Source organism: Muntiacus reevesi, chromosome 1, assembly GCF_963930625.1.
Source record: "Muntiacus reevesi chromosome 1, mMunRee1.1, whole genome shotgun sequence".
NCBI classification, from domain to species: domain Eukaryota; kingdom Metazoa; phylum Chordata; class Mammalia; order Artiodactyla; family Cervidae; genus Muntiacus; species Muntiacus reevesi.
In genome coordinates this window covers 192,521,582-192,593,670 of record NC_089249.1, presented here as the reverse complement: position 1 = coordinate 192,593,670, position 72,089 = coordinate 192,521,582, and the positions used below count along the sequence as shown (strand labels likewise).

Genomic DNA, 72,089 nt, shown 5'->3' with positions numbered 1-72,089 from the left:
ACCAACCACTGACGGAATTCCATATGGAACTGTATTTACTAAAAGGCAGATTGTACCACATTACTTTGTATAAGGTAATTACACTCACAGGGGTTCATTGAATCAATCGCCCAGGAATTCTGAAGAATATATAAACAAAGAGTGTTGGATTAGGGGAGAAAATAACCCTTTACAAATGTTTAGGATTTGTAATGTATTTAACTAGTTTTAGCAATTCACTCTAAACAAAAAACACAGAATATGAATTCAGTCTCAGATGTGTCCTGAAATCGTGTGGCATTGATGGAAAATAAACCAGCAAAAGATGAAAATAAGGTGCAGTGTGTTCATTTAAAAGAAGTATGTGTTTAAGCATAGGTGATACTGTTTACAGAATCAGTATTATTTGCTGCATTCAACAAAAACATATGTATGAAAAGGTGATGTCCACCAAGGCTAACCTCTTGTATAGCTGAGTTTTATTTCAAAAAAATTTTACCAGAACACCCACACATTTGAAAGTTCATGTTATCTCCATGAAAGACATATGTTGTAAAGTCAAAAAATTATGAAATCCCATGAAATTACTGGCATATAAAATTCTATTTGATTATGAACATTTGACTTCATTTAGAATCTAATTTGGCTTCCCTGATGGCTCAGTGGGTAAAAAATCCTCCAGCAATGCAAGAGAAACAGGAGCTGTGAATTCAATCCCAGGGTCAGGAAAAACTCCTGGAGGAAGAAACTCACAACCCACTCCAGTATTCTTGCCTGAAAAATCCCATGGACAGAGGAGCCTGGTAGACTACTGTCCATGGGGTTGCAAAGAGTTGCATCTTTTACATGACTTAGCTGCTACACACCATACCATCATACAATGACTATTTTTCTTCTCAAAAGAGGAAGATATTTAGTATTCTATATGTTCTCCTTAACAGTGGGAGGCTGATAGTTGCTGTGTCTTTAAATTTGTTGTCTCGAAATTTTCTTGTTGTTTATAGGCTTTGGCTCAGTCTCTATTAAGTGAAAGTATACAAAAACAGATAAATAATCCAGACATCAATGTAGAAGGAGTTCTAATTATAATGAATTTACCATCTCTGAGAAATATTGCTTGAGGTTTGCATTACTCAAGTGTGAATAGTTTATTTTTTATTCTATGGACACTTTGCTCCCTGGGTACTTGCTTTACTTATCATAACACTATTTTTTTTTCATCCCAAAAGGTAGTCCAGCTACATGGAACTCCAGAATTTAACAAGTTTCTCAGAATTTCTCCTCCTGGGCCTCTCAGATGATCTGAACCTGCAGCCATTCATATATGGGCTCTTTTTGTACATGTACCTGGTCACCATGCTGGGGAACCTTCTCATCATCCTGGCCGTCAGCTCTGACTCCCACCTCCACACCCCCATGTACTTCTTCCTCTCCAACCTGTCCTTGGCTGACATTGGTTTCAGTACCACTACAGTCCCCAAGATGCTGGTGAATATCCAGGCACACAGCAAATCTATCACCTATGCAGGCTGCCTAACTCAGATATCCTTTTTTATTCTTTTTGGCTGTTTGGAAAGTCTACTCCTGTCTGTGATGGCCTATGACCGGTTGGTGGCCATCTGTCACCCACTACACTACCCACTGATCATGAAGCCCCGTATCTGTGGCTTGTTAGTTCTTGTGTCATTTTTTATCAGTCTTTTGGACTCTCAGATGCATTGCTTGATGGTGTCGCGACTTACTTTCTGCAAAGATGTAGAAATCCCTCATTTCTTTTGTGATGTTCCTAAGCTTCGTGACCTTGCCTGTTCTGACACTTCAAGAAGTAATATTGTCATGTTTTTTGCTGGGACCATCTCTGGTTTTCTCCCTATATCAGGAATTGTTTTCTCTTACTATAGAATTGTTTCCTCCATCCTGAGAGTCTCATCGTCCAGTGGGAGGTACAAAGCCTTGTCCACCTGTGGTTCTCACCTGTTGGTTGTTTGTTTGTTTTATGGAACAGGCCTTGCGGTGTATCTCAGTTCAGCTGTCTCATCTTCCCCAAGGAAGGATGCAGTGGTCTCAGTGATGTACACTGTGGTCACCCCTATGCTGAACCCCTTCATCTACAGTCTGAGGAACAAGGACATCAAGAGTGCCCTGTTGAGGATTATCAGCAGAATAGTCTAATCTCAATACCTGTGCTATCCTTCTGGCAAACTCCAGGAGATGGTGAATGACAGGGAAGCCTGGTGTGCTGTAGTCCATAGGTTGCAAAGAGTCGGACATGACTGAACAACTGAACAACAACAACAATCCTTCTGGTCACAGAACTGGAAAGGGCAGCTAATGCTTTGGAAATATAAACAAAGTTGCCAAAACTTGAGCCAGGAAATCTGAGATGCAAAGAGTAAAGCTTCATTTTTTTTTTCCAGTTTCTCCTCAGGCATTTATTTATTTTTTAATTGGAGGAAAATTGTTTTAAATGTTGTACTGATTTCTGCCATAAAACAATGCAAATCAGCCATAATTATATCACCTGAAAAGATCCATTCTAATAAAACTAGGGAGGTGGGAGGGGGGGTTCAGGATGGGGAACACAGGTACATCCATGGCAGATCCATGTCTATGTATGGCAAAACCACTACAATGAAAACCAAAAAATAAAAAAAAAGAGAGAAAATCTTATAACTGATGCCACAGAAACAAAGAGAATCTTAAAAGAGACTAGTCTGAGCAATTATACATCAAAAATGTCCAACATAGAATAAATGGATAAATTTCCAGAAGCATACAACCTACTGAGTCTAAAGCATGAAGAAACAGAAAATCTGAACAGACCAGTAACAAGTAGGGAGACTGAATCAGTAATCAAATACTTCACAACAACAACAAAAAAGCCCAGGACTAGATGGCTTCACCAGTGAATTCAGCCAACCATTTAAAGAATTATTACCAGTTCTTTCCAAACTCTTCTAAAAGATTGGAGAGAGTACTCCAAAAGCTATTTTATAAGGCCAGTATTACCCTGATACCAAAGCCAGATAAAGATCTTATAAGAACAGGAAATAATAGGCCAATATGCTTGATGAATATAGATAGAAAAATTCTCAACTAAACAACAGCAAACTGAATTCAAAAGCACATTAAAAGGATTATATACCCTGATCAAATGTGATTTATCCCTGGGATGTAAGGATGGCTCAATATTCACAAATCAGTAGATGTGATACATCCCATTAATAAACTAAAACACAAAAACCATATGATGTTGGGGGGTGCCTATCTTTTGCCCTGCAGTTGTCATTGCCCTGTCAGGGAGATGGGAATTAACACATATACATTACTATGTATAAAATAGATAACTAATGAGAACCTACTATGTAGCACAGGGAGCTCTGCTCAATGCTCTGTGGTGACTAAGTGGGAAGGAAATCTAAAAAAGAGACTGCATATGTAACTGCATAACTGATTCCCTGTGCCGTACAGCAGAAAGTAACACAGCATTGTAAAGCAACTATGCTTCAACAAAAGCTTTTCAAAAACCATGATAATCTCAATAGATGCAGAAAAAACATTTCACAAACTTCAACATCCTTTGATGATAAAAAAAAAAAAACCTCTCAACAACATAATAAAGGCCTCATATGACAACCCCACAGCTAACATCATACTCAACAGTGAACGTTTGAAATCTTTCCCTTTAAGTTAAAAAATAAGAAAAGGATGTTCACTGTCACCACACCAACTGACATAGTACTGGAAGTCCTAGGCAGAGCAATCAGGCATGAAATAGAAATAAAAAGCATCCACATTGGAAAGGCGTCTTGATCTGCTGATAACATGATCTTGTATATAGATAATTCTAAAGTTTCTGTAAAAATTTTTTACAACTAATAAGCAAATATAGTGAAGTTTTAGGATACAAAATCAACACAAAAGTTGAATTTCTATACACTAACTTTATCTTAAAAAGAAATAAAAACAATGATCTCATCTACAATAGCTTCAAAAACAATAAAATACTTAGAAATAATCTAACCAAGAAAGTTAAGAATCTACACACCAAAAACTATGAGACACTGAGGAAAGAAACTGAAGAAAAAATAAATTGATAGATACCCATAGATCAAAAGAGTTAATTTTGTTAAAATGTCCATCTACCCAAAGCCTTCTACAAGTTCAATCCAATCTCCATTAACATTCCAGTGGCATTTTTTTTAACAGAAGTAGAACAAAATTTTAAAATTTGTGTGATATAGTCATTTTCACAATATTGATTCTTCCAATTCAAGAACATAATATTTATCTACTTCTGTTTGTGTTGTCTTTGATTTCTTTCATCATATTTTCTGCACACAGGTCTTTTGTCTCCTTAGGTAGATTTATTCTGAGGTAGTTTATTATTTTAGTTGCAATTGTGAATGGGATTGTTTCCTTAATTTCTTTCTGATTTTTCATCATTAGTGTATAGGAATACAAGGGATTTCTATTTATTGATTTTTGTATCTTGTGACTTCACTAGATTTGTTGATTCAGTTCAGTTGTTAGTTCAGTTCAATCACTCAGTCATGTCCGACTCTTTGCGACCCCATGAATCGCAGCTCGCCAGGCCTCCCTGTCCATCACCAACTCCTGGAGTCTACCCAAACCCATGTCCATCGAGTCACTGATGCCATCCAGCCATCTCATCCGCTGTCATCCCCTTCTCCTCCTGCCCCCAATTCTTCCCAGCACTAGGGTCTTTTCCAATGAGTCAACTCTTCGCATGAGGTGGCCAAAGTATTTGTTGATTAGCTCTAGTTATTTTCTGATGTTATCTTTAAGGTTTTATATGTGTAGTATCATGTCGCTTGCAAGCAGTGAGTTTTATTTCTTCTTTTCCAATATGGATTCCTTTATAAGCTACAGTAATCAAAACAGTATGGTACTGTCATAATACCAGACACACAGACAATGAATTAGAATTGACAGTCCAAAAATAAACCCATGCATTTATGGTCAACTAATATTGGCAAAGGAAACAGGGATACTCAGTGTGGAAATGATAGTGTCTTCAATAAATGGTGTTGGAAAAAGTGGATAACTACATGGAAAAGAATAAAATTGGGTGTCTTTTTTATACCACTCACAAAAATTAACTCAAGCCAGAGGCTCAGGAGGAAGGGATGGGGAGATATTGGTCAAAATGTACAAACTTTCAGTTTTAAGAGAAATAATTTCTGAGGATCTTATGTACAGAATTTTGATTAGAGTTAACAATACTCTATTGTTAATAACTGTGTATCTGAAAGTTGCTATTAGAGTTTTAATGCTCTCATTATAAAGACAACTAAAAGGTAGTTATGTCAGGTGAAGGATGCGTTAACTAATCTTATTGTAGGACACATTTTGCAACATATATGTGTATCAAGTAACCACACTGTACCTTAAACTTAAACAATGTTAAATGTCAGTTATATCTCAATAAAGTTGAAAAAACACTAGAACAACCTACTTAATGCTGAAAAAAGAGTCTGAGCTTTCATTGCATACCAGGCAGTGGAGGAACAGTAGACTCACACTCTTCGGTCATGAGCCAGCTGAGACAGAGTGCAGTCTGGTAAGCACTGAGGGTAACAGTGGATGGAGTGTCAAGAGCAGTGTTTCCTCATTATCAGGAGAAACAGGACAGCTGGGACAAACAGGTGATAGGACATCGATATGCAACGTTTCAGCTCCGAGCCCTGTGAAGTTTATGCTCTTAGTTGCAGTGGTGGTTTAAGAATTCTCATTCAGAATTTTGCTTCCTTCCTACCCTGATTCTACCTCTCCTAGGCATCTCCACATAACAGCGGGAAATGAGTCATTCCTATCTGTACCATGGGCACGTAAAAATAATCATGAAGGTGATGTTAGAATGTTGTTTGTTGTTCAGTTGCTCAGTCACGTCCAACTCTGCGACCTCATGGACTGCAGCACACCAGGCTTCCCTGTCCTTCACTATCTCCCGGAGCTTGCTCAAACTCATATCCATTTAGTTGGTGATACTGTCCAACCATCTTGTCCTCTGTCATCCCCTTCTCTCCCTACCTTCTATCTTTCCCAGCCTCAGGGTCTTTTGCTCTGAGTTGGCTCTTTGCATCAGGTGGCTAAAGTTTTGGAGCTTCAGCTTTGACATCAGTCCTTCCAATGAATATTGAAGGTTGATTTCCTTTAGGATTGACTGGCTTGATCTCCTTGCAATCCAAAGGACTTCTTAAGAGTCTTCACCAACACCACAACTCAAAAGCATCAATTCTTCAGTGCTCAGCCTTCTTTATGGTCCAAATCTCACATACATACATGACTATTGGAAGATCCATAGCTTTGACTAGATGGAACTTTGTCAGCAATGCAATGTCTCTGCTTTTTAATATGCTGTCTAGGTTGGTCATAACTTTTCTTCCAAGGAGCAATTGTCTTTTAATTTCATGGCTGCAGTCACCATCTGCAGTGATTTTGGATCCCAAGAAAATAAAGTCTGTCACTGTTTCCATTGTTTCCCCATCTCTTTGCCATGAAGTGATGATACCAGATGCCAAGATCTTCGTTTTTTAAATGTTGAGTTTTAAGCCAACTTTTTCACTCCTCTTTCACCTTCATCAAGAGACTCTTTAGTTCCTCTTCACTTTCTGCCATAAGGGTGGTATCATCTGCGTATCTAAGGTTACTGATACTTCTCCCTCATGTTAGGATGAGGAGAATGTAATCATAACATCTAGGACCTTTACTGGGGGTTTCTTGATTGCCAGGCTCTGAGCTAACTGTTCCATGTATCTTGTTTCATTTCATCTGCATAATCTCCCTCAAGGTATAAATGCAGGTATTACTGTTATTTCACAAAAGAGGAAAGGATTATAGCATTTTAAATTTAATTCATACCAGTTCTGAATTAAAAAGAGCTTCCCAGGTGGCTCAGTGGTAAAGAATCTGCCTGCCGATGCAGGAGCTGCAGGAGCTGCACGTTTGATCCCTGGGTCGGGAAGATCCCTGGAGGAGGAAATGGCAACCCACTCAAGTATTCTTGCCTGGGGAACCTCCTGGACAGAGGAGCCTGGCAGGCCACTGTCTATGGGGTCACAAAGAGTCAGACATGACTGAAGTGACTGAGCACAGAACACAGCACATGCATTAAAAAGGAAAGAAGTTGAACGGAGGTGGATGAACCTAGCGTCTTCATAGAGAGTAACATAAGTCAGAAAGAGAAAAATAAATGTTGTATATTAAGCATGTATATGGAATCTAAATTTTAAAAAAGGTACTGATGAATCTATTTGCAGGGCAAGAATAGAGATGCAGGTGTAGGGATCAGATATATGGACATAGCAGGGGAAGAAGAGGGTGGGACAAATTGAGATAGTAGCATTGACATATATACACTACCATGTATAAAATAGTGTAAAAATACCATGTGTAAAATAGCCAGCTTGTGGGAAGCTTCTGTATAGTACAGGGAGCTCAGATCGGTGCTCTGTGATGATAGAGAAGGGTAGGATGGGGTGGGAGGGAGGATGAAGAGGGAGGGGATATATGTATACTTATGACTGATTATGATGTTCTATGGCAGAAACTAACACAACATTGAAAGCAATTGTTCTCCAATTAAAAATAAAAATTTTAAAAAAGTCAATTTGGAACGAAGCCAAGTTGAAACTCGGCAGTCTAACCCCAGATGTAGGGCCCCTAGCTGTCCCTCTCCCCTGGCACTCCACGTGGGGACCCTCTCTCTGCTCATGGTGTTCTACCCTTTGGAGGTTCCTGGTGGGCCTCAACCCTTGCTGTTTCAACTAGGGGAGCTTAACTGAGATGACAAGCAGGAGTCCCAGGAAGTATTGGTAGATGATAACTCAGGGCAGACTTCTCTGGTGCTCCCAATCTCGGTTTTCTGCTTCTTCCTTCGTTCCTGTAATCAACCCACTCAAGGTCAAATGAGATATGTGTGGTATGTATATATACAATGGAATATCACTCAGCCGTAAAAAAAAAATGAAATTCTGCCATTTGCAGCAACATGGATGGATATTATGCTTAGTGACGTTCACAGACAATGACAAATATTCTATGTTATCACTTTTATGCAGAATTTTTTAAGTAAAAGAAACAAATGTATATTGCAAAACAGATTCACAGATATAGAAAATAAACTTATGGTTACCAAATGAGAGAGAGTGAGAGAAAGCAACATATTAGGAATATAGCATTAATAGATAAAAGCTACTATACACAAAATATATAAGCAATAAGAATATATGGTACAGTACAAAGAAATATAGCCATTATTCTGTAATAAGGTTACTTTTTAAATTAATTTTTATTGGAGTATAGTTGCTTTACATATTATGCTGGTTTCTACTGCCCAGCAAAATGAATCAGCCACACATATACATGTATCTCCTCCCTTTTGTACCTCCTTCCTATTCAGTTCACCACAGTGCGTTAGGTAGAGATCCCTGTGCTATGCAGTATGTTCTAAATGGAGTATAATCTATAGAAATGTTGAATCACTTCACTGTACACCTACACTGAAGGTGTGAGTCAACTATATGTCAATTTTTAAAAGGGAGATATAAAGTCCGGGGTTTGGGTTCCATTTCTACTCAAGAAATTGGGCCTCATTTATATTCCAATTCTTTCATTTTACTTCTGTTTCAAAACTTTCCATTTCGTATAGGAGTATAGCCAATTAACAATGTTGTGATAGTTTTTGATGAACAGTGAAGGGATTCAGCCATACGTATACATGTATCCATCTACCCACTTTAAGAAAATTCTTTTTTTTTTTTTGAATGGAGGAAATCAGTTTTATTTTTTATTTTTTTCCCATTTATTTTTATAAGTTGGAGGCTAATTACTTTACAGTATTGTAGGGGTTTTTGCCATACATTGACATGAATCAACCATGCATTTACATGTGTTCCCCATCCTGAACCTCCCTCCCACCTCCCTCCCCATCCCATCCCTCTGGGTCGTTCCAGTGCACCAGCCCCGAGCACTTGTCTCATGCATCCAACCTGGGCTGGTGATCTGTCTCACCCTTGATAATTTAGAAAGATGGTAACAATAACCCTATATGGAAAACAGAAAATTCTTTTTTTTAATGTCTTTTTTTTATTGAAGGATAACTGCTTTACAGAATTTAGTTGTTTCTTAAAGAGATGGGAATACCAGACCACCTTACCTGCCTCCTGAGAAACCTGTATGCAGGTCAAGAAGCAACAGTTAGAACTGGAAAAATAAGGAAAGGAGTACGTCAAGGTGTATATTGTCAATCTGCTTATTTAATTTATACACAGAGTACATCATGAAAAATGCCAGGCTGGATGAAGTGCAAGATGGAATCAAGATTTCCAGGAGAAATATCAATAACCTCAGATACACAGATGACAACACCCTTGTGGGAGAAAGCAAAGAACTAAGGAGCCTCTTGTTGAAAGTAAAAGAGGAGAGTGAAAAAGTTGGCTTAAAACTCAACATTCAGAAGACGAAGATCTTGGCATCCAGTCCCATCATTTCATGGCAAAGAGATGGGGAAACAATGGAAACAGTGAGAGACTTTATTCATTTATTTATTTTTGACTCCAAAATCACTGCAGATGGTGACTGCAGCCATGACATTAAAAGATGCTTGCTCCTTGGAAGAAAAGCTATGACTAACTTAGAAAGTATATTAAAAAACAGAGACATTATTTTGCCAACAAAGGTCTGTCTAGTCAAAGCAATGGTTTTTCCAATAGTCAAGTATGAATGTGAGAGTAGGACAATAAAGAAAGCTGAGCACCAAAGAATTGATGCTTTTGAACTGTGGTGTTGGAGAAGACTCTTGAGAGTCCCTTGGACTACAAGGAGATCCAACCAGTCCATCCTAAAGGAGATCAGTCCTGGGTATTCATTAGAAGGACTGAGAGTGAAACTGAAACGCCAATATTTTGGCCACCTGATGCGAAGAACTGATTCGTTAGAAAAGACCCTGATGCTGGGAAAGATTGAAGGTGGGAGGAGACGGGGATGACAGAGAATGAAATGGTTCGATGGCATCACCGACTCGATGGACATGAATTTGAGCAAACTCCGGGAGTTGGTGATGGATAGGGAAGCCTGGCATGCCTATGGTCCATGGGGCCACAGAATCAGACACAACTGAGGGACTGAACTGAACTGAAATGATCCCCCTTCTTGTCCCCATAGCTTGTCTTCTATCCAGGCTAACATTAAACAGAGTTCTCTGTGCTATACAGTAGGTTCTTGTTGGCTATCCATTCTAAGTATAGCAGTGTGTCCATGGACGTATTTTTCAAATGTACCTCAGAAGTACCTCTGATAAGCTCTCTGGACTCCTGCTCAAAACTTCTGAAAGTCAGAAAACAAGGAAATTTAGTCAAAGATTGGTAATTTAATCTTAATCCTGTCTGCTCCACTTCTAATAGTGTATTATGGGAAAATTTCCTAGGATTTCTGAGACAGCATTGTCACTGAGTTGACCCCTAGTTGACACAACCCCATGAAGAAAGGATTGAGCAGATAACAGATGCTCTCTATATGACTCATACGAAAGTGATGTGTAAAGTAAGGGGAAAAATTGATAAGGCAGCATGTTCAGTCACGCAGTTGTGCCTGACTCCTTGTGACCCCATGAACTGTAGCCCACAAAACTCCTCTGTCCAGGGAATTTTACAGGCAAGAATACTGGAATGGGTTGCCATTTACTCCTCCAGGGGATATTCCCAATCCAGGGACCAAACCCATGACTCTGGCATCTCCTACCTTGGCAGATGGATTCTTTACCATTAAACCACTGGCTGATCCGCCTATTATTTGACTTAAATATCCTATGACTTGTAACAGTTTCCCTTGCATCCGTGGTAGGGCATTTTTTGTCCTTACACAAATAGGTACTTAGTGTACGGAAAGAAATGGCTAGTCTTGTTTATTACTAATTCCCCAGAACTTTACCTTGTTGTCACAAAGGAGGCACCAACAACAAAACCAGTATTTGTTAAATACTGAAGAGACTCTTCAGTTGTTCACAGAAACAAAGCTAAGGCACACGCTGGGATCATTCATGCCTGTGTTTCTTCCCTTTTTCAGGAATGTCCCATAGACTAAGATCCCCTGGAGGAGATCATGGCACCCCACTCCAGTATTCTTGCCTGCAGAATCCCATGGGCAGAGGAGCCTGGTGGGCTAGGAGCACAAAGAGTTGGACAGGACCGAAGCAACTTAGCATGCACACACATAGCACTAAAGACCAAATAAAAGAGCACTTGTTTGTGGCTATGTCATAGACTTGCTATCAGTTCAGTTCAGTTCAGTCGCTAAGTCGGGTCTGACTCTTTGCAACCCCATGGACTGCAGCACGTCAGGCCTCCCTGTCTATCACCAACTCCCGGAGCTTACTCAAACTCATGTCCATTGAGTTGGTGATGCCATCCAACCATCTCATCCTCTGTCGTCCCCTTCTCCTCTCGCCTTCAATCTTTCCAAACATCAAGGAGTTTTCCAATGAGTTAGATCTTCCTATCAGGTGGCCAAAGTTTTGGAGTTTCCACTTCAGCATCAGTCCTTCCAATCAATATTCAGGACTGATTTCCTTTAGGATGGACTGTTTGGATCTCCTTGCCGTCCAAGGAACTCTCAAGAGTCTTCACCACAGTATCCAACACCACAGTTTGGAAGCATCAATTCTTCAGCACTCAGCCTTTTTATCGTCCAACTCACACATCCACATGTGACTATTGGAAAATCCAGAGCTTTGACTTTGCAGACCTTTGTCAGCAAAGTGATGTCTCTGCTTTTTTAATATTCTGTCTAGGTTTGTCATAGACTTTCTTCCAAGGAGCAATTGTCTTGTAATTTCATGGCTGCAGTCATCATCTGCAGTGATTTTGGAACCCCCCAAAATAAGTCTGTCACTGTTTCCATCTTTTCCCCATTAATTGTCATGAAGTGATGAGACCAGATGTCATGATCTTTGTTTGTTAAATGTTGATTTTTAACCCAGCTTTTTCACTCTCCTCTTTCACCTTCATTTGACTATCTTTTCATTTTTTTTCTAATTAGACAGATTTTATTATAGGAGAAGAGATATTTATGTTTTGTCTTAAAGAGTTGGCTCTATACTTCTGTAACCATGAATTTGCTAACTCTAGTGTTCTTGCTTTTCTAACATTCTTTAGTAAAGTATCTTTAAATAGGTGTGTATAGAAAGAACTGAATAACACAGAAAAGAAATATTGCCTCAACAAGAGAGCCTGCCTTGTTCAGAAGACTGAGAAATGGTGAAGGTGCTGCAGTGGATGGTCCTCAATTGTGAATAGCTTACTAGTGAAAATCTTAAATGCAAAATATAAACACAGTTATAGTTGCCATTTTTCTTGTTTCCTTTTATCCAAACCTCTTTTTTTCCCCTAATCAATAGGTGTCCAAGCTACTTAATATCACAAAATTTAACACATGCTTCAGAATTCCTCCTCCTGGGACTCTCAGATGACCCAGAATAACAATCCTCCCTCTTTCTGTCCACGTACCTGGTCACCGTGCTTGGGAACTTGCTCATCATCCTAGCTGCCACCTCTGACTCTCACCTCCACAACCCCTTGTGCTTCTTCATTGCCAACCTGTCCTTGGCTGACATTGGTTACACCTCCACCGTGATTCCTACGCTGATAGTGGACATCCAAGCTCACAGCAGAGTCATCTCCTATGTGGGATGATTGACAAAAATGTCTTTTTGATCTTTTTTGATTGTATGAATTCTATGCTTCTGACAGTGATGGCTTATGATTGTTTTGTGGCCATCTGTGATCCCCTGCACTACACAGTCATCATGAACCCACATCTCTGTGGCTTCTTAGTTTTGAATTTTTTTAATCCACAGTTTGGATTCCCAGCTACACAATTTGATTACATTACAACTTTCCTACTTCAAGAATGTGGAGATTTCTAATTTCTATTGTGATTCTTCTCAACTCCTAAACCTTGCGTGTTCTGACACCTCCACCAATAACATAGCCATGTATTTTGTTGGAGCCATCTCTGGTTTTCTCCCTATTATAGGGATCTTTTCCTCTTACTATAAGATTATTTCTTCCATTCCGAGAGTCCCCTCCTCAGGTGGGAGGTACAAAACCTTCTCCAAATGTGGGTCTCGCCTGTCACTTGTTTGCCTATTTTATGGGACAGGTCTTGGAATGGACTTCAGTTCTGCTCTTTCACTTTCCCCCAAGAAGGGTGTGGTGACTTCTGATGCTGTGGACACCTGATTGCTGAAACCTTTTATCTACAACTTGACAAACAGGGACATCAAGAGTGCACTGTGGAGGTTCTTCAGCAAAGCAGTCTAATATTAAAATCTCTGCCATCTATCTGGAGAATCAGTTGGAAAGGATATGATAATAAGACATATAGACCTGCAAATTCTTCTTCCTTCACTACACGTTTTTGTAGTCTCATGATGTTCATTCCTCTACATATTTCAATATGAATATTGTTTCTCTTGTTTTTTTAAAAATTAGATTAGGAAAGTATTCTATAATCTGTTGTATGTCATGATCACTTCATGGCTGAATCCAATAGGCATTGACATCTCCCTGTAATTTCTTAGCAATGACCGTCCTCCAGGTAAAATGTATATCTTTCAAAAAAATTCTTATAATTGACACCCCTTTCCACAATTCATCTGCATTTTTTATACATTATTAAACACCAAAGCTGTCACATGTAAAAAAGTGGAAGGAAGAGATCAAAATGGTAGAGTAGGAAGATGCAAGGCTCACCTCGCCTCACAAACACATCAAAACTACAACTACATATACAATGAGTCTCAATGAAATTGACCTGGGTACTAGCAGGACTTCTTTAACCAAGATGATAGAGACATAACCACACGGAGTCTGGTAGGAAGGGAAGAAAACCAATCTGGCTGATTACAACCAGTATCATAGAAATAGGAAAAATTATTAAAGAATGCTACAGTCATATAACCCTCAGAGTGGGAGAAAATAATTGGAAATGAAGCAACTGACAAAAGATTAATTTACAAAATATGCAAACAGCTCATGTAGCTCGACATCAGGAAAACAAACAACCTAATAAAAAAATGGGCAAGAGACTTAAACATTTCTCCAAAGAAGACATCCAGATGGTAATAAACACATGAAAAAATGCTCAACATTGCTTATTATTAGAGAAATGCAAATCAAAATGACAATGAGGTATCACCCCACACCAGTCAGAATGGCCATCATCAAAAAATATTCAAATAATAAATGCTGGAGAGGATGTGGAGAAAAGGGAACCCTCTTGCACTTTTGGTGGGAATGTAAATTGATAAGCCACTATGGAGAACAATATGGAGATTTCTTTAAAAACTAGGAATACAACTAACATGTGACACATCAATCCCATTACTGGGCATGTACCCTGAGAAAACCATAACTGAAAAAGACACATGTACCCCAATGTTCATTGCAGAACTATTTACAACAGCCAGGACACGGAAGCAACCTAGATATCAGTCAACAGATGAATGGATAAAGAAGCGGTGGTACATACATACAATGGAATATTACTCTGCCATAAAAAGGAATGAATTTGAGTCTGTTCTAGTGAGGTGGATGAACCTAGAACCTCTTATACAGAGTGAAGTAGCTTAGAAAGGACATTACTGAACACATGATGGATGATTCATTCATGTTTTTCATCTTTTAGTAAATATTTAATTAATTATGTTCTTATGCCCAGATGCTCCGTAATGTTTGACTGCTTGTGACACCATGGACTGTAGCCTACCAGGTTCCTCTGTCCATGGAATTCTCCAGGCAAGAAAACTGGAGTGGGTTGCCATTTCCTTCTCCAGGGGATCTTCCCTACCCAGGGATCAAACGTTGGTCTCCTGCATTGCAGGCAGAGTCTTTACCAACTGATCCACTAGGGAAGCCTTTTTAATTAATCACTTCTGTTAAATTATCTTAATTAACATAACAAGAGTGGGTTCTCTTCTTGATTAAACTCTGACTGAAAAATCATAATGTGGGGAAGAAATGCATATTGTGAGATTCTGTAATTGGAGGATAGCAAAGTGAACTCTGAGTGGGGAGCAGAGATGATTTTAATGATATGTCTTGGCCAAGGGTATATAATTGAGGTTTAAGATAGTGGCATGGTATTTCCAGTGACGGTGTGAGTCTAACTGTGCCTGTGGATAAATAACCCAAGTCACTATGAATAAACTACAACTAGAAAAGCCCACATGCCACAACTAGAGGAGGCTCTCATAATGCAACGAGGAGCCTGCACACTGCAATGAAGACCCGGTACAGTAAAAATAAAACAATTTTTAAAAAGGAATACCTGTACCCCAATGTTCATTGTAGCACTATTTATAATAGCCAGGACAAGGAAGCAACCTAAATATCCATTGACAGAGAAACTGATAAAAAAAAAAAATGTGGTACAAACACACTATAGTATATTACTCAGTTATAAAAGGGAACAAAATTATGTCATTTGCACCAACATGGATGGACCTAGAGATTATCATACTGAGTGAAATAAGTCACAGAAAGAAAAATAGCATATGATGTCACTTTTATGTGTGGAATCTTAAGAAAGGGTACAAGTGAATTTATCTGCAAAACAGAAATGGCTATCAGTGGGAAAGGAGGGGAATAAACTAGGAGATTGGGACTGACATATATATATATATATATATATATATATATATATTTAAAATAGATAACCAATAAGGACCTACTGTATAGTGGAGGGAACTATATTCAATATTCTATAATGGCCTATATGGGAAAAGAGTCTCAATGTGGATATGTGTATGTGCATAACTGATTCACTTTGCTGTTTACATGAAACTAACACAACAGGGTAAATCAGCTCGACTCCAATAAAATTTTTTAAAAACTACACATGCAACCCAAAGTTCATAACAGCACTGTTTACAATACCTACGCCGTGGAAGCAATATAAACATCTTTTAACATGAATGAATAAAGAAAGTGTAGTGTTGTATACAATGAAATATTACTCAGCCATGAAAAATAATTGACTAATGCCATTTGTAGCAACATGAGTGAACCTAGAAATTCACCTAGTATGAAGTAAGTCAGACAAAGACAAAATCATATGACATCACTTACATGTGTACTCTAAGAAAGTAATACAAATCAACTTGTTTATAAAACAGAAATAGAGTCACAGTCATAGAAAGCTAACTGATGGTTACTAAAGGGGTAAGGAGAGGAAAGGATACATTGGGAGTTTGGGATTAACATATTAACTACCATACATAAAATTACTAACTACTGTATATAAAATATATAAACAACAACAACTTACTATATAGCACAGGGGACTATATTCAATGTCTTGTAATCATCTATAATGGAAAAGAATATGAAAAATAATATGTATATGCATGTGTAAAAATTATCTGAAGTTTCCAATAAGATAAACAACTTAGACGTCAGAGGTAAGTAGAGGTCAGCCTCTTCCTGGAAACAGGAAAGGTTCAGCTATCTCCTAACACATTCATTTTTCTCCTTTTTCTCCTCCATTAAATTAACAAATCCTCAGAGACTGAGAAGAAAATTGGACCAATTTACTTAATTATCCGCTATGAGCATTGGGGTCTATTGATGTTCTAGAGATATTTAGAGCATATCACTCTAAATCAATCAACGTAATACACCACATTAACAAATTGAAAGATAAAAACCATATGATTATCTCAATAGATGCAGAGAAAGCCTTTGACAAAATTCAACACTCATTTATGATTAAAACTCTCCAGAAAGCAGGAATAGAAGGAACATACCTCAACATAATAAAAGCTATATATGACAAACCCACAGCAAGCATCACCCTCAATGGTGAAAAATTGAAAGCATTTCCTCTGAAATCAGGAACAAGACAAGGATGCCCACTCTCACCACTACTATTCAACATAGTGTTGGAAGTTTTGGCCACAGCAATCAGAGCAGAAAAAGACATAAAAGGAATCCAGATAGGAAAAGAAGAAGTGAAACTCTCGCTGTTTGCAGATGACATGATCCTCTACATAGAAAACCCTAAAGACTCTTCCAGAAAATTACTAGAGCTAATCAACGAATATAGTAAAGTTGCAGGATATAAAATTAACACACAGAAATCCCTTGCATTCCTATACACTAACAATGAAAAAACAGAAAGAGAAATTAAGGAAACAATACCATTCACCATTGCAACAAAAAGAATAAAATACTTAGGAGTGTATCTACCTAAAGAAACAAAAGACCTATACATAGAAAACTATAAAACACTGATGAAAGAAATCAAAGAGGACACAAACAGATGGAGAAACATACCGTGTTCATGGATTGGAAGAATCAATATTGTCAAAATGGCTATTCTACCCAAAGCAATCTATAGATTCAATGCAATCCCTATCAAGCTACCAACGGTATTTTTCACAGAACTAGAACAAATAATTTCACAATTTGTATGGAAATACAAAAAACCTCGAATAGCCAAAGTAATCTTGAGAAAGAAGAATGGAACTGGAGGAATCAACCTGCCTGACTTCAGACTCTACTACAAAGCCACAGTCATCAAGACAGTATGGTACTGGCACAAAGACAGAAATATAGATCAATGGAACAGAATAGAAAGCCCAGAGATAAATCCACGAACCTATGGACACCTCATCTTTGACAAAGGAGGCAAGGATATACAATGGAAAAAAGACAATCTCTTTAACAAGTGGTGCTGGGAAAACTGGTCAACCACTTGTAAAAGAATGAAACTAGAACACTTTCTAACACCATACACAAAAATAAACTCAAAATGGATTAAAGATCTAAATGTAAGACCAGAAACTATAAAACTCCTAGAGGAGAACATAGGCAAAACACTCTCCGACATAAATCACAGCAAGATCTTCTATGACCCACCTCCCAGAATATTGGAAATAAAAGCAAAAATAAACAAATGGGACCTAATGAAAATTAAAAGCTTTTGCACAACAAAGGAAACTATAAGTAAGGTGAAAAGACAGCCCTCAGATTGGGAGAAAATAATAACAAATGAGGAAACAGACAAAGGATTAATCTCAAAAATATACAAGCAACTCCTGAAGCTCAATTCCAGAAAAATAAATGACCCAATCAAAAAATGGGCCAAAGAACTAAACAGACATTTCTCCAAAGAAGACATACAGATGGCTAACAAACACATGAAAAGATGCTCAACATCACTCATCATCAGAGAAATGCAAATCAAAACCACAATGAGGTACCATTACACGCCAGTCAGGATGGCTGCTATCCAAAAGTCTACAAGCAATAAATGCTGGAGAGGGTGTGGAGAAAAGGGAACCCTCTTACACTGTTTGTGGGAATGCAAACTAGTACAGCCACTATGGAAAACAGTGTGGAGATTTCTTAAAAGACTGGAAATAGAACTGCCATATGACCCAGCAATACCACTTCTAGGCATACACACTGAGGAATCCAGATCTGAAAGAGACACGTGCACCCCAATGTTCATCGCAGCACTGTTTATAATAGCCAGGACATGGAAGCAACCCAGATGCCCATCAACAGATGAATGGATAAGGAAGCTGTGGTACATATACACCATGGAATATTACTCAGCCGTTAAAAAGAATTCATTTGAATCAGTTCTAATGAGATGGATGAAACTGGAGCCCATTATACAGAGTGAAGTAAGCCAGAAAGATAAAGAACATTACAGTATACTAACACATGTATACGGAATTTAGATAGATGGTGGCGATAACCCTATATGCAAAACAGAAAAAGAGACACAGAAGTACAGAACAGACTTTTGAACTCTGGGGGAGAACGTGAGGGTGGGATGTTTTGAAAGAACAGCATGTATACTATCTATGGTGGAACGGACCACCAGCCCAGGTGGGATGCATGAGTCAGGTGCTCGGGCCTGGTGCACTGGGAGGACCCTGAGGAGTCGGGTGGGGAGGGAGGTGGGAGGGGGAATCGGGATGGGGAATACGTGTAACTATATGGCTGATTCATGTCAATGTATGACAAAACCCACTGAAATGTTGTAAAGTGATTGGCCTCCAACTAATAAATAATATTAAAAAAAAAAAAAAAAAAAAGAGCATATCACTCTAAATAATTACCCTGTACTTCCCAGCCCTTCATACAGCCAAACCCAGTCCAATGGATTCCATACATTTGTGGCTCACCGTCCCAGAGTTTTCCGCACCAGGAGGCCCACACCTGAGTCCGTCTTGCTGCCCGTCCTGAGGACAAAACCTCAGTCCTCACCCAAACAGCAGGTAGAGGAGGGGCACAATCTGCATCCCTCAATCCTGCCCCAGCAGAGACACAGCACAGCCCAGAGAGTGCCAAGTGCGGAGGGAGACACTGGATGCAGGAGGGATGGGAGAGCCTTTTTTCTCATCATCTAAGCAATGGGACAGTTGAGATAGCCAGTGGGAGGCCCCAAAATGCACAGATTCAGCTCAGAGCCCTATGAAGTTGCTGTTGTTAGTGGTGGGGATCCGAGAGCTCTTATTTAAATTTCTATTTTCCTCTGACATTCGTTTTATCTTTGGGGGGCATCTTTTCTACCTGAGCAGGAAAGCATTCCCTCTAAATTGTCTTCCAAGTGCTCCAAAAGATCATGAAGGGGATGCTGATGAAAATGATGAGAGTAACCTATATAGTATCATAAAGTATTGCCTAAGGATTCCAAATGCCAGGAGTTGAGCTAAGTCCTTTTATATAGCTAGCTACTTTTTATTTCGATTACCGCTCCCAAAATAGAGCAACAACATTATCATCGCTTTGTAGTTCTGGATGGCAACACAATACTTTAAGGTACTGTGCTTTATTTTTAAGGTTTATATTTGAGGTTTATTTTTATAAACCCTGAAGGAGAAAGAGGGTAAAATCAGGTCTGAATGCAGACTGTGATATTCCATCCATAAGGCACCTAGACAGTATCCTGTCCTGCTAATCCAATCTGCATTCAGGGAGCTGAATTTAGGAGCAATGCAATCCCTCTGTAAGGAAGAATTGACTTGAAAATGCTTTAAGTTGGTACAAGAAGGCAAGCAGGGTTTGAGAGTCAGATATGCCTTGATCACTGTGCTCTTCTTTCTGGGGATTCACGGCAGACACAGTGGTGAGCATGTGTGGCTCCTGCTACATTAGTTACAGGAAGGAAGTCTGAGTTGAAGGTGGGGATTCTAGAAAGATTCTACGTATGACAATTCAAGTCAGTTCTTTCTCTTGCCCCTGGTCTTGAATTTTGCTTCACTGTCCACTTCCTCCTTTATTCTTGTAACTTACACCTCTTGATCTCTAAGGGAGTGTAGAGTCAGAGTGTTAGGTTCTATTCTTAGGCAGGAAAAAGAAACAGTTCAAAGGTTTTAGTATATCTTAGGAAAATCAGAAGAGACTCCTGAACCTCTGCTTAAACATCCTCTGAAATGTAGGGAAACAGAGTGGACAAGTTCAGTGCATGAGACCCACAAGTTAATTTTGAATCTTATCTGCCCTACTTATTATCTGAATGACAAAGATCTGGGCAAGTTACTAATATCTTTAAGCCTGCGTTGCCATCTAAGTTGATACATAGTGAACAAAACTGCATTAAGAATGAAACAAAATGTGTATTAAGCATGTAAATAAACGTGATGGATGCATTATAGTAAAACCAAATGAATTTTAAGTATTGTTATAATTATTGCTATTCTCAAGGTAAAGTACCAATCACACAAATAAAATATCTTATGATAAGAGGTTTGGTTTTCCCTAGACCCTGAGAGGACATTTTACTTTTTGTTCTTTATGCTAGTGGATTCTGAATGCCTGGAGGGAAAAAATTGAGACTCATTTATTTCTGATTCCCCACAGCCTTTCCTTGTCACAGAAGAGGTTGCAACAAGAAAATTTTTTGCTAAATATTGAATAGACTCTTTTCGGTTCTCATAAACAATACGTGTAGGCAATGTGGCTTCCACCCACTGGGCACTTCCCTGCCTGAGTTTCCTTCCTTCCAGTGATGTTGTGTAGGGCTAGACAAAAGAGAAAATGGTGCTTGATGTCACTTCCTACAGGAGCTATCATTTTACATTTAATAGAATCTATAACATTCAATTGGGCTTCCCTGGTGGCTCAGAGGGTAAAGAATCCATCTGCAGTGTGGGAGACCTGAGTTCAATCCCTGGGCCAGGAAGATTCCATGGCGAAGAACGTGGCTACCCACTCCAGTATTCTTGCCTGGAGAATTCCATGGACAGTGGAGCCTGGTGAGCTATACAGTCCATGGGGTCCCAAAGAGCTGGACACACCTGAGCAACTAACACATTCACTTTTCACTTTCATAACATTCAATAGTTTTTAAAAACAGTGGATCATAAAAATGAAACAAAAAGAGAGAAAAAAAGAAAGAAAAAGGGAAGTTAATGTTAGTGTGTGGACTGAGATATATTTTAGGATTTACACTCATTCTCTGAATGAATTCCTTGAGATGTGGTAGACTTCTAATTCTACTTCATATATATAGAATAATGGAGAAGGAAATGGCAACCCACTCCAGTATTCTTGTCTGGAGAATCTCATGGTCAGAGCAGCCTGGCAGTCTACAGTCCATGGGGTTGTAAGAGTCAGACATGACTTAGTGACTAAACCACTACCAAAATAGAATATAAGATCATTAAACTAATATTAGAATTGTATATCATTAGCTAACTACTTCAATAATAAATCAAATTCTGTACACCTAAGACTATCACAACATTGGCCCAGGCTGGATGCATGAGACAAGAGCTTGGGCCTGGTGCATTGGGAAGACCCAGAGGAATCGGGTGGAGAGGGAGGTGGGAGGGGGGGATCGGGATGGGGAATACATGTAAATCCACGGCTGATTCATGTCAATGTATGACAAAAACCACTACAATATTGTAAAGTAATTAGCCTCCAACTAATAAAAATAAATTAAAAAAAAGATCACAACATTGTTAATCAACTATACTCCAGTATAAAATAAAAAGTTAAAAAGTTCTGATTTAAAAACTGTGACTGAATTTTGACCTGGACAAAGGAGCCTGGCAGAATACAGTTCATAGGATCACAAACAGTTGGACACAACAGAAGCGACTTAGCACAAACAGGGGCTCCCCAGGTGGCACCAGTGCACTAGTGGTAAGGAACCCTCCTGCCAATGCAGGTGACACAAGAGACACGGGTTCAATCCCTGGGTTGGGACGATCCCCTGGAGGAGGGCATGGCAACCCACTCCAGTATTCTGGCCTGGACAATCCCATGGACAGAGAAGCCTCGCAAGCTACAGTCCTTGGGACTGCAAAGAGTCAGATACAACTGAGCCACTACTGGGGATCAGGTTGGGCTGCCCCAAAACATGCCAAAATGGCATATTGATTAGTTATAACTGATGCTATTCAAGAAGCAGCTGATGCGAGAAGGAGATTCTGATTTTTGTCTCTTTCCCTGAAATTAGTAAATAAATCTCTCACATGAAAGGGGCTCTCCTGTATCTGGAGATAGAAGGACCCCGTTATCATCAGAGATGGGGGATTTGGAGCCTAGAGGTTATGTAAGCAAAGCTTGCTATTTCTTTAATATACTACCCCAAGTCTAAGCTGTTAAGATTCTTCACTAATGAAGAACCCAATCAACGAATATAGTAAAGTTGCAGGATATAAAATTAATACACAGAAATCCCTTGCATTTCTATACACTAACAATGAGAAAACAGAAAGAGAAATTAAGGAAACAATACCATTCACCATTGCAACAAAAAGAATAAAATACTTAGGAGTATATCTACCTAAAGAAACAAAAGACCTGTACATAGAAAACTATAAAACACTGATCAAAGCCTAAATTTCTTACTCCTGTCAATTCCTCATCAATTTATTGCTTCTCTGAAAAGGGATACAAGTTGCCTGTTTCAGACACTTCATAGGCCCCATTTCTGTGAGACCTCCATGTGCATGAATTCAAATTTGTTATTCTTTTTCTCCTTTAATCTAACTAGTGTCAATGTTATTATTAGTTTGGCCACAAGCACTCAGCAGTGGTAGATGGAAAGATTTCCCCTTCCTCAACATCGCACTGTCCTGCAAACAAATATTATTGGTCCAACTTCAATGTAAGGGATACCAGCACAGATAGGTGGGGAGATTTACACACACTCCACATTTAGTGGGTGAAAGATGCAGGTCTCACAAAAAGGTTTCCTAATTCCCACCCCATGGCTCCCACCAGAGTGAATTGATTGTTTTCTTTTGAAACCTGCTTTAGTCCCAGATGAGCAAATGCAGTTAGAACCATGGATTCCTCCTGCTGGGATCTGGTGAGTTTATCCGTGAATTAGCAGAATGGAACAAGTCGTTTGCAGGGGCCTTTTACGTGAATATTATGAATGATGGAGTTTTCTATGAATAAAAATGCATTTTCCAGTGAAATGAAAATCATTCAGTCGTATCCATGTCTGTGCTACCATACAGGCTGTAGCCTGCCAGCCTCCTCTGTCCACAGAATTCTCCAAGCAAGAATACTGGAGTGGGTAGCTAGTCCCTTCTCCAGGGGATCTTCTGAATGCTGAGGTTGAACTCAGGTCTCCTGTACTGCAGGCAGATTCTTTACTGTTTGAGCCACTATTTTCCAGACCATTCTGTAAATCTGAGCTATGGAAGCATCATTCCCTATGCAAGTCAGAAGAAGGATCTTTTTTATTTTATCCCTTGACAATTGGAGCAAGTACTTGCTTTTGTCTGATATCTTGGTCAGGAAAATAAGTCTAGGTAGTTAATAGGAAAGTTGCATGTTTCAATTTTTAGAACTGAGGCAATAGTCATAGGCTTATATATTTTGGAAATACCCTTGTGTAGGATGGAGGGCAATGTTAGTATTATTTTTATCTGTATCATAATAAGAAATTTAAAAAATGAATTTTAACCCTCAGGTAGTACTTTGCATGATTTTAAGTGCTGAAATACATATATAATCTTAGTTCCCGCACCAGGAATCAAACCTACACCGCCTGCATTGAAAGTATGGATTCTTAACCACTTGACCATCAGAGAAGTCCAAACACTCTCCATTTTTATCAGTAATAAATATAGGTTCCAAAGCAAGTATTGTTAAATTTTTGCATTTTAGTATGTGAAGTGGATAATCATAGTATTAATGATGCCAAAATCTTGGCTCCCTCTCTGACAAGGTCAAATATAAATACAGATACAGAGTCTGGAGGAAATAGAAAAGAGTTTATTTTCTTTGCCAGGTAAAAGGGAAGCACAGCAGGGTAGCACCTCGAGAACTATGCCTCCACCCCTTTCTCAGGAATAGGGAGAGGTTTTATACCCTCATGAAGGTCTTGGATTTTTTTTCTTTTGCAAAGTTTCAAAATGGCCACAGCTGACGCCAGGCAACTCAGCATCCGGGTCTGGTGCCCCTGAGGTTACTGACCCATGATCTCCTTTCTGAAATGCAGAACACTACAAGACAGTGTAGGGGAGAAGAATGTCAAGTGCAAAGTAAGATCTACATGTAGTCAGAGAGTAATTAGCTTTGTGAAGGATTGTCCAGTCACAAGTGTTTGTTAGGAGTAACAACTAAGGAATAACCAAGATTATTTAACTCTTTTAGGCCTGTTTGGCTGGTATGTGCCAAAGATTGCTAATTCATCTCCGTTTTTGCTGCAACGAATACCCCCTGTTAGTTATTCTCTCTGTACCAGTGGGGGAAGGGAAGCAGGCATCGTTCTTGTGTGGCTAAAGACAAAAACTTCAGTTTTGCTCTCTTCAACAAACATTAGCTGCCTGGTCCAGTGGTCCATCTATCTCCTGCTTCACATTTGAGTGCTTCTTTGGGCTTCTCTGGTAACTCAGGTGGTAAAGAATCTACTTGCAATACAAGAGATCCTGGTTCGATTCCTTGGTTGGCAAGATCCACTGGAGAAGTGATAGTTTATCCACTCCAGTGTTCTTGGGCTTCCCTGGTGGCTCAGATGGTAAAGAATTCACCTGCAGTGTGGGAGACCTGGGTCCGATACCTGGGTTGGGAAGATCCCCTGTAGGAAGGCATAGCAATCCACTCTGGTATTCTGGCCTGGAGACTCCCCTTGGACAGAGGAACGTGGTGGGTTACAGTCTATGGGGTCATAAAGTATTGGACATGACTGAGCAACCAAGCACATTGTGTTCTTTAATGAGACTGATATTTTTTTTTTTAAAGAGAAGAGGAATTTTTAGTCCACAGTTTTCCTTAACAAGTAGGGAACAGATATTTTACTATGTTCATGGATGTGTGATCTCAATATGTCCTTTCTTCTCTCATATTCTTTGGACCTATGACTCAGAAATAGATGTGTGAAGAAACAAGTGAATGCCCTGGGAATAAATAAAGATGTCTTCAGACTCAGAAAGTTGTGAAAGCAACTGGGGGGTACGGTCCTCAAGCATAAACACTTTATTTATGAATTGCTCAAATACAAAGTATGGACACTTATGTGAGTACCTGTACAATTGTTGTGTGTATTCAACACTCACTTCTTTTTCAAAAGGTGCCCCATCTACATGGAAACACAGAATCATACACGTGTCTCAGAATTCCTCCTCCTGGGCTTCTCAGATGATCCAGACCTGCAGCTCCTCCTCTTTGGACTCTTCCTGTGCACGTACCTGGTCACTGTGCTTGGGAACCTGCTCATCACCCTGGCTGTCAGCTCTGACCCCCACCTCCACAGCCCCATGTACTTCTGCCTCTCCAATCTGTCCTTGGCTGACATCAGTATCAGCACCACCACCATCCCCAAGATGCTAGTGAATTTCCAAATGCATAGCAAATCCATCACCTATGCAGGGTGCATTGCTCAGGTGAACTTTTTTGTTCTTTTTGCATGTTTAGAGAGCCTGCTTCTGACAGTGATGGCCTATGACCGGTTGGTGGCCATTTGTCACCCCTTGTACTATCTGGTCATCATGAACCCCCGCCTCTGTGGTTTGTTGGTCCTGGCATCACTTTCCATTAGCTTTTTGAACTCCCTGCTGCACTACTTGGTGATGACACAGCTTACCTTCTGTGCAGGTGTGGGACTTCCTCATTATTTTTGTGAATTTTCTCAACTCTTCAACCTTTCCTGTTCTGACCCTTCCATCAGTAGAATATTAATCCATTTCATCAGTATCATCTTTGGTGGAGTTCCACTGTCAGGGGTCCTCTACTCTTATTCTCGAATTATTTCCTCCATCCTCAGACTTTCATCATTAAGTGGGAGGTATAAAGCCTTCTCCACCTGTGGTTCTCATTTGTCAGTTGTTTGCTTGTTTTATGGAACAGGCATTGGGGTGTATACAAGTTCAGCTCTCTCATCTTTCCCTAGGAAGAGTGCGGTGGCCTCAATGATGTACTCTGTGGTCACCCCTATGCTGAACCCCTTCATTTACAGTCTAAGGAACAAGGACATCAAGAGTACCCTGTGGAGGATTAGCCACAGAATAGCCTAATCTCAAATCCTGTGCCTTCTTGTGTTTTGGTTCATAAGACATGAGTTTGAGCCAACTCCAGGAGATAGTGAAGGACAGGGAAGTCTGGCATGCTGCAGTCCATGGGGTCATAAAGAATCAGACACAACTTAGTGACTGAACAATCACAAAAAAGAGTTACAAAGGCAGTAAAATCAAATATGTGCAACAAGAAGTTCTAAATATGCAAACAGATAGTGTATATATACTTATCTGGTTTCCTGCTTTCTGTTTATGCAGGTTTTCCTCTTTGAATAGCTTTAATCACTTGGGAGAGTCTTTTTGAATTCTCCACATAAGTCATATTCCCATCAGGATTTTGCTAGTACACCAGTATACCATTCTGTCTTTCCTTATACATGATCCAGGACCCTTGATCATGGGCAGTCTTGTTTGTAGCACTATGAAATAATCATAGCTCTCTCTTTCTTAAATTTACTGTTTCTATATTTTCCTATGAGTTTTCCCACTATTTGATATGAGAATCCAAATCTTACCTGAAAGACCAAGATGTTTAGTATGTTTTTACCCCTAATGATCTTGGCCAGGTTTTTGAGCAAATAAGGTGACTAATTTCCCCTATTTAATTATATATTTCCACTAATTCCCTTTCCCCCTGGATCACTGGTCCTTGAATAGAGTGCTCTACAACTCCCAAAAGAAGCAATGTTTGGTTTATTTCTATTAGTATGTATACTCAGTAGGATCTGTTTTTGTCCAACTACCAGTGTGTGCAGGATTGTCACAAAATACAGGGTGTGTTTATATGATTCACAAATAACAATGTGACAAAAAGTGAGGATAGACATTTCTCAATTGGACGTCTTAAAAGATAGTACAAGAAGGTGTTGATCTACCTGTTTCCTTGAAGAATATGCATCATAGCAGGGAGGAGAGATTCAGAAAATCACAGAACAAATCTGTGAAAAACACTCCTTGGTTTTCAAATGCCAAGTCTTCTAAACTCATTTCGGTAGTTTTTCTAGCAACCAATCTCTGCTTCCCACTATGAAATATTTTCCCTTTCTTTTTACATTATTCTCATTGTTCAAGCATTCTATTAATAAAATTTATTGATACCCACTTCTTTCCCCCTAAATATTCTCTACACACCAGTTATTTGGTCATCCCCCTAGCTTTTCTCTGACATGTTTGCACAAATATAATTAACCTTTTTCTTCCATGTCCAACTTAATTGAGTACATATTCTACTTATCAACTAGCAAGTTAATGAGGAGTCAATCTCTTGAGTTTCTTGTACATAGACTCTGAACCAGGAAGACAGAAATGTAAGTTGTAGGAGGTTGTAACAGACCTTCATCTCACATAAGTGTGTGTGAAAGTATTAGTCAGTCATATCTGACTCTTTGCAACCCCATGGACTGTAGTACACTGTAGTCCACCAGGCTCCTCTGTCCATGGAATGTAAGCCAAAAGCACATTAATGACATCCAGAATTCAAATACAAAAGTTATTTTAAAAATATACATTTAGAGTGGGAGATGTGTCCTCTCTAATCGAGCAGAAATCAAAAGTTTGTTGCACTCAGACACTGAATGGATCTGGTTTGTTCTCATATCAGTGGAAGGACTCTATGAATGTAAGAGAAACTAGAGGTATTTCTGACTCTATGACAGGAAACAGCATGGTGGGATCTGCAGAAATAGCCACAACAGGGCAGATTCTTCATGTTCCAGGTATTCTCCAGGGAATTTTTCTTGAAAAATAACTGACAAAGGATTAATTTCCAAAATATACAAGCAGCTCGTACAACTCAATACCAGAAACACAAACAACCCAATCAAAAAATGGGGAAACGATCTAAACAGTCGTTTCTCTAAAGAAGACATAAATATGGCCAACAAACACATGAAAAGATGCTCAACAATGCTCATTATTAGAGAAATGTAAATCAAAACTAGAATGAGATATCACCTTATACTGGTCAGAATGGCCCGCATCACAAAGTCTACAAACAATAAATGCTGGAATGGATGTGGAGAAAAGGAAACACTCTTGCACTTTTGGTGGGAATGTAAATTGATACAGCCATTAAGGAAGACAGTATGGTGATTCCTTCTAAAACTAGGAATAAAACCACCATATGACCCAGCAATCTCACTCCTAGGCCTATACCCTGAGGAAACCAAAATTGAAAGAAATACATGTATCCTATTGTTCATTGCAGCACTATTTACAATAGCTAGAACTTGGAAGCAACCTAGATGTCCATCGACAGATGAATAGATAAAGAAGTTGTGGTATATGTACACAATGGAATATTACTCAGCCATAAAAATGGATGCCTTTGAGTTAGTTCTAATGAAGTGGATGAAACTAGAACCTATTATACAGAGTAAAGTAAGTCAGAAAGAGAAAGATAGATATCATATTCTAACACATATATACAGAATCTAAAAAAAAGTACTGAAGAATTTTCTTACAGGGCAACAAAGGAGAAACAGACATAGAGAATAGACTTATGGTCATGACGAGAAGGGAGGAGAGGGTGAGATGTATGGGAAGAGTACCTTGGAAACTTACATTACCATATATAAAATAGATAGCCAATGGGAATTTGCTCTATGGCTCAGGAAACTCAAACAGGGGCTCTATATCAACCTAGAGGGGTGGGATGGGGAGGGAGATGGGAGGGAGCTTCAAAAGGGAGGGGATATATGCATACCTATGGCCAATTCATGTTGAGGTTTGACAGAAAACAGCAAAATTCTGGAAGGCAATTATCCTTCAATAAAAAATAAATTAATTAAAAAAAAAGAAGATGTGTTGTTGTATAGATGGAATACTCCTCAGCTTGAAAAAGAATGAAATAATGCCATTAGGAGCTACAAGAATGGACCTAGAGTGCATAGTAAGTGAAATAAGTCAGAAAGAGAAAGAGAAATTATCCTGTGATATCACTTACATATGGAAACTAAAAGAATAGAACAACTGAACTTTTAAAAAAACAGAAATAGAGTCACAGATATTAAAAAAAAAAAAAAACAAACTGATGGCTACTAAAAGGGAAGGCACAGGGAAGGATACATTGGAAGTTTGAGATTAACTTCCATATATACACTACTATATATAAAATAAACAACAAAAATTTACTGAATACCATAGGGAAGTATATTCTATATATACAGACCTATAATAATCTATAATGGAAAATAATATAAAAACAATACATATATATTTGGCAAAGAAGTGCCTGAAGTTTACAATAATGTAAACCACTTGGACTTCAGTGGTGAGGACTAGAGGTCAGCCTCCTCTTGAGAAGAGGAAAGGTCTAGGTCCTTCCTAATACAATCACTTTTCTTCTTTTCCTCCTCCATGAAATTAGCAAATCCTCAGAGACTGAGAGGCCATGGACCAATGCATCTAATTATCTTTTAGGTGCATTGAGGTCTCAAGGCTGTATCATTGTAAATAATTAGCCTACGCTTCCCTGCCCTTAAGTTAGTCAGCTCCAGTCCACCAGGTGTCATACTTGTGTGTTTCATCTCCCAGAATTGCTGTCTGAACCTGGAAGCCCATACTTGAGTCTGTTTTCTTATGAGTCCTGTGGACACAGCCTCAGCCCTCATCCAGCAGCCGGCATGGGAGAGGCAGGCAATCTGCATCCTTCAGCCCTGCTTCAGCGGAGACACAGCCCAAGCCCGTGAGTGTCAAGTGCAGAGGCACACACTGAATGCAGGAAGGATGGGGAAGCCTTGTTTACTCACCACGAGGCAGTGGGATAGTTGGGAGAGCCAGTGGGAGGGCACCAAAATACACAGATTCAGCTACGAGGCCTATGAAGTTTATGTTTTTGTTAGTGGTGGGGATCCAAGAACTCTTATTTAAATTTCTCTTTTCCTCTAACATTGGTTCTGTCTTGGGGGGAGGCGGTGCATTTTTTTCTACCTGAGCAGGAAAGAGGTCCCTCTAAATTGTCCCCCAAGTTCTCCAAAATATCATGAAGGTAATGATGATGAAAATGATGACAGTAACCACAGTGTCACAAAACTTTTCCTAAGGATTCCAAGTTCAGGAGCTGAGCTAAGTTTTTTGTGTAATTGTTATTTTTAGGTGCTTTACTGTCACCTCCAAAGACAGCAATACCATTATTATAATTTTGTCATTCTGGATAGGGACACAACACTTTAAGGTAATGTTTATAAACCCTGGGGAAATAGAGGGTAAAGTCAGATTTGAATGTAGACAGTGATAGTCCATTCATAAGGCACCTAAACAATATCCTCTTCTGCTAACCCAGCCTGCATTCAGGGAACTGAATTTAGGAGAAATGCAGACTCTCTACAAGGAAATAGTGACTTGAAAAGCTCTCAGGCTGGTGTAAGAAGGCCAACTTAGTGTTTGAGATCTGGCTTTGGTCTGAAATTTCTCAACTGTTCATAAGAAAGGAGACCCTGAATGCAGGAAGGATTGGGGGAGATTTATTTTCTCATCATCAAGGCAGTGAGACAGTTGGGATAGCATGTGGAAGGGCACCAAAGATGCATTAGTGTTACCTAGCAACTAAAATAAAAAAGAGCAAAAAAAAAAAAAAAAAAAAAAAAAAACCAGATATTTTATTGTGTTCCTGGATTTGTGATCTCAAAATGTCCTTCCTTCTCTAATATTCTTTAGTCCCATGTGTAAAATGTGGTGGTCCGGGTGTGGGTTGGAAAAGAATTTCCAGACATGAGACAGAATGAGAGGGAAATAAAGTTTATTAGAGTGGGAGATGCTGTTAGAACAGCAGGCCAGCTCAAGAGAGAACAGACGTTGAACAGGGGTCCTTAGTCCACTTTTATAGCCAGGTCACATGGAGTGGGATGGGGTCTTGCAGGTCATTTGCTGATTGTATGAGGCATGTATACTGGGTAGGGGGAAGAGTAGGGCAAATACCTTCTCCTATTGGGTAAGAGGGGAGACAGGTTATACTGTTCCATTAACAGTTACAACATGGGGGAGGGAAGGATGATAAGTGTCTGGTTTTTCTGTTCCTGCATTCCAAGACTGTCCTTGGTTTTGTCTGCTCTTTCGTCCTTGGGTCACCACATAAATGGGTGCAAAGAAAGAGGTGACTATTTTGGTCATCAATAAAGACATGCACACAACTGAGAACTTAGAAATATTGCAGAAGTATTGGGGTGTATAATCAAGTATGAAGACTTTATTTATGGGTTGCTTAAATCCAACATATGAACACTTATCTGGATGCTTCTACATTTGTTTTGCTTATTTAACACTCTTCTTTTTCAAAAGATGCCCCATCAACGTAGAACCACAGAATCTTACATGTGTCTCAGAATTCCTCCTGCTGGGACTCTCAGATGATCCAGAACTTCAGCCCCTCCTCTTTGGACTCTTCCTGTCTATGTACCTGGTGACCATGCTTGGGAACCTGCTCATCATCCTGGCTTTTATCTCTGATTCCCACCTCCACACCCCCATGTACTTCTTCCTCTTCAGTCTGTCATTGACTGACATCAGTGTCAGCACCACCACCGTCCCCAAGATGCTAGTGAACCTCCAGACACACAGCAAATCCATCCCCTATGCAGGCTGCCTAGCTCAGGTGGCCTTCTTTTCCCTTTTTGCATGTTTGGAGAGTCTCCTTCTGACAGTGATGGCCTATGACCGGTTGGTGGCCATCTGTCACCCTCTACACTACCTGGTCATCATGAGCCCCCGCCTCTGTGGCTTGTTGGTCCTGGCATCATTTTTCACCAGCTTTTTGACCTCCCAACTGCACTACTTGATGATGTCACAGCTTACCTTCTGTGCAGATGTGGAAATCCCTCATTTCTTTTGTGACCTTTCTCAACTCCTCAAGTTTGCCTGTTCAGACACCTTCATCAATAACATATTGATTCTTTTTATTGGTACCATTTTCGGTGGAGTTCCACTCTCAGGAGTTCTTTACTCTTATTCTCGAATTATTTCCTCCATTCTCAGAGTCTCATCATCAGGTGGGAATTACAAAGTCTTCTCTACTTGTGGCTCTCACCTCGCAGTTGTTTGTTTGTTTTATGGAACAGGTCTTGGTGTATACCTCAGTTCAGCTGTTTCATCTTCCCCCAGGAAGGGCGCTGTGGCCTCAGTGATGTACGCTGTGGTCACCCCTATGCTGAACCCCATCATCTACAGTCTAAGGAACAAGGACATCAAGAGTGCCCTGTGGAGGATTACCCACAGGATTGCCTAATCTTAACACCAGTTCCATTCTTTTCTTTTGGTTCATAAGATTGGAAAAGGCAGTAAAATCAAATATGTCCAACGAGAAGTTCTGAATCTCCAGTCACGTAGGGTATATGCATCTCTGCTTTCTGTTTGTTACTAAGTCCAAACTTGCTTTGTTTACTGCATTGCAAGCCAATAAATCAGGAGACAAGGTACTGAGGCAAGAATAATAATTTATTTAGAAAACCGGCAGATGGAAAAGATGGAAGGCTAGTGTCTCAAAATAGCCATCTTATCAGGGCCTGGCTGCAAGATTCTTTTATAGAAAAGGGAAAGGGAGGTGAAGAAGTAAAGTCAAATATCTCCTGAAATGACCAGCCTCAGGAGAAGGGAGGTGTTAATTTCTTTTTCCTTGCAGCCATTCACAGGTGGACAGGGTCAGAGTGTCCCTGAACAAAGGCACTTTGGTTTAACATTCAGGCAGAAGATCAGGGTTCCCCAGGCAGGCCATTATGTGTAGATAGTATCCTTTTAATGAACAAAAGCAGCAGGAAGCAAAGGTTAAAGTATTCAGATGTATTCAGATTTTTTTCTTTCCTGTAACATGTTTTTCCTCTTAGAATAACTCTAATGGTTTGGGAAAAAATTTTAGACTCACCCACTTAAATCATATTCCCACCTGGATTTTGCACAGCACATCAATATACCATTCTCACTTTTCTTATGCATGATCCAGGACTCCTGCCCATGGGCACTCTTGTTTCTATCATTGAAAAATAATCATAGCCCTCTCATTTATGTTATTTATTGTTTCTATACTGTTTTCAATGACTTTTTTGCCCACACTTTGATATGAGGATCTAAACCCTACCTCAAGGAACAAGACTTTCAGTAAATTTTTAGTTCCTAATGATCTTGGTCTAATTTTTGAGAAAGTCATCGACTCAATGGACATGAGTTTGAGTAAACTCTGGGAGTTGGTGATGGACAGGCAGGCCTGCCGTGCTGCAGTCCATGGGTCGCAAAGAGTCGGACACGACTGAGTGACTGAACTGAACAGAGAGTGATGAATTTCCTATCTTAATCTCGATGTTTTGAAATTGAAGTGAGAAACTATTAACTGAGTCTTCAACTGGAACTTTCCTTTGAAAACTGGGTGTATGCTTCCCAAAGAGTAGGTAAGAGAGTACCTACCAGAGCAAAGTTAATTCCCAATTTTTCTGATAATTCTCTTTCTCATTCCATTTAACTTCTCCCCAATAATATTACATAGCCAGATGGAAAGGGGTAAAAATTGAAGGATTCCACTGAAATGAGGACCTAAAGTAGTCAAACTGCCCCTGAGAGAGTGTAGAATGGTGGTTGCCAGAGGCTTTGGGAGGAAGAAAGGGGAGTTAGTGTTTAATGGGGACAGATTTTCACTTGGGGAAGATGAAATAGTCCTGAAGATGGAGGGTGGTGATGGTTGGAAAACAATGTGAAGGTACTGAAGGCAACTGTACACCTAAAAAATACTCTAGATGGTAGATTTTATGTTATGTTGTGAGATATGGAGTATTCCCCGCCATATCAGAAAACAAGGATGTCACAGTCACTAGTGATTCTAGCCCTCCTGTGTGAGATGGTGAACCCTAAGGGCACTCAGGAAGGAGAAGAATACTTGTGATTTAACAGCCATCAGACTGCAGCTACTCTCCCTGTGAGTCACAGGGAGCTCAGGATGTGAAAAACACAGGATACTGGCCTCAGATAGCTGAGATGCATATGAAAGGAATGGCTTCAGCAATGAGCCCAGACTCTTGAATCTTCCCATACACAGAACAGCACTAAATTCCTTAACTTGGGGTATCTGGTTTCCTTTAATTCACAAAAATATTTTCAACATTCAGACTATCTGCCTTTCTATAGAGAAATTTCTATATAGCCCAGCTCCTCCCTCAGCCTCCTCAAACCATTTCTTTCAGGCTCACTTGAGGATGTTGTCTTCCTGCTTAAGTCCTAAAAGTTCCTGCTGAATAAAGCATAACTCTCAACTCTTAGGTTATGAATATATTTTTAAATTTAAATTTCTATTGAAGGATAATTGCTCAACAATATTGTTTTGCTTTCTGTCATGCATCAACATGAATCAGCCATAGGTACACATGTGTAAACATATGTCCTCTCCCTCTTGAAACTTCCTCCCAGCTCCCAACCCATCCCACCCCTCTAGGTTGTCACAGAGCACCTATCTGAGCTCCCTAAACCACACAGCAAATTCCCACTGGCTGTCTATTTTACATATGATAGTGCATATGCTTCCTTGATACTCTCTCCATTTGCCCCACCTTCTCCTTCCTCTGCCTTGTCCTCAAGTTTGCTCTCTATGTCTGTATCTCTGTTGCTGCCCTGCAAATAGGTTCATCATTGCCATCTCTCTAGATTCCACAAATATGCATTAGGATTTGATATTTGTTTCTGATTTACTTCATCTGTATGATACACTCTAGGTTTATCCACCTCATTAACAATCGACTCAAGTGGATATCAAAAGTGATATCTCACTGTAGTTTTGATTTGCATTTATCTAATAATGAGTGATGTTGAGCATCTTTTCATGTGTTTATTAGCCATCTGTATGTCTTCTTTGGAGAAATATCTGTTTAGATGTTTTGCCCACTTTTTGACTGGGTTGTTTGTTTTTCTGGTATTGAGTTGCATGAACTGTTTGTGTATTTTGGAAATTAATCCTTTGTTGGTTGTTTCATTTGCTATAACTTTCTCCCATTCTGAGGGTTCTCTTTTGACCTTGTTTATAGTTTCCTTTGCTTTGCAAGATTTTAAGTTTAATTAGGCCCCATTTGTTTCTTTTTGTTTTTATTTCCATTACTATAGGAGATGGGTCAGAGAGGACCTTGCTCTGAATTATGTCATAGAGTGTTCTGTCTATGTTTTCTTAGGTTTGAATATTTTTTAAGTTGACAGTTGCTTTACCACAATAAAAAAATCTCCTGCAGGAATGAGAGATATAGTGCTTCAATGTTGGGTGTTACTGAGCCATCAGCAATCAACTCTGAGAGGGATCTGCCTCAGCTAGAAGAGCCCCCAGGCAGTCCACTTTTGATGACCGTATGATGTGGGGTTGTAAGCATTTGGCTCTTTTGCCCCAACTCCAGCCAACTCTAAGGATCACTGTAGCTCCAGAGCTTCCTTGTGGTTTTCAGAGACGTTTGATGGGCTTCAACTTAGCTTGATGTTTTCTACTCCCTTCCTTACTGCAGAGAGTTTGTGAATCAGCAGAGCCCAAGCAACACTCACAAGACCGCCCTCTACCAGACACCAGCACTAGTTCAAGCATCTCCAGGGCCATCCTTGTTATAGGACAATTTGCTACAAATTTGGGAACTATCTCACATTCAATAATTTTCAAACATGATTCAAACTGAGAAGACCTTCTCACGTTCTGTCATGCACTAGAGTTACTCAGATCTGAGAAAAGCACTCTACTCATTATAATAGTTTTAGAGCAAAAGGATACAAATTAGAACCAGCTAAAGGGAGGAACACATAGAACATACCTCCCCTGAAGAGAAAAAATTGAGCTAGAATGTCAAATTACTTAAAACTTAATATTCCAATAAAATTAGAACTAGAATTGGGGCTGTCATTCAAAATAGCAAAAAGCATAAACCTCTAAGGCATAAAATCCTAAACCCCAAACAAGGACTATAGATAAAAAAAATAGAAAGTTCTCAGAGACATAAATCTAAACTGAGAAATTAGAAATACAATCAGAATCTTGGTATGGAAGACCTAAATCTCTCTAACTTATATGACCGATTCAATAGATTTGCAGATATAAAAGTCATATATTGTTTTCTCTAATTTAAAAAATGTGTTTGAACTTTATGAGGTAAGCAACTTGAATATCAGAGGTGAGGCATAGAGGTCAGCCCCCTCCTGAGAAGAGGACAGGTTTATATCCTTCCTAAAATATTTATTTACTTCTTTTCCTCCACCATGAAATTAGCAAATCCTCAGAGATGGAGAGACCATGGACCAAGTTGGCTAATTATCTGCTATGTGCATAGAGGTCTCAAGGCTGTATCACTATAAATAATCACCCTGTGCTTCCCAGTCCTTCATATAGCCAGCTCCAGCCAGTGGGTTCCATAACTGTGTATCTCATGCTCCTGAAGTTATTGTCTGTACCATAAGGCACGTACGTGAGTCTGTCTTACTGGAAGTCCCGAGGACAAAGCCTCTGTCCTCAAGTAACGCCAGGTATGGGAGGGGCATTCCTGCTCCAGCAGAGACACAGCACAGCCCAGTGACTGCCAAGTGCAGTGGGAGATACTGAATGCAGGAGGAATTGGGGAGACTTGTTTGCTTATCATCAGAGTACTGGGACAGTTAGGATAGCCAGTGGGAAGGCCCCAAAATGCATAGTTCGGCTCGGAGGCCTATGAAGTGGATGTTGTTGTTAGTGGTGGGGATGGTATAACTCGTTTAAATTTCCATTTTCCTCCCACGCTGGTTCTGTCTTCCTTGGTCATTTTTTCTACCTGATCAGGAAATAGGTCCTTCTGAAACATCTCCTAAGTGCTCAAAATGATCGTGAAGGTGATAATGATAAAAATGATGATCGTATGGGCTTCTTTGGTGGCTCAGTGCTAAGGAATTCACTTGCCAATGCAGGAGACACGCATTCAATCCTTAGTCCAGGAGGATCCCACACTCTGAGGAGCAACTGATCCTGTGCTCCACAACTATTGAGTGCACATGCTCTAGAGTCCTGGAGCTGCTAACTATCGAGCCCATGTATGGCAAATACTAGAGTCCATCTCTGCAACAAGAGAAGCCTCTGGAATGAGAAATCTGTGCACTGCAATGAAGCATAGCCAACACCCCCCACCCCCCCAGCTGCAACTAGGGAAAGCCTGCATAGGAATGAAGACCCACGATAGCCAAAAATAAATAAACAAAATTATTTTAAAAAATCCTTTCTTTTAAAAATATTAAAAAAAAAATAATGACAGTAACCACAACATCACAAAACCTTACTCGGTGATTCTAAGAGCCAAGTTCTGATCTAAGTTTATTATGCAGCCTGTTTCCTATTATATGCATTTTCACCTCATAAAGAAAGTCAAATGCATTATCATTATTTACAGTTAGGATAGAAGCATTTTACTTTAATGCAATTTTGATCAATCCCTGGGGTATAGAGTGTAAAGTCAGATTTGAATGCAGAAAATGAAATTCCATCCATAGGGTGCCTAGAGAGTTTCCTGTCCCGCTAACTCAACCTGCATTCAGGGAGCTGAATTTAGGACAAATGCAAACTTTCTGTTGAGTTTCCTTGGTGGCTCAGGTGTAAAGAATCCATCTACCAATGCAGGAGACAGTGGTTCCATCCTTGGGTCGGGGAGATTCCCTGGAGAGGGAATGGCAACCCACTCCAATATTCTTGCCTGGAGAATCCCAAGGACAGAGGAGCCTGGCAGGCTACAGTCCATGGGGTCACACAGAGTTGCACATGACTGAAACGACTTAGCACACATGCATGCAAACTCTCTGTAAGGGAGAAATGACTTGAAAGGCTCTACACCTGACATAAGAATGGTAACTTAGAGTGTGAAACCCATGACTGTGTGTGTTTGTATGTGCATGTGTGTGTTTGCTCTCAGTCTTGTCCGACTCTTTGCGACCCCATAGACTGTAGCTGGCCAGGCTCCTCTGTCCATGAAATGTTCCAGGCAAGAACACTGGAGCAGGTTGCCATTTTGTATTCCAGGGGATCTTTCCCACCCAGGGATCGAACCCACGTCTCTTGCGTCTCCAGCCCTGGCAGGCAGATTCTTTATTGGAGCTAGGTGTTGCTATCGTTCAGTTGCTAAGTTGTTCCCGACTCTTTGTGACCCGATGAATTCCAGCACTCCCGGCTTCCCTATCCTTCACCATCTTCTGGAGTTTGTTCAAACTCATGTCCATTGAGTCAATGAAACCATCCAACCATCTCATACTCTGTCATCCACTTCTCCTTCTGCCTTCAATCATTCCCAGCATCAGGCTCTTTTGGCTATTTGCATTAGGTGGCCAAAGTACTGCAGCTTCAGCTTCAGCAGTAATCCTTTCGATGAATATTTAGGGTTCATTTCCTTTAGGATTGACTGGTTTGGTCTCCTTGCAGTCCAAGGGACTCTCAAGAATCTTCTCCAGCACCACAATTTCTTTTTAATATTTATTTAATTAGTCGTACCAGATCTTAGTTGTAGCACACAGGATCTTCTTTCTTCCATTACAGCATGTGGGATCTTCAGGTCCAGCACCACAATTTGAAGGCATCAATTCTTCAGCACTCATTGGAGGTTGAGGGGTGGTTTTATTTTCAGCACCAAACCTGGGGGAACAGCTCCCTGCCTGGCAGTCCTGTTAATTCTAGTACACTGTTACTTCTTTACCAAAGAGTTACCTGGGAAGCCTCCACATGTCCTACAAATGGATATTAGGATCCTACTTCAGTGTAAGGGATACCAGCATAGACGAGGAGAGATTTACACACACTCCACCTTTAGTGGGTGAAAGGTTTTCTAATTCCAGTCCCAAGTCTCTGTACCGCCTGAATGAATTGTTTTCTTTTGAAATCTTCTTTAGTCCCAGATGAGCAAATGCAATTAGAACAATGGATTGCTTCTTCTGGGATTTGGTGAGCCTATCCGTGAATTAGCAGAATGGAGCAAGTGATTTGCAGGGGCCTTTTACAGGAATATTATAGATGATAAGGTTTTCTATGAATAATAATGCATTTTTTCAGACCATTTTGTAAATCTGAGCCATGGAAATATCATTATCTTTGAAAAACAGAAATGTTCATATGACTCTATCATGAAAAGCCTTGCTAGCCAAATTTCAAGAGCTTTCTGATTTGATAGCTTGAAAATCAGAGTGTGCATTTTCTTTTGTCTGATATTTCCATCAAGAAAATAAGTAATTAATAGTAAACTTGCAGAAGTTTCCATCTTTAAAACTAAAACAGCACTCATGTATGCAGATATATTTTGGAAATCCTGACTTGTGTAGGATGGTGGGTGGTATGATAATTCAGTTATCTGTGTCATAATAAGAAATTGAAAAATAAATGAAATTTAACCCTCAGGTAATACTGTGCATAATTTTATGTGTTGATATATATATACTTCATATATGTACTTAAGAGATATAGGTCCATAGATACATGTCCTTAAGTATATAGATACATGTACTTAAAATGCAATACTGTGGTAAATGACAACTTTATGTTAGCTGGAATCTAGGCCAATTTACAAGAAAACTACTTATAAACACAGAAGTCAATAGAAATATTATGGGCACATTGAAAGGAAAATACATCTACTGAATTCATGACAATGTTTGTCCTGAACAACACTGAAATGCAGGGGAATAGGACCATATAGGGATAGCAAAACCCTCTGTTGTTTTTTCAGTAATAAATATAAGTTCTAATGCAAGTATTATTAAATATTTATATTCTAATATGTGAAGTGTATAATAATGATGTTAATAATAGGTAATATGAATGCAATATTAATTGATTGCCTGACAATGGTTCTCTACCCTGGAAATATGCTAATATACCAAAAGGACCTATGGGTAGAGATTCTTATTTAATTGCTTCTAGGCTGTAGCCAGTCCACAGTTAAATTATAAAAGATCAAAAAGTAATTATAATATGTGCATGGCTGAGTCCCTTTGCTGTTTACCTCAAATTATCACATTTTTTGTTAATCACCTATACACCAATACAAAATAAAAAGTTTTTTAAAAAGGTAATTATAAAGATGAACTAACACTTTGAAGTACTTTATCTTTATTTTAACTTACTACTTTACAGTAACCTGGTTAGGCCTGTGAAACTAATATACCCATTTTATAGATGAGTAAACTACCCCAGTGTTTGTGATATTAGTCTTTGGTTTTCTTTCCTTTTGATTTTTCCCATATTACATCTTGTTTTGACCCGGCAGGAGAAATGAAGACCTGAATTGCCTTCAGAGAGTTCAATGTAGGAGAAACACAGTTACCTGATAAGAAAGAATGACTTGAAAAGGCTTTTAAGCTGACATAAGAAGACCAGCTTAGAGTTTGAGACCCGATTTTGGTCTGGAATTTCTTGATTGTTCATATGAGAGTTAGACTTGATGAGAAGTCAACTCTTCACATATGTTTAGGATGAGAGACTTATTTAAGGAGTGTTACCTAGGCCACTGCAAGCCAAAACAAGAAAAAGCAAACTCAGCCTCAGATCCTTCTCCAAGGGTGTATAACACTGATAGAAAAAACCCTGCAAAAAAATAGGTACACAGTGTTTATTAATTATTACTGAATCACTGGTGTACCATATATTAATGTTATCTTCAAGATCAGTGATGTCATATGATTTTGCATTTCTGACAATTAGTTATTATCAAAATGTGAAGCCCACCAATGCTAAATATTTGTGTTGGATGTGCAAGTTAAGAGACATTGATCAGACAATCTGCACACTGGAATGAGCATTTTACTCCAAGGAAGACAGATGTCAAAACTAAATAAAAGGACTTCCCTCATGGTTCAGGGGCTGAGACTCCATACTCCCAATGCAGGGGGACTGGGTTCAATCCCTGGTCAGGGAAATAGATCCCATATGCTGCAACACAGATACCATGTGCTACAATTAAGACCTGGAACAGACAAATAAATAATAAATATTTTTAAAACCCAAATGAAGAAGAAACATTCTAAAAGATAATTGGCATATAAAAATGGTATCTGACTATGAATATTTGAGTTTAATTTATAATCCAGTGATTAAAGTTTTAAGTATTTAGGATTACCCTATAAATTAAGAGAATTTTTGTACTGTATTTGAATAGGATAAAGTACATTTGAGTGCTTTATAAGTGTACTTTAAAATGTTTTTATTAGGGTATAGTTGATTCATAGTGTTGTGTTAGTTTCAGGTATACTGCAAAGTGAGTCTTTTATACATATCTGTACTTTTACTCTTTTTAAGATTATTTTCCCATATAGGCCATTACAGAGTATAGAGTTCCCTGTACTGTACAGTAGGTCCTTATTAGTTATCTATTTTATATATAGGAGGGTGTACCTTTCAATCCCAACCTTCTAATTTATCCTGCCCCCCACCCCAGTAACCATGAGTTGTTTTCTACATCTGTAACTTTATTGCTGTTTTGTAAATCAATACATTTGTACCCTTTTTTGAGATTCCACAAATATAATATCATATGATATCTGTCTTTCTCTGGCTGACTTACTTCACTCAGTATGACAATCTCTAGGTACATGCTGCAAATGATATTATTTTGTTATTTTTATGGCTCAGTAATATTCCACTGTGAGTTCAGTTCAATTCAGTCACTCAGTTGTGTCCAACTTTTTGCGACCCCATGGACAGCAACATGCCAGGCTTCCCTGTCCATCACCAACTTCCAGAGCTTATTCAAACTCATGTCCATCGAGTCAGTGATGCCATCCAACCATCTCATCCTCTGTCATCCCCTTCTTGTCCTGCCTTCAATCTTTCCCAGCATCAGGGTCTTTTCCGATGAGTTAGCTTTTCACATCAGGTGGCCAAAGTATTTGAGTTTCAGCTTCAGCATCAGTCCTTCAAATGAATATTCAGGATTGATTTCCTTTAGGATTGACTGGTTGGATCTCCTTGCAGTCCAAGGGACTCTCAAGAGTCGTCTCCAACACCACAATTCAAAAACATCAATTCTTTGGCGCTCAGCTTTCTTTATAGTCCAACTCTCACATCCATACATGACTACTGGAAAAGCCATAGCTTTGACTACATGGCCCTTTGTTGGCCAAGTAATGTCTCTGCTTTTTTAAAAAATTCATTTATTTTAATTGGAGGCTAATTACTTTACGATACTGTAGTGGTTTTTGCCATACATTGACATGAATAAGCCATGGGTTTACATGTGTTCCCCTTCTTGAACCCCCTTCTCACCTCCCTCCCTATCCCATCCCTCTGGGTCATCCCAGTGCATCAGCCCGGAGCACCCGGTTTCATGCATCAAACCTGGACTGGCGATCTGTTTCACGTATGATAGTATACATGTGTCAATGCTGTTCTCTCAGATCATCCCACTCTCACCTTCTCCCAGAGTCCATAAGACTGTTCTATACATCTGTGTCTCTTTTGTTGTCTTGCATATAGTGTTATCATTACTATCTTTCTAAATTCTATATTTATGCATTAGTATGCTGTATTGGTGTTTTTCTTTCTGGCTTACTTCACTCTGTATAATAGGCTCCAGTTTCATCCACCTCATTAGAACTGATTCAAATGAATTTTTTTAATGGCTGAGTAATATTCCATTGTGTACATGTACCACAACTTCCTTATCCATTCATCTGCTGACTAGGTTGCTTCCATGTCCTGGCTATTATAAACAGTGCTGCGATGAACATTGGGGTACATGTGTTTCTTTCAATTCTGGTTTCCTCGATGTGTATGACCAACAGTGGGATTGCTGAGTCATATGGCTGTCTAATTTGGTCATAGCTTTTCTTACAACGAGCAAGCATCTTTTAATTTCATGGCTGCAGTCACCTTATGCAGTGATTTTGGAGCCCAGAAAAATAAAGTCTCTCACGGTTTTCATTGTTTCCCCATCTATTTCCACTGTAATGTACTTTAATTAGAATGACATTTTTAAGGGAGGAGAATATATTTTATTCTATTTTTTCCCTTCAAAATTTGGGGGTACATAATTTGCTGTGTGCATGGACTTGTTATTTCACAGTCTCCTTACTTCACTCAAATTCTTTGGCCCCATGACTCTAGAATGGGTGTATAGACAAGTGAATATTCTTGGCATCAATAAAGAAGAACTCTTAATTGATAAATACTGCTGTATGTACTCCAGTGTTTGATACTTAAGCCTGAATACATTACTTGTGAATTGTTTCAATCCAAAGTAGGGACATTTATCCAGGTTCCTCTATATTTATTTCTGGTATTCAACACTCTCTTCTTTTTCAGAAGGTGTTCCATCTACATGGAGTCACAGAATCTAACAGATGTCTCAGAATTCCTCCTCCTGGGCCTCTCAGATGATCCAGACCTGCAGCCCCTTCTCTTTGGGTTCTTTCTGTCCTTGTACCTGGTGACCTTGTTTGGGAACGTGCTCATCATCCTGGTCATCAGCTCTGACCCCCATCTCCACATCCCAATGTATTTCTTCCTTTCCAATCTGTCCTTGGCTGACATCAGTATCAGCACCACCACCATCCCCAAGATGCTAGTGAACCTCCAGACATACAACAAATCCATCACCTATAGAGGGTGTCTGACTCAGCTAACCTTTTTTTCTCTTTTTGCATTTTTGGAGAGTCTACTTCTGACAGTGATGGCCTATGACCGATTGGTGGCCATTTGTCACCCTCTGCACTACCTGGTCATCATGAATCCCTGTAGCTGTGGCTTGTTGGTCCTGGCATCATTTCTCATCAGTTTTTTGACCTCCCTGCTGCACTACTTGATGATGTTACAGCTTACCTTCTGTGAAAATGTGGAAATCCCTCATTTCTTTTGTGATCCTCCTCAACTTGTCAACCTTGCCTGTTCCAACACCTTCATCAGTAACCTATTAATCTATTTCATTGGTACCATCTTTGGTGGAGTTCCACTCTTAGGAATCCTCTACTCTTATGCTCAAATTATATCCTCCATTCTAAGAGTCTCCTCATCAGATGGGAAGTATAAAGCCTTCTCCACCTGTGGCTCTCACCTCTCAGTTGTTTGCTTATTTTTTGGAACAGGCCTTGGGATGTATGTTAGTTCAACTGTCTTATCTTCCCCCAGGAAGAGTGCAGTGGCCTCGGTGATGTACACTGTAGTCACCCCTATGCTCAACCCCTTCATCTACAGTCTAAGGAACAAGGACATCAAGAATGCCCTGTGGAGGATTTTCTGCAGAATCATCTAAACTGAACACCTGTGTCATACTATTTTGGGTTCATAAGACTGGAAAAGGCAGTAAAATCACATATATGCAACAAATGATTTGAATCTGCAGTTCCATAGTGTATATATACCTATCTGGCTTTCATCTTTCAGTCTACAAAAATTTTCCTCTTAGAATAGTTGGAAATAGTAGAATTACTTAGAATAGTAATTACTTAGAATAGTAATGGAATTGTGACATCATTTGGAAACTCCATGTGAGTCATAGCCCATTCAGGATTTTGCATAGCACATCTGTATACCCTTCTCAATTTTCTTATGTATTATGTCAGACCCTTGGTCATGAGCAGTATTTTTCCTACGATTACAAAATAATCATAGCTTTCTTTTTTGTTATTTTTTTGTTTCTATAGGTTTCATATTATTTGTCCCCCCCCCCCCATTTGTTAGGTGGATTTAAACCCTATCTTAAGCATATTTTTGTTTCTTTATGATGTTGTTCAGATTTTTGAGCAAGTAGGTTGAATAATTTCCTGTTTAACCAGGATATTTTGGGGCTGAATTTGTACATTAGTAACACAGAGTTTTCAACTAGTACTTTTGGGAAATAGGATGTATGATTTCCCAAGAATGATGAGAGACTACCTTCCAGAGCAAAGTCAATTCTCAGTTTTTCTAATAATTCTCCTTGCCACTCCATCTAAATTCTTCCTGATCATATCACATAGTCAGACATAATGGGGAAAAATAGAATGGTTCCATTTCTAAAAGGTACAAAAAGTAGTCAAACTCATACAAATAGAGATTAGAATGGTCATTGCCAGAATCTTTGGGAGGAAGAATGGGGAGCTAGGGTTTAATGGAGACAAATTTCAGTTGGGGAAGATGAAATAGTGCTGGAGAAGAATAGTGGTTTGTGGCTGCAAAACAAGAAGAGGAGAGAGAGGGTCTGAGAGAGGGCTCTTGTCTAACACTTGGAAATGCATGGTCCAAGGAGACACACATGCTGACAAAGCAAGAGGCTTTATTGGAAAAGGGTGCTTGGGCAGAACCAAGTGGGATAAGGGAATTTAGAACTACTCTGCCACGTGGTTCACAGTTTCAGGTTTTATGGTAATGGGGTTAGTTTCTGGGTTGTCTCTGGTCAACCATTTTGACTCAGGGTCCTTCCTGGTGGCACGCATTACTCAACCAAGATGGATTCCAGCGAGAAGGATCCCAGGACGTCAGTAGGGCATGTAGACTTCATCCCTACCTACTTCTGACCTTTCCCATATTCTTTCAGTTGGTCGTAGCTTTTTAGTTCTGCATCCCTTACCAGGAACACCCGTTGAAAGATAACCCATACAAGTGGTTACTCTCATGCTTGGCCAGAGTTGGTGGTTTCAGTCAGTGGTTTCCCTAAAAATCTGCCCCCCAAACCCCTCCCCTGTCGGGACTTCATACTGAAGATAACATCTTAAGAACTGGGGCAGAGATCTTTCTTCTGTAACTACTTTCTCTTGAGAATGAACATTGCCCTGCCTAGTAGAGTAGAAGTCTCTCTCCATCTGTTCTAAATCGAAGAATCTTTATGTCTGAAACTGATATCCACCCTGGTAGTGACAAAAATTTAGCCTGAAACTGTCAGAGATATAAGTAATTGTAATAGGCAGGGGCCAAACAGGATGTCATCACTGTTTCCAGAAAAGGAAGGCAAAATTGGGAGTGAGGGGTCCAGAGTGTATGACTTTCTTCTGATCATTTGGTATTGAGGTAACAGGACTCCAGGAATCTTGCACTCAGCCTGAAGTTACCATCCTCCTCCTGGATGGGGGATACAGTTCTTCAGAACTCAAAGATATTGTTATATATACTCAATATATACTCCTTGAGGAGGAACCAGCACCCTGCCCCAATGCTGCACCCCCATTTGACTGCTCCTCCCCTGTTTCTGGTGGCTTTCCTTGTGGCCCAGATGGTAAAGAATCTGCCTGCAATGCAGAAGACCTGGGTTCAATCCCTGGGTTGGGATGATCCCTTGGAGAAGGGAATGGCTACCCACTCCAATATTTATGCCTGGAGAATTCCAACGACAGAGGAACCTCCACGAAGCTTCCCTCCAAGAAGGAAGTGTCTTTTAATTTAATTTCATTCACATGCTGACATCCTAATCTTCAGAATATTACTGTATTCGAGGTAAGATCTTTGAAGATGTAATTTGGTTAAAATGGAATCTTTAAGGTGAACCTTAATCCAACAAGAAGAGATTCGGATGCATGCATACAGAGGCAAGACCACATGAAGAAACACGGAGAATATGGCCAGCTGCAAGCCAAGAAAAATGGCCTCAGGAGAAACCAGTCCTGCTGACACTTTGAACCAGGCTTCCAATCTCCAGAACTATGACAATAAATTTGCTATTAAGCCACCCAGTTTGTGCTATTCTGTTATGGCAACACTAGCTTCCCAGGGGCTCAGGTGGTAAAGAATGCCTGCAATGCAGGAGACCTGGCTTCAATCCCTGGGTTGGGAAGATCCCCTGGAGAAGGGCACGACAACCCACTTCAGTATTCTTGCCTGGAGAATTCCCATAGACAGAGGAGCCTGGTGGGCTGCAGTCCATGGGGTCACAAAGAGTCGGACATGACTAAGTGACTAAGTACACAGCACAGCAAACTAATACACTGTACAAACCCCTTCACCACCAGCACAAGAATTCAAGTAAACATTTTATAGCACCCATGTTTGTGAAGGGGAGGATTTCTACTCAGGAAGAAAATGGGTCCTGCCATTGTAGACAAACTGCAGGATCCCAGTGGAAAAAGTGCTGGGTGAGAATTCATACAAACATATATGTGAACATGTCAAAAAAAAAAGTCAGGGTTTGTTGGGGGACATGAGGGTCTTGGTTTTAATCTTATGTCTCTCCTCACTGCTTGTCCTGTAAGAAATTATAGTGTAGCAATCTCAAAGAGACTTTGTGTTTCCTGGCTGACATCACTGAAGTGTGGTACTTGATATCAATATCTCCCATGAATCTTGAAGACGGATGATCTGTCCTCAGAAGGACCAGACAAACTGATTGAGGCAACGGGCTCCAGGTCAAGAAAGATAATCTCTGGAAGGAGGTTCAGGTGTCCTGCTTCCTTACTGAGCGAGGACTGTTGATTGAGGTGGTCACAGGTAGATGCTTGCAGTCTCTACATCCCTGGGGATCAATAACTAAAGCTCTTTATTAGACAATCTATTTTAGTGTCATGCTGACCTCTGGACCTTCCAGATCAAGATTCTAGAATGAATGAGTTCATGATGGCCAATGTCTGACCCTCTGAGGCAAGGTTGCTGCACACCATCTACTTCTTTCCACTTCTGTTTGGACAGCTTTGTTTCAATCAACATAGGTAGTTAATCCCTTTTCAGTTCATATCCAAATTTTCCAATTTTGGCACAATAATTTCATTGTATATTTCCTTTTTCTTAGTTTGTTGAGAAATAATTAACACATATAATTGTATAAACTTGAGGTATACAGCAGATAATTTGATTTACATATATTGTGAAATGATTATCACAACAGGTTCAGCTAACAGTCATAATCAAGAGATGCATTCATTTGAATCAGGTCTAATGAGATGGATGAAACTGGAGCCCATTATACAGAGTGAAGTAAGCCAGAAAGATAAAGACCATTATAGTATACTATCACATATATATGGAATTTAGAAAGATGGTAATGATAACCTTATATGCAAAACAGAAAAAGAGACACAGATGTACAGAACAGACTTTTGGACTCTGTGGGAGAAGGTGAGGGTGGGATGTTTTGGGAGAACAGCAATGAAACATGTATATTATCTAGGGTGAAACAGATCACCAACCCGGGTTGGATGCATGAGACAAGTGCTCGGGCCTGGTGCACTGGAAAGATCCAGAGGGATCAGGCGGAGAGGGAGGCGGGAGCGGGGATCAGGATGGGGAATACATGTAAATCCATGGCTGATTCATGTCAATGTATTACAAAAACCACCACAATATTGTAAAGTAATTAGCCTCCAAGTAATAAAGATAAATGGGAAAGAAAAGAAATAAAATCTATTTCATATGAAAAAAAGAGATACAATAAAAAGAAAAAAGAAAGAAAATACATTTTCTTACTTTCAAGATTTATTCCAACTACTTTCCTATATATCATACATCAATGTTAACTAGTGTCATCATGTTGTACATTGCACCCCTAGTGTTTATTTATCTTTTCTAAGGTGTAGATGATTTATGTTATATTAGTTTCAGTTGTACAATGTAGTCATCCAAAGTTTTTATAAATTAATCTGCATTTAAAGTTATTATGTATTTTATTGGGGTATCTCTTGTGTTGGTTTCTGCTGTACAATGAAGTGAATTATCAAATATTGGCTACATTTACAGTACAATATATCCTTGTAGCTCATTTATTTTATACATAGTAGTTTGTACCTTTTAATCCCTTGCCAATTTCTTGCCTCTCCTACCTTCTTCTTCTCACTAGTAACAACTGGGTGGTTCTCAATATCTGTGAGTCTGTTTAATTTTGTTACATCCATTCATGCATTTTATTTTTTAGATTCCACATGTAAGTGATAGCATGCTTTATTTGTCTTTCTTTCTGTGATTAATTTCACTAAACATAGTACCCACCCCCCCAAGCCCATTCATGCTGTAGCAAATGGCAAAATTTCATTCCTGTCTATGGCTGAGTAATATTGCATATACAGATACATACATGAAAGTGTGAAATTATTAGTCGCTCGGTTGTGTCTGACTCTTTGTGACCCTATGGACTGTATCTCACCATGCTCCTCTGTTCATGGGATTTCCCAGGCAAGAATACTGGAGTGGGTTGCTATTTCCTTCTTGAGGGGATCTTCTTGAGCCAGGGATTGAACCTGGGTCTCCTTTTTTGAAGGAGGTTTCTTAGATATATTATGTATATATAATTCACTTATATACATATAGTCAATTACCCATTGCATATTCTTGCCTCCTTTGTTGTATATCAATGATCCACATATGATCTATGCTACAGAATGTCCATGCACACACAAAAATGTATATTCTGCCACTTACAAATGGAATATTCTACATATATCTATTAACTATTATTTTGCCTCATTCTACAAACACAAGTCCAAGGTAGAGGGCACTACCACAGAAAAGAAGGTTTCCCACTGATGAGTTTTCTCAAGGCTCCCTTCATGTCCCTGTTTCTCAGGCTGTAGATAAAAGGGTTCATCATCTGAGAAACCACGATGTACATAACTGAAGCCACTGCAGTCTTCCTGGATGAGCCAGTCAGTATAGAACTTATATAAACTCCAAAACTTGTCCCATAGAATAAGGAAACAACTGACAAGTGAGATCCACAGGTGGAGAAAGCTTTCAGCTTTGCACCCGCTGATGGCATTCTCAAAACAGAGGAGACAATTCGAGTATAAGAGAAAACGATCCCAGAGAGAGGAACGACACCAAATATGCTACCCACCAAATATAACAAAAGGTCATTGATGTGGGTATCAGAACATGTTAGCTTGACAACCTGAGCAAGTTCACAGAAAAAGTGAGGGATTTCCAGGTCCTGGCAAAAAGACAGCCACAATGCTGTCAGACTGAGAAGTAGAGCATTCAGAATGCTTAGCAACAGTGAGAATATAATCAGCAGGCCACAGTTTTGCGGGTTCATGATAAGTGAGTATCTTAAGGGATGACAAATGGCCACATAGCGGTCATAAGCCATGACAGTAAGGAGAAAATTTTCCAGAAAGGAAAAAACCATGACGAAGCACATCTGGGTGAGGCAGCCTGAATATGTGATGCTCTGATTCTGTGTTTGGATATTGACCAGCATTTTGGGGATTGTGGTTGTGCTCATGCAGATGTCAGCAAAGGACAGGTTGGAGAGGAAGAAGTACATGGGGGTGTGGAGGTGGGGGTCACAGCTGACAGCCAGGATGATGAGCAGGTTTCCTAGGAGACTGATCAGGTACATGGACAGGAACAGGAAGAAGATGTGGAGCTGTAGTTCTGGATCATCTGTCAATCCCAGGAGATAAAAATTGGAAACATCTGTTTGATTTCTGGCTTCCATATTGTTGATGAATCTGAAGGAAAAATGGAGTGAAAATAAAATAAAATGACGGGTCCCCAGGTGAGCAGCAGCAGCCCTTGGGAACTGATTAGAACTGCAAACTCTTGGTATCACTGTAGCTTTACTGCTGATAAACTCTAGGGGCAAGGGCCAGAAACTCAAGTTTCAACAAACCCACCGGATGAATTTGATATATCATAAAGTTTGAAAAAATAGTGGTTAAATATTGAATATAAAGAAATAAAATTCTATGTATATTGTAAACTCAAGAGAACATTTAAGTATTTCCCTTTGCTAATTTTTTCCTCCATCATCACATTTCACACTTTGTTGGCTCTTATTTTTATTGATCACCAGCACTTTTTCACACCTTGTGCCAAGTTCTGAGACTGAAATAAAGAATAAAATGTGACCTTTCCTTCAGAAAGATTTCTTGCTTCAAACAAGCAGAAAAATGAGAATGCATTTATTTAATCTGTCTTGTGGAATGTGGTGCCCCAAACTTGACATACCTCAAAATAACTTGAGAGGCTTATCAGACTATAGATAAGTTATCAGATCTAAGTTACATATATCATATCTGAGTTATAATATATCTCTATTCATCTAGGGAACACTTAGGTAAGGTGAGGTTACATCAAGGTCATGAAATACACAGTGGATAGAAAATATTAAGTCTAAGCTCAGATCCTCTCACCACTGAGTTGACTCTGGATAGTACAGAATTAGCATTCCAAAACCAACACTCAGATTTTATAATTTTCCTTTAACAGTTTAATATTTTCATCTTGAAAATGCACCAGATCTTTTCTCCTGGCTACAACATAAGTTCATCTCTCCCCATGAAGTATTGCGTAGCAGGTCATGGCATCTATACAAGTATATGCTCTGCACCTGAGCAAAGACTAGAAATGACATATATCCTCACCCATAACAACCTTTTACTTGATCTTTTCATAAAACCAGCTCTTTATTTTTGGTAGTTTATAAAGGTCAAAAGTAAGATTCATTTACAATAGTAACAAAATGGAATACTTTTAGAAAAGATGTTGATTATGTTTGGGTTTGACATTTCATTATATCAATTTTCACTTTAAAAAAGAAAATATCATGTAAATTCCTTCATGATATGCAACTCATTCGCATTAGCAATTAATTCTAAGATAAGCTGGACAAATATCACATTCTGTGTTTCATCCTAGGGGAATTTCTTCCCCTATGATGATAGGTGAGATATCATTAAAACAAAATAGCTAGATGAGAGAGAATTAAATTCATAAGCTTCAAAAAATAGATTAAAATAGCAAAAATGTGGGCTTCCAAGTTGGCTCAGTGGTTAAGAATCTGTCTGCTAAAACAAGAGCTGTAGGAGACACGGGTTCTATCTCTGGATTGGGAAGATCCCTTGGAAGAGGAAATGGCAACACTCCAATATTCCTGCCTGGGAATTCCCATGGACAGAGGATCCTGGTGGGCTTCAGTGCATGGGGGTCACAAAGAGTCAGACACGACTGAAGAGCCTGAGCATGTCTGCAGAGCAACAAGTTTTGGTCCTTAGAAGACAGAAAACTACAAGATAAGATAGACATATGACACTTCAAAAATATTCAGGCACTGAGACTTCCCTAATGTAGGGGACTTGGGTTCCATCTCTGGTCTGGGAACTAAGATACATCATGCCATGCGGGAACTAAGCCTGTGCACTATAACTCCTGAGCCGACCTCCTCTAGAGCCTCCTGTTGCAACAAGCAAAGCTTGTGCGCCCGCAGGGAGAAGCCCACATGCCACAACTAGCAACAAAGAGTCCAGCACTGCAGCAAAGACTCAGTGCAGGCAAAATAAAAATTGTATAGCTGAGCACCAAAGATTTGATGCCTTCAAACTGTAGTGTTGGATAAGACTCTTGAGAGTCCCTTGGACAGCAGGGAGATCAAACCAGTGAGTCCTAAAGAAAATCAACTCTGAATATTCTTTGAAAGTTCTGATGCTGAAGCTGAAGCTCTAATACTTTGGCCATCTGATGTAGTCAACTGGCTGGAAAAGACCCTGATGCTGGGAAAGATTGAGGGCAAAAGGAGAAGAGGGTGGCAGAGGATGAGATGGTTAGACAGCATCACTGACTCAACGGGCATGAGTAAATTCCAGGAGATAGTGAAGGACAGGGAAGCCTGGACCCCATGCAGTCCATGAGGTCACAAAGAGTTGGATATGACTGGGTGAGTGAACAACAGCATATATATTCAGGCATCCTACAGGAATATAAAGCAATAGTCCTCTGCAGCTCGGGGAGACAGAAGTGGCTATGTCAGTCTTTATTAGCTGGTATATTATTTAGACTCAAACACTATGAACTTAATCCAGGACCAGCACTTTCTTTCAGAATTCAAAAATTATTCAACTGTGAAGAAATTTCAAAGTCCTTATTTGTTTAATGGGGGCTATTATAAAATATTATGGAATATTAAAATGATGAAAAATGAATAAAGAGACATCAGCATAGTACTCAGCATATGAGACCCTTGTACTCACCTAACCTATTTTAAAATGTTCTTCATGAACAAAGGCACCTGTCTCATTACACTCTTCAGAAGGAAGCAGTGATCATATTGAAAGAAGACAAGAGAAAGGGGGAATGAATATTCTTTCCATGGCAGCTGAAAAATTCAGGGAGGTGTTATGGGCTTAAACTCCAGTTAGAAATCATCATCACATAGAAAAAATATGAAGGAAACATTGATGATATCCATGTTCATTGGCCATGGATACATGATGAAATAGATAGAAATTAAAATGAAATAAATGATAAAATAAACCATTTACACAAATCAGTACCAATTATGAAAATGGTAAGATAAATCTTTTGAATGACAAGGTCTACAACATTAGAAAATGTAAAATATATATTGAACACTTACAAGTAATAATCCACAACAAATATAAACCTGGAGGATTATTCAAGCAAAGAAATACAGAAATAAGTACAAGCAGCATTTCCATCTTGTGAAAAGTATCAAATTCACACACATCACAGTCCTCATTCTAGGTGTTTTATTGCAATAAATAACACAGATGTATATGGAGTCCCCACAGCATGTGTTCACAAATCTTGATGCTTTTCCTTCCTCAAGAGAACCACTAAATGAATTACATATACATTATTCTTCAACAATTTTTATTAAAAGCAGGGTTATTGTTTCATGTACAATTGCATTGTACTGCATTTTGAAGTTTTATATAGTTGAAGTAAAGTAAAGTGAAGTCGCTCAGTTGTGTCTGACTCCTTGCATGGACTGTAGCCTAAGAAGATCCTCCATCCATGGAATTTTCCAGGCAAGAGTACTGGAGTGGGTTGCCATTTCCTTCTCCAGGGGATCTTCCCGACCCAGGGATTGAACCCGGCTCTCCCGCATTGTAGGCAGACGCTTTCCCATCTGAGCCATCAGGGAAGTCCATTTATATAGTTAGGACCACATAGTATATGTCATTTACAAATGGCATTCCTGTGTAAGTTATCTCCTCTTTATTGTTGTATTTTTAATCCCTCTTCATTAATTTTAATTACCAGAGAGTATTCCACTATATTGTTGTGTATGTGCCCAGTCATGCAGTAGTGGCCAACTCTTTGAAACCCCATGGACTGTAACCCATCAGGCTCCTGTGTCCATGGAATTTTTCAGGCCAGAATATTGGAGTGGGTTGCCATTTCCTCCTCCAGGGGATCTTCTTGACCCAAGGATCGAACCCACGTCTCTGTGTCTCCCACACTGGCAGGCAGATCTTTACCACCGAGCCACCTGGGAAACCTCACCATGCTGTTGTGCTTAGTTACTCCGTCGTGTCCGACTCTTTGCAGCCCCATGGACTGTAGCCCACCAGGCTGCTCTGTCCATGGGGATTCTCCAAGCAAGAATACTGGAGTGGGTCGCCATGCCCTCCTCCAGGGGATCTTCCCAACCAGGGATCAAACACAGGTCTCCCACGATGCAGGCAGATTTTAACACTATATTATTACATCATCCTTTACTTCTCTGCTTCCTAACTGATGGGTGTTATGGTTAATGCGCTTGTCTTACATATGTTTGTGAATACACGCACAATATAAAACAATGCAAGAGGGAACACTATCACATGCAAGATGATTTTGACTCTCAGGAGGAGGGAATAAGATCTGTGGGGGATACAAACTGGATGACTTTTGTATGTGTAATATTTTCTTACATTATATTTACAGATCTGAAGTTGGGAACAGAATGTCACCATTTTAAAGTTTCAAATGAGTTTAAGGATGGTTATATTTTTTTAAAGGTTTTATACTATCTTTGCTGTTCGTGTGCTAAATTCTTGTAAATTTTATAGATAGAGGTGTGCTAGGAGGACAGCCAGCTAAGGCTCCGCATGTCTCTACTTATCCCAGTGTCTTCACAGCCCAAGTACAGCAGTAAGGCAAACGAACTTCTGTGCAGTGGTATTTGAAGAACCAGAAAGGGAAATAAAGGAAAAACTGACCAAATCTCTTCCCCACAACCACCACGGTATTCAAGCAAACGTCAGAAATTATTCTTAGGCGTCAGGTTTGAGAAAGGGCATATTTCTGCTTAGGAGAATAAAGAGTGGATAAAGAGTTCTTCCATTTTTAGAGGAAATAGAAGACCAGCAGATTGAGAACTGGGTGAGCATTGGTACAAACTTATCAGCAAAAAGACAGGTTGTCTGGAATCTCATAGGACACTTCATTCTGATCATTACATGTTTGAAATCTCCTCATCGTGTCCTTTAGAAAAATTTTTAGTAAAACACTTTTTCCTGTTACAAAAAAAAAATCCCCAAATCATTAACTAAGGGACTTTACCTGACTGGCATCAGTGTGTAATGATGCTTGACATGACACTTGGATATTGGAGACAAAAGATCTGTCCTCAGAAAGGGCAGACACAGCATGTGAGACCATGGACTCCTGGTCAGGAAGGATCAGCTCTGAAAGGTGGTTCAGGTGTGCCTTTCCTAGGAAGGCAAGGGCTGTTTCATATCACAGGCCGGCGGCTAACCATAGCTATACCCCTGGGGATCAATAACCGATGTTCCTCATTAGACAAATATTTTTGGTGCCATTCTGTTCCCTGGGCTGTGCAAATCCTTAAAGACCACAGCAGTACAAGAGAGAATTTCATGATGAATAATCCTTAACCTTCCTAGACCAAGTGTATGCCTTGTATTCTCTCCACCCATTCATATACACCTGCATTTCACATATAAACATTCCTTTTCTAATTAATTCCAGGCTTCCTTCCTATTGTTTGTGGGGTGGGGAACAGAATTTTATTTTATTTATTTATTTTTTCATGGAAAGGCGTTATATTTTAAATATAGCAATATGTACATGTCAAACCCAAACTCCCAATATATTCCTTATTAATGTTACATACAAAGGCATCCCTATTTATTTTATAAAATCAGAAAGCCTGATTCCAATTTTAAGTGTGGAAACCTAATTTACATATTGGCCAAATAATATATTTATAAACATAGTTAAGATATCAGAGATCAAACTGCCAACATTCGGTGGATTATAGAGAAAGCAAAGGAATTTCAGAAAAAAACATCTACTCTGTTTCATCGACTACGATGCAGGAGACACCGGTTTGATCCCTGATCCAGGAAGATTTCACATGCTACGGAACAACAAAGCCCATGCAATACAACTGCTTAGCCTGTGATATACAGCTTGGAAGCCACAAGAATTGAGCCCAAGTGCTGCAGCTACTGAAGCCTGCGCGCCACAGAGCCTGTGCTCTGCCTCGACAGAAGCCACTGCAACGAGAAGCCTGGGCAACCAGAGAGTAGTCCCTGCTCACCGCAGAAAAGTGTGTCGGAGAAAACCGACACACATCATCGAAGACCCAGCACCGTCAAAAATAAATGAATATTTTTTTAATGTGCCCTTCTAAAAATATTCCTAAATGTTGATGTTGCTACTGTGATGGTCATCCACAAGGACCACTCTTCTAAAGTATTGACCATTATGGAGCATGGATAATTAACACATCCACTGGCTTGTACATACCCAGTACTCTTCCTGAGCAGATGGTGACCCAGATCATCATAGCTCTGCTGGGAGTTCAAATCCACGAGTGAATTAAGCCTCTTCCTTGTCAATGGATCCTTAAAAATCTGTTCTTCTAATTTTTATTTTCATTTCTATGTCCTACCATTTGAGTTCTTATCACAAAATCTGTGTTCTAAATTTTCTGATAAACAGTAAAATTACTAAAAACCATAATACTGAAATGGGCTTCCCTGGTAGTTCAGCTGGTAAAGAATCTGCCTGCAATGCAGGAGACTATGGTTCGATTCCTGGGTCGGGAAGATACACTGGTGAAGGGATAGGCTACCCACTCAGCATTCTTGGATTTCCCTTGTGGCTCAGCTGGTAAAGAATTCGCCTGCAGTGCAGGAGACCTGGGTTCGATCCCTGGATTCAATCCCTGGGTTGGGAAGATCCCCTGGAGAAGGGAAAGGCTACCCACTCCAGTGTTCTGGCCTGGAGAACTCCATGGACTATCCATGGGGTCACAAAGAATCAGACATGACTGAGCGACTTTCACTTCACTTTCACTTTCATAATACTGAAATAGTCATTATTATACTCTACCACCACCATTAATAACAGAGTTATGGCTACTGCTAGGCAGCTATCTCAGCATCTCCTTATGTTAGCTAATTTCATTCTTCCCACACACCTATAAGATGGGCACTTTTCTCATGCCCCACTTTACCATAATTTCACTTAGGTATAAGGTAAGTTTAAGCTGTACATACATGGATTCATGCTTTTGTAAGAGGTGGTGAAGGGATTTGAACTCAGGCTTCCAGACTTTAGAGTTGACCTCATGCCACCATGTAATATGACCCCAGAGTAGAAAAGGATTATGTGACTTGAAGAGTCAATCAGATTCCATCACTTACCTTTTGAAAACTTCCAATGGAATAAAGTCCCAAATAGTTTTTCTAATTTTCAAGATCTCATTTCTGACCACAAAGATGTTGAGTTATTGAGCTGAAAGCATCCAACAGGATTCACACTCAGGACCGGAGGTCAAGATTAGGATATGTTACCAGCAACTCCAAGCTCTTATGACTATGGTCATAATACATGTGAGATAAATCACGTGACTTTGTTAATGAGACTATCTTTCCCCCCCAATTACTTGAAGATAAAAATATTTTTCTCAAGATGTGATAAAGTAGCACGTTTTTTTTTTTTTCTTTTCAAAACATACCAATTGGAGAAGGAGCAACATGCATAGGGTTTCAGGAGGAAACTGAAGGAAAAAAGCAATAATTTGTTAGATTCTAATTTCTTTTTTTTCATTTATTTTTATTAGTTGGAGGCTAATCACTTTACAATATTGTAGTGGTTTTTGTAATACATTGACTTGAATTAGCCATGGATTTACATGTATTTCCCATCCCAATCCCCCCTCCCACCTCCCTCTCTACCCAATCCCTCTGGATCTTCCCAGTGCAGTAGTTGAGTTTTTTCTCATTTTAAGAAATTAGAATCTGTAATTGTCTTTATCTTTCTGGATTACTTCACTCTGTATAATGGGCTCCAGTTTCATCCAATGTTCATCGCAGCACTGTTTATAATAGTCAGGACATGGAAGCAACCTAGATGCCCATTAGCAGATGAATGGATAAGGAAGCTGTGGTACATATACACCATGGAATATTACTCAGCCATTAAAAAGAAGTCATTTGAATCAGTTCTAATGAGATGGATGAAACTGGAGCCCATTATACAGAGTGAAGTAAGCCAGAAACATAAAGAACATTACAGATTCTAATTTCTTAAAATAAGAAAAAACTCAATCTGCCAACACAAACATACAGAAAGACTGAGCTTTGTTTTTTTTCTTTTCCATTATTGCTTTTTTAAGGGATATTGAATATAGTTACCTATGCTACACAGTAGGGCCTTGTTTATTCATTCTATTTAATATATACACTAGTTTGCATCTGCTGATTCAAAACTCCCAATCCATCCCTTCCCACCCTCCATCACCAGGATTCAGATTTCATCTTGCCAGTCCTCTATTGACATCTTACCACCTTGCACTTTTAGAAGTCAGTTGTCCTGTTGTCAGAGGCCCATTTGATAAGAAACTAAGGGAGTCCTCTGGCCCACAAAAGACTCAATCTTACCAATAGCCATGTAAGTGAGCTGGCGTTCAGATACTCTTCCAGTCAAGACTTGACAAGACTGTATAGCCCAGGCCCACATTTTGAATGTAGACTCTGAGATGCCTAGAAGTATTTAAACAAAATAACAGATGAATGCATCACAATAAACAGTGCAGAATATAACAACATACACCAATTGAGCAGAAAACGTAGAGTTAAATTTTAAACTAATTGAATTGAAGCATTTTAAATTCCAATAGAATTAGAGCTAGAATTGGAACTGTCATTCAAAATAGCAAAAACCATAAATTTCCAAGGCATAAATTCCAAAACCCCAAAATAGGACTATTAAAAAAAAAAACGAAAAACAGTAACAAACTCTCAGAGATATAAATCTTAATTAAGGAAATAGAAATACTATCAGAATTTTGATATGTAAGACATGCATATGTGCAGTTGAAGTCGCTTCAATAGTGTTGGACTCTTTGCGACCCCGTGGACTGTAGCTTGCCAGGCTCCTCTGTCCATGGCATTCTCCAGGCAAGAACCCTGGAGTGTGTTGCTCTGCCCCCCTCCAGGGGATCTTCCTGACCCAGGATTGAACCCATGTTTCTGTGTCTCTTGCATTGGCAGGCAGGTTCTTTACCACTAGCACCACTTGGGAAGCCCATGGAAGGCATAAATCTCTCTAAATTATATGACTAATCAAAGATTTACAGATGAAAATCACAAATTGCTTTCTCTCACTGAATAAATAAGTGTGTAAATTTTATGATGAGATAAATAACTTGGAACTCAGAGGTGAAAAGTAGAGGTCAAACTCTTCTTGGGAGTAGGAAGGGTCTAGGTCCTTCCTTATACATTCACTTTTCTCCTTTTCTTTTTCCATGAAGTTAGCAAATCCTCAGAGATTGAGAGGCCATGGGCCAATTTGGCTAATTATCTTCTAGATGCATGGAGGTCTCCAGGCTGCATCACTGTAAATAATCAACCTGTGCCTCCCAGCCCTTCAGTTAGCCATCTCCAGTCCAATGGGTTCTATATCTGTGTGTCTCATTTTCCTGGAGATGTTGTCTGCACCAGGAAGCAGATACCTGAGACTGTTTTCCTACATGTTCTGAGGACAAACTCTCAACCCTTATCCAACACCAGGTAGGGGAGATGTGAGACAGAGAGACAGCACAGCCCAGTGAGTGCCAAGTGCAGTGGGAGACACTGAAGCAGGAGGGATTGGGGGAGCCTTGTTTTCTCATCATCAAAGTAGAGGACAGATGGGATAGCCAGTAGAAGGACACCAACATGGATAGATCAGCTCAGAAGCCTATGAAGTTGATGTTGTTGTTACTGGTGGGGATGCTAGAACTTTTATTTAAATGTATGTTTTCCTCCCATAATTATTCTGTCTTCCTTAGGCATCTTTTTTTTTTTTTATCTCGAGCAAATAATAATTTTCTCTGAAGTACCCTCTGGGCTTCCCCAGTGGCTCAGTGGTAAAGAATCTGCCTGCAAATCAGGAGCCTCAGGAGACGCAAGTTCGATCCCTGGGTCAGGGAGATGCCCTGGTGGAGGGCATGGCAACCCACTGCAGTATTCTTGCAAGCAGAAGTCCACGGACAGAGGGGCCTGGCGGGCTGCAGTTCGTGAGGTCTCAGAGCTGGACATGACTGAAGCGACTTAGCACAGCACAGTGTCCTTCAAGTGCCACAGATGATCGTGAGGGTGATAGTGATGAAAGTCGTGACAATAAACACAATATCACAAAGCCTTATGTAGGAATTCATGTGCCAGGCTCTGAACCAATGTTTTATGTGACTTGTTTTCTTTTACCTGCATTATTACCCCCCAAAAGAGAGCAACGTGCTTTATTATCATTTTAGGAGCACAGGAGCACAGTATTTTAATGTAATTTCAATCTTGCCCCGTGGTAGAGAGGAGGTAAAGTCTGATTTGAATACAGACAGTGAAATTCCATTTTGTTTATTATTCAGTTGCTAAGTCATGTTGAACTCTTTGAGACCCCACGGACTGTAGCCCATCAGGTTCCTTTGTCCATGGGGTTTTTCCTGCTAAGAATACAGGAGTGAGTTGCCATTTTCTTCTCCAGGGGATCGTCCCAACACAGGGATTGAACCCAGGTCTCTTGCATTGCAGGCAGATTCTTTACCACTGAGCCACCAATGAAACCCAAAACTCCATTTACAAGGCACCTAAGCAGATTTCTCTCCTGCCAACCCAAACTGCATTCAGGGTGCTGAATTTAAAAGAAATAACAAATTCTCTGTAAGAAAGAATTTATACCAATGGCTGACTCATGTTGAGGTTTGACAGAAAACAGTAAAATTCTGTAAAGCAATTATCTTCCAACAAAAAATTAATTAATTAAATGAAAAAAAAAAAAAAAGAATTGGCTTAAAAAGCTCTTAAACTGGCATGAGAAGCCCACTTAATGTTGAGAACTTATTTGGTCTTAAAATTTTTGATAGTTCATAAGAGGTTGGATCTGATAAGAAATCAACCCTTCACAAACCTTTAGGATTAAAGATATATCATAGTTAAGAAATGTTACCTAGCCACTACAAACAAACAAACAAACAAACAAACAGCAAACAGCAATCTCAATTTCAGAACTTTCCCTGAAACTGTTATAGCACTGATAGAAAAACACTCTGCAATAAGAAAAGCAGGTTCAGGGTCTTAATTACAGCTTATTAATTAATCATTGGTGCATAACATATGAGTGCTCTCTTCAGGTTCAGTGATAGTGTATAATTTTATGCTTCAAAATTTTGTAAAGCAATTATCATTCAATTAAAAATTTTAAAAAATGTATAGCCAGTAGGAATTTGCTGTGTGACTCAGCAAACTCAAACTGGGGCTCTGTGACAACCGAGAGGGGTAGGAGGTGGAAGTGAGGCTCAAGAGGGAGGGGACATGTGTATGCCCATGGCTCATACATGCTGATGTATTAGGCAGAAACCAACACAATATTATAATTATTCTTCGATTAAAAATAAATAAATTAAGGGAAAAAGAGATATTAAAAATGCATTTATACAAGTATGAAGTCCACTCAAAGCAAATATTTATATTTGAGTTATATGTGAAGAAACTTTGACTGCAACACACACATTTGAGTGAACACATATTTCCATGGACGATGGATGTCATAAAACCAAATAAATATGAAAAACCTCTAGAAGTTAATTAAAAAATAGAAATGCTATCTGATTATGAATATTTTTTTATTTGTACCCCAGAGAGTGGTTTTAGCTGTTTAGAATGATGTTACAAACCAAGAGATTTTCTTGTACTGCATTTGGATAAGATACAATATATTTGAATGCTTTTTAGTGTCCTTTAATTAGAATGACTTTTCTAAGAGAGAAAAAAACTTTTATTAAAGATTTTTCCTTCAAAACTAAGGGGACACATATTACATCATGTTCATGGATTTATTATGCCAAAAGGTCCTTACTTCTCTTGCATTCTTTGGCCCCATGCCTATAAAATAGGTAAGTAAAGAAGCAAATGATATTTGGGGCTTCATTAAAGATGTACTCACAACTGAGAAATATTGCTAAAGGTGCTAGGCCATGTGGTCATCAAGTGTGAATATTTTATTTGTTAATTGCCTAATTTCAAAGTACGGACACTTCTCTGGGAGCCTCTACTATTGTTTTCCTTATTCAACACTCTTCTTTTCATAAGGTGCCCCATCTACATGGAAAAAAAGAACTTAACAGGTGTCTCTGAATTCCTCCTCTTGGGCCTCTCAGATGATCCAGACCTGCAGCCCCACCTCTTTGTGCTCTTCCTGTCCATGTACCTGGTCACTGTGCTTGGGAACCTAATCATCGTCCTGGCTGTCATCTCTGATTCCCACCTCCACACCCCTATGTACTTCTTCCTCTCCAATCTGTCCTTGACTGATGTCAGTTTCAGCACCACCACCATCCCCAAGATGCTAGTGAACCTCCAGACACACAGCAAATCCATCACCTATGCAGGCTGCATAACTCAACTGACCTTTTTTTCTCTTTTTGCCTTTTTGGAGAGTCTCCTTCTGACAGTGATGGCCTATGACCGGTTGGTGGCCATTTGTCACCCTCTACACTACCTGGTCATCATGAACACCCGCCTCTGTGGCTTGTTGGTCCTGGTGTCATTCTCCATTGCCTTTTGACCTCCCTGCTGCACTACTTGATGGTGTCACAGCTTACTTTTTGTGCAAATGTGGAAATCCCTCATTTCTTTTGTGAACTTTCTCAACTCCTCAACCTTTCCTGTTCTGACATCTTCATCAATAACATATTAATCTATTTCATTAGTGCCATCTTGGGTGGAGTTCCACTCTCGGGGATCCTTTACTCCTATACTCGAATTATTTCCTCCATTCTAAGAGTATCATCTTCAGGTGGGAAGTACAAAGCCTTCTCCACCTGTGGTTCTCATCTGTCAGTTGTTTGCTTATTTTATGGAACTGGCCTTGGGGTATACCTCAGCTCAGCTGTCTCATCTTCCCACAGGAAGGGTGCAGTGGCCTCGGTGATGTATACTGTAGTCACTCCTATGCTGAACCCCTTTATCTACAGCCTAAGGAACAAGGACATAAAGAGTGCCCTCTGGAAGATTATTATCAGAAGAACCTAATTTCAATACCTGTGTCATATGTGCCTGCATATGTGTGTGTGTGTGTGTGTGTGTGTGTGTGTGTATGTGTGTTCCTAAGACTACTAAAGGCAGTAACAACAAATATGTGCAAGAAGTGATTCTGAATATTCAGTTTCACACCATATATGTACCTATCTGGCTCTCTGTTTATATACTTTTCCTATTAAAATAGCTCTAATGGAATTGGAACATTATTTAGTCACCCTAGTCATAACCATTCCAAGATTTTGCATACCACATCACTACACCTTTTCAATTTCCTTATGTATTACACAGAGCCCTTGGTCCCTGGCAGTCTTGTTTCTATAGTTACAAAATAAATTCAGCTCTTTGCTGTTGTTGTTCAGTATCTGAGTCATGTCCGACTCTTGCGACTCCATGAACTGTAGCATAGCAGGCTCCTCTGTACTCCACTATCTCCTGGAGTTTGCTCAAATTCATGTGCATTGATTTGGTGATTCTATCTAACCATATCATCCTCTGCCACCCACTTTTCCTGCCCTCAATCTTTCCCATCATAAGGGCATTTTCCAATGAGTCAGCTCTTTGCATCAGGTGGCTGAAGTATTGAAGTTGAAGCTTCAGCATCAGTTTTTCCAATGAATATTCAGAGTTGATTTCCTTTAGAATTGACTGGTTTAATCTCCTTGCAGTCCAAGGGATTCTCAAGAGTCTTCTCCAGCACCACAAATCAGAAGCATCAAGTCTTTGGTGCTCAGCCTTCATGGTCCAAATCTCACATCTGTACATAACTACTAGAAAAACGATTTTGACCTTTGTCAGCAAAGTGATGTCTCTGCTTTTTAGTAGGCTATCTATGTTTGTCATAACTTTCCTTGCAAGGAAGGAAACACAGCTCTATTTCTTGCTATATATTGATTCTATACTTTTCCTTTTATTTTTCCCTATTTGTCATATGTATCTATACTGTACTATAATGATCAACACATCCAATTGCTTTATTTAATTGCTTATTATTGTTAATAATATTTTTGTGAAAATAGGATGGGTATATCATTTCCAAATCAGAGAAATTTGGAAATTTGGAAAGGGCACCATGAATACTGAGTTTACATAAGCAGTTATCAATTGGGACTTTCCTAGGAAAACTGGGATATATGCTTCCCAAGGAGTAGCGAGGAGACTACCTACCAGAGTAAAATTGATTCCAAAATTTTCTGATAAATCTCCTTCCCATTCCATCTAACTTCTCCCCAATCATATTACTTAGTGAGACAGAAAGGGAAAAGACACTGAATGATTCCACAGCTAAAGCAGTCATATTTAAAGAAAATGATGGTTGCAAGAGGTTTTGGGATCAGGAAAAGGGGAGTTAGTGTTTAATAGGCACAGAGTGTCCATTAGGGGAAGACGAAATAGTTCTGGAGACGGATGGTGGTGATGGTTGCTAAACAATGTGAATGTACTTAATGCTGTTGAATTGTACACTTAAAAATAGTTAGGAGGTAAATGTTATGTTATGTTTTTTTTTTTTTTCTTACCACAACAAAAAAATCTCCTGTCAGAAATGAGAGATGAAATGCTCCAAGTTTGGGTGTAAGCCCTCAGGAATCAACTTCTAGAGGTACCTGCCTCAGCTTCAGAGAGCCCACATCTGAGGACTGCATAATGTGGGGGGGGCGGGCGTGTAAGCATTTGGGTTCTTTCCCCCAACTGCAGCCAACTCTAAGGGATCATCTTTAAAGCACCCTGGTGGTTTTCATAGAACTTTGAGGGTCTTCAGCATGGCTTGACTTTTCCACTGCCCTTTCATGCTACAGAGAGTTTGCCAAACCGCAGAGTCTACAGAACAGTTCTCACAAGACTGTCCTCATTTCAGACACCAACACAAGTGCAGTGGTTCCCAGACTGACTCTCACTTTGGGTATCTTGGCTCCAAATTCAAAAAATATAATAACAAAACCCGTAAATCTCTAAGACAAAAAGCCCAAAACTTGAGACCAGGACTATAGAAAGAAAAATATGACAATGCCAGAGACAGAAAACTTAACCATGAAAATAGAAATATAATCATATTCTTTGAAGAGAAGACCAAAATCTCTCTAGATTTCATTATTAATTCAGTGAATTTACAGACATAAATTCATGTATTGCTTCCCCTAATTGAGAAAAAGAAAGTGTCTGAATTTTATGATGAGAAAATAAACTGGAAGGCAGAGGTGAGGAATATAAATCAGCCTCTTCCAGGCTCTACTGGATCCTTCCTAATACATTCACTTTTCTCCTTTTCCTCCTCCATTAAATTAGCAAACCCTCAGGGACTGAGAGACCATGGACCAGTTTGGCTAATTATCTGCTCTGTGCATGGAGGTCTCCAGGCTGCATTACTGTAAATAATCAGACTGTGCTTCCCAGACCTTCAGTTAGCCAGCTCTAGTCCAATGGGATCCATACCTGTGTGTCTCATCCTCCCAGAGTTATTGTCTGCACCAGGAGCCCACACCTGAGTCTGACTTACTGCCTGTTCTTAGGACAAAGCCTCAGTCTTCATCCAACAGCAGGTAGGGGACAGGCAGCCAATCTGCAACCCTCAGTCCTGGTCCAGCGGAGACACAGCCCAGCCCAGAGAGTGCCAAGTGCAGTGGGAGACACTGAATGCAGGAGGGATGAGGGAGACTTGTATGCTCACCATCAAGGCAGTGGGACAGTTATAATAGTCAGTGAGAGGCCACCAAAATGCAAAGATCAGCTCAAAGCCTACGAGGTTTATGTTATTGTTAGTGGTGGGGATCCTAGAATGCCTATTCAAGTTTTGTTTTCCTTCCACACTGATTCTATCTTCCTTGGGCATCTTTTCTACCTGATTAGGAAATGGGTCCTTCTAAAAGTGTTCCCTAAGTACTCCAGTTGATCTTGAAGGTGATGGTGATGAAACGATGACAATAACCACAGTATTACAAAGACTTATGTAGGAATCCATACACCAGAGGCTGGAGTAATTTTTTAATGTAGTTTGTTATTTTATTTGCATTGGAAGTGTGAATGTTTTAGTCACTAATTCATGTCCAACTCTTTACAACCCCATGGACTGTAGTCTGCCAGGCTCCTCTGTCAATGGAATTCTACAGGCAAGAATACTAGAGTGGGTTGCCATTCCCTTCTCCAGGGGATCTTCCCAATCCAGTGATCAAACCTGTGTCACCTGCATTACCGATAGATTCTTTACCATCTGAGCCACCAGGGAAACCGCAAGAATACTGGAGTGGGTTGCCAATCTGTTTTCCAGAGGATCTTCCAAACCCAGGGACTGAACCCAGGTCTCCTCTATTGCAGACAGATTCTTTATTCTTTGAGTCAACAGGGAAGCCCTTTATCTGCATTCCCATCCCCCAAAAGAGAGCCACATGCATTATTATCATTTTCTACCTGAGGATAGGAATTTTAATTTTAAAGTAATTTTGATCAGGCTCTGTGGTAGACAAGGGGATAAAGTCAGATTCAAATGCAGACAGTGAAACTCCATTTATAAGGCACCTTGACAGTGTTGTCATTTGTGACACTCCATTTACAAGTCACCTTGACTGTATTCTCTCCCGCCAATCCAGCCAACATTTAGGGGGCTGAATTTAGGAGAAACACAAAACTCTCTATAAGGAAGAATTGGCATGACAAGCTCTCTTAAGCTGGCATAAGTAGGCCAACTTAGTGTTTGAGAGCTGATTAGGTCTTAAATTTTTTGACTGTTCATAAGAGATTTTTTTATGAAGAATCAAGTTTTCGTATATATTCAGGAGTAGAGGGATATTTAAGAAGTTTTACCTGACCATGACAAACAAATACAGCAAAACGTAAACTCAACCTCCAATCTTTTTCTGAAAGTATTTGATACCAATTGAAAAAAAATTCTGTGTGTCTTTGGAAACATGTTATGTAGATCTTCCACCCATTTTTTATTGATTTTTTTTTTCTGATACTGTTTCACAGGCTCTTTCTATATTTTGGGGATTAATTCTTTGTCAGTAGCTTCATTTGCAAATGTTTTTTCCCATTTTGAGGTTTGTCTTTTCATCTCATTTATGGTTATTTTTCCTATGCAAAATTGGGTCCCATTTTTGTTGTTGTTGTTGTTGTTATCAATTTATTTTCATTACCCTCGGTGGTGGGTCAAAGAAGATCTTACTGTGATTTATGGCAAGGAATGTTCTTGATATGTTTTTCCTCTAATACTTTATTTGTGAATTGGTTAAATCCAGTTTGGACACTTATCTAAGTGCCTCTACCATTGTTTTGTGTATTCAACACTCTCTACTTTTTTTGAAAGGTGTCCCATCAACATGAAACCACAGAATCTAACAGGTGTCTCGGAATTTCCCCTTCTGGGCCTCTCAGATGATCCAGACCTGCAGCTCCTCCTCTTCGGACTCTTCCTCTCCATGTACATAGTCACTCTGCTTCTGAACCTGCTCGTCATCCTGACTGTCATCTCTGATTCCCACCTCCACATCCCCATGTACATCTTCCTTTCTAACCTATCATTGACTGATGTCAGTTTCAGCACCACCACCATCCCCAAGATGCTTGTAAACTTCCAGACACACAGCAAATCCGTCACCTATGCAGGCTGCATAACTCAACTGACCTTTTTTTCCCTTTTTGCATGTTTGGAGAGTCTCCTTCTGACAGTGATGGCCTATGACCGGTTGGTGGCCATTTGTCACCCTCTGCACTACCTGGTCATCATGAACACCCGCCTCTGTGGCTTGTTGGTCCTGGTGTCATTCTCCATCAGCCTTTTGAACTCCCTGCTGCACTACTTGATGATGTCACAGCTTACCTTCTGTGCAGATGTGGAAATCCCTCATTTCTTTTGTGAACTTTCTCAACTCCTCAACCTTTCCTGTTCTGATACCTTCATCAATAACATATTCATCTATTTCATTGGTGCCATCGTGGGTGGAGTTCCACTCTCAGGGATCATTTACTCTTATACTCGAATTATATCCTCCATTCTGAGAATCTCCTCATCAGATGGGAAGTACAAAGCCTTCTCCACCTGTGGTTCTCATCTGTCAGTTGTTTGCTTATTTTATGGAACTGGCCTTGGGGTATATCTCAGCTCCACTGTCTCATCTTCCCACAGGAGAGGTGCAGTGGCCTCAGTGATGTACACTGTGGTCACCCCTATGCTGAACCCCTTTATCTACAGTCTAAGGAACAAGGACATCAAGAGTGCCCTGTGGAGAATTATCATCAGAAAAGCCTAATTTCAATACTTGTGTAATTTTTCTGTTGTTTGTTAAGACTGTAAAAGACAGTAAAATCACATATGTGCAACAAGTAACTGTGAATCTGCATTTCCTTAGCATATATGTAGCAATCTGGCTTTCTGGTTACACATTTTTTTCCCTCTTAAATTAGCTCTACTGAAATTGGGACATTATTTGGGGGTCATAACCCTTCCAAGATTTTGCACACCACCTCACTGTACACTTCTCAATTTCCTTATGCATTGCCCAAAGCGCTTGGTCACAGGCAGTCTTATTTCCATCACCTCCAAATAAACACAGATCTATTTATGTCATATACTGAGTCTATGGGTTTTCCTGTTGGCCTAACAGTGAAGAATCCTCCTGCAGTACAGGAGATGGGGGTTCAATCCCTGGGTTGGGGAGATCTCCTGGAGAAGGAAATGGCAACTTACCCCAGTATTCTTGCCTGGGAAATCTCATGGACAGAGGAGCCTGGCAGGCTACAGTCCCTGAGGTCCCAAAACATCTTAGTGACTAAACAACTGACTCTATGTTTTCCTATTATTATTCCTTATTTGTTACATGTATCTAAACCCTACCTTAATGACCAAGACATCTAATATATTTTGCTCCTTAATGAATTTTGGGCAAATAGGATGGATATTTCATTTCATTTCCAAACCAAACTATTCTGATATCAAAATAGGACACTATGAATACTAAGTTTGACAAAGAAGTTGTTAACTTGGACTTTACTAGGGAAACTGGGATGTGTGCTTCCTGAGGGGTAGATATAGAGTACCCACCAAAGTCAATTCCCAATTTTCCTGATAATTCTCCTTCACATTCCATCTAACTTCTCCCCAATTTTATTACATAAGTGAAGTAGCTCAGTTGTGTGTGAGTTTTCACAATCTCATGGACTGTAGCCTACCAGGCTCCTCTGTCTGTTGAATTTTCCAGGCAAGAGTACTGGAGTGGGTTGCCATTTCCTTCTCCAGTGGATCTGCCCAGCCTGGGTATTGAACCCAAGTCTCCCTCATTTCAGGCAGATGCTTTTCCCTCTGAGCCACCAGGGAAGCCCAATCATGCTACATAATCAGACAAAAAGAACAGAAGTTGAGTGATTCCACTGATATGAAGTACCTAAAGTAGTCAAAGAATAGACAGAGAAGAGAATGATGACTGCCAGAGGCTTTGGGAGGAGGAAAGGGGAGTTAGTGTTTAATGGGCACAGAGTTTCAGTTGGAGAAGACAAAATAGTTCTGGAGATGAATGGTGGTGATGGTTGCAAAACAATATGAATATACTTAATGCCACTTAAGTGTACATTTAAAAAATAGTTAGCAGGGTAAAATTTATCTATGTTGTTTTACCACACACACACACACAAAATCAGTCAGAAATGAGAGACAATTTCCCCAAATGTTGGGTGTTACTCAGCCCTCAAGATTCATGTAGATGTATGGCAAGACCATCAAATATTATAAAGCAATTATGCTCCAATTAAAATAAAGAGACTTTTTAAGAAAGAATTAACTTCTAGAGGGATCTCCCTCTGCTACAGAGACCCCAAGGCAACCCTCATCCAAAGATTGTGTATGATGTGAGTGTGTAAGCATTTGATTCCTTTTCCCCCAACTGCAGCCAACTCTAAATGATCATCTTTAGAGCACCCTGGTGGTTTTCATAGACCTCTGAGGGGCTTCAACTTGGCTTTACTTTTTCCACTGCCCTTTCATACTGAAGAGAACTTGCCACACCACAAAATCGAGAGAACCATCCTCACAAGACTGCCCTCATATCAGATACCACCATAAGTGCAGTGGTTCCTAGGGTTCCATGTCCAATTTGTGCTGAATGTGCTCAGTGCTCAATCGTATCCAACACTTAGCAACCCCGGACTGTAGCCCACCAGGCTCCTCTGTCCATGGAGTTTTCCAGGCAAGAATACTAGAGCTGGTTGCCATTTCCTATCCTAGAGGATCTTCACAACCCAGGGATAGACCTTGCATCTCTTGTGTTTCCTGCAGGGCAGGTGGGTTCTTTACCACTGTGTCCCTTGGGAAGTCCCATGTCCAATGTAATTGAATATTCTTATTATCTAATAGGCAGAACACTAGATAAATATATTCAGCTTAATTGAGAAAACTGCATATCTAGTTTTCTGTCTATCAGTTAATGAGGAATTAATCTCTGAGTTCCTCATACATAGACTATGAACCAGGAGTACTGCAAGGATAAGATGTAGAAGGTCACAACAGACCACATCTCACATATCCTGCTTTAAAACTAAAAGGACACTGTCTTAATGAACACCAAGGGTTCAAGCACAAAGGTTTTAAAGAAAAATATATTTAGAGAGAGGTATAACCTCTTTATTGAGTAGAAATTAGCAATGCAGGAGATACCAGAGACCCAGGTTCTATTCCTGGGTTGGGAAGATCCCCTGGAGGAGAGCACAGCAACCCACTCTAATATTCTTGCCTGGAGAATCCCATGGGCAGAGGAGCCTGGTGGGCTATAGTCCAAAGGTCATAAAGAGTCAGACACGACTGAGGGATGAACACTGAGATGTTTGTAGAACTCTGCCACTGGAAAGACTGTGGCTTATTCTAACAGTGATGGAAGGACTCTATGGGTGTAAGAGAAACAAGAGGTATTTCTGACTATATGGCTAGGAAAAGCAAGGTGGGATCTGCAGAAGTACCCACAACAGGGCAAGTTTTTCATGTTCTAGTTCTTCTCTGGGGAATTTTTCTTGAAAAAATGATGTTTTGGAGCCAAGGTCCCATTTTTATGTTTGCTTTTATTTTCATTATCCTAGGGGGTAGGTCAAAAAAGATCTTACTGTGCTTTATGTCAAGGAGTCTTCTTCTGATGTTTTCCTCTGAGAACTTTAAACTGCCCAGTCTTATATTTAGGTCTTTAATCTATTTTGAGTTAGTTTTTGTGTATGGTGTTAGGAAGTGGTAGGAATGTAGATTAATACAGCCACTATGGAGGACAGTATTGAGGTTCCTTAAAAAATTAAAAAATACAGCTTCTGTATCATCCAGCAATCACAGTACTGGGCATACACTGAGAAAACTGTAAATCAAAAACACACACGCACCCCAATGTTCCTTGCAGCACTATTCACAATAACCAGGACATACAAGCAACCTAAACATCCATCAACAGATGAATGGATAAAGATGTGGCACATATATACAATGGAATATTACTCAACCATAAAATGGATGACATTGGGTCATTTGTAGAGA

At 39.7% G+C, this 72,089-nt stretch overlaps 6 protein-coding genes and 1 pseudogene across 6 annotated transcripts; 6 read left to right on the top strand and 1 right to left on the bottom strand.

Moving 5' to 3' along the window:
* Positions 1-1,191: 1,191 nt before the first annotated feature.
* Positions 1,192-2,151, top strand: LOC136166320 (olfactory receptor 7E178-like). Its single transcript, XM_065932453.1, has one exon. The coding sequence runs from the start codon at positions 1,222-1,224 to the stop codon at positions 2,149-2,151; it is 930 nt and encodes a 309-aa protein (XP_065788525.1). The 5' UTR covers positions 1,192-1,221.
* A 23,419-nt stretch (positions 2,152-25,570) lies between these two features.
* Positions 25,571-26,500, top strand: LOC136156294 (olfactory receptor 7E178-like). Its single transcript, XM_065918949.1, has one exon. The coding sequence runs from the start codon at positions 25,571-25,573 to the stop codon at positions 26,498-26,500; it is 930 nt and encodes a 309-aa protein (XP_065775021.1).
* A 5,176-nt stretch (positions 26,501-31,676) lies between these two features.
* Positions 31,677-32,720, top strand: LOC136156287 (olfactory receptor 7E178-like). Its single transcript, XM_065918936.1, has one exon. The coding sequence runs from the start codon at positions 31,677-31,679 to the stop codon at positions 32,718-32,720; it is 1,044 nt and encodes a 347-aa protein (XP_065775008.1).
* Positions 32,721-43,749: 11,029 nt separating this feature from the next.
* On the top strand, positions 43,750-44,679 carry LOC136166315 (olfactory receptor 7E24-like). Its single transcript, XM_065932443.1, has one exon. It carries the CDS (start codon positions 43,750-43,752, stop codon positions 44,677-44,679), a length of 930 nt encoding a protein of 309 aa, XP_065788515.1.
* A 5,139-nt stretch (positions 44,680-49,818) lies between these two features.
* LOC136156283 (olfactory receptor 7G2-like) lies at positions 49,819-50,760 on the bottom strand. Its single transcript, XM_065918923.1, has one exon. The coding sequence runs from the start codon at positions 50,758-50,760 to the stop codon at positions 49,819-49,821; it is 942 nt and encodes a 313-aa protein (XP_065774995.1).
* An 11,903-nt stretch (positions 50,761-62,663) lies between these two features.
* Positions 62,664-63,592, top strand: LOC136166310 (olfactory receptor 7E178-like; annotated as a pseudogene).
* A 4,316-nt stretch (positions 63,593-67,908) lies between these two features.
* On the top strand, positions 67,909-68,838 carry LOC136166301 (olfactory receptor 7E178-like). The gene has a single exon (XM_065932421.1). The coding sequence runs from the start codon at positions 67,909-67,911 to the stop codon at positions 68,836-68,838; it is 930 nt and encodes a 309-aa protein (XP_065788493.1).
* Positions 68,839-72,089: the final 3,251 nt, after the last annotated feature.

Excerpts from the sequence above, each read along its gene's own strand:
- LOC136166301 (XM_065932421.1), top strand. The coding sequence starts at position 67,909 with ATGAAACCACAGAATCTAACAGGTGTCTCGGAATTTCCCCTTCTGGGC.
- LOC136166320 (XM_065932453.1), top strand. The coding sequence starts at position 1,222 with ATGGAACTCCAGAATTTAACAAGTTTCTCAGAATTTCTCCTCCTGGGC.
- LOC136156283 (XM_065918923.1), bottom strand. The coding sequence starts at position 50,760 with ATGGAAGCCAGAAATCAAACAGATGTTTCCAATTTTTATCTCCTGGGA.
- LOC136166315 (XM_065932443.1), top strand. The coding sequence starts at position 43,750 with ATGGAGTCACAGAATCTAACAGATGTCTCAGAATTCCTCCTCCTGGGC.
- LOC136156294 (XM_065918949.1), top strand. The coding sequence starts at position 25,571 with ATGGAAACACAGAATCATACACGTGTCTCAGAATTCCTCCTCCTGGGC.
- LOC136156287 (XM_065918936.1), top strand. The coding sequence starts at position 31,677 with ATGAAGACTTTATTTATGGGTTGCTTAAATCCAACATATGAACACTTA.